This window comes from Sturnira hondurensis, unplaced genomic scaffold, assembly GCF_014824575.4.
Source record: "Sturnira hondurensis isolate 20B ecotype Veracruz unplaced genomic scaffold, ASM1482457v3 Scaffold0001074, whole genome shotgun sequence".
Classification (NCBI taxonomy): Eukaryota; Metazoa; Chordata; class Mammalia; order Chiroptera; family Phyllostomidae; genus Sturnira; species Sturnira hondurensis.
Genome location: NW_028073705.1, coordinates 2025705 through 2097793, shown reverse-complemented (window position 1 = coordinate 2097793; position 72089 = coordinate 2025705). Strand labels below are relative to the sequence as shown.

The 72089-nt window shown below is 40.0% G+C and overlaps 1 protein-coding gene across 1 annotated transcript; it reads left to right on the top strand.

The window, feature by feature from the left end:
• Positions 1-19361: 19361 nt before the first annotated feature.
• TNFSF11 (TNF superfamily member 11) lies at positions 19362-59540 on the top strand. The gene is made up of 5 exons (XM_037060680.1): positions 19362-19724; positions 26335-26502; positions 50829-50874; positions 50955-51053; positions 58176-59540. The coding sequence occupies exons 1-5, from the start codon at positions 19494-19496 to the stop codon at positions 58592-58594; spliced, it is 963 nt and encodes a 320-aa protein (XP_036916575.1). The 5' UTR covers positions 19362-19493; the 3' UTR covers positions 58595-59540.
• Positions 59541-72089: the final 12549 nt, after the last annotated feature.

Genomic DNA, 72089 nt, shown 5'->3' with positions numbered 1-72089 from the left:
AAAGCCCATGCAGCGGTAGTCATCTACTCTGTGGCTCAGACCTATGGAGGGGAGGCCCAGGGAAACAGGCTGTGTCTCACTGGGAAGAGGCTCTGCATGACATGGGTTCCCCAGGTCCCATGAGAGAGACCTTCCTGAGCACAACTGTGGGGCAACCACTGTGGTCCCAGGACCAACTACTCTCTCACACATCATCAGCCAAACACTTTGCAGATTAAACTGATAGGTCTGGAGTGAAGGGGATAGGCGATGAGGAAAAGAAACGCTTGCAAGTTCTTTCCTAAATATCTTTGTCCCTGGCCCAGACTGTGGTAAAATAGAGCAGGGACCAGCTGGCCAGCCTTGTTTGTTTAAGCTGTTGACTAATCTCTGAGTTCATGTGCTAAGCTGGTTCATGAAGTTCTTGAACTTTTATTATCCTTGGACTTTTGGCACAGTGAAAATGAAATAAGAAACTGGCACTATCTTTAAAAGAAGCCTGTAGGATTGAGTGAATTGAATTGAATCGAGTGACTTTGAATTAAGAGATTCAAGGAATTCAAGGAAATTTGTATAATATTGTTGATAGCTTCTCTGTGCCAGGCACTATGCCTGCCAGGCTCTGGGATCAGAGTGAAAGTAAATTTTCTTCTCAGCTCTGTAAGATCTCTACTTGCTTGGGCTATCTTTAGAGTCATTGAATGATACTGACCCTCAGTTTCTGTGAAACAATATTTTAAGTTCAAAATGCTAATAAGCAGATATAAATCAGAGATAAAAAGGTGAATATAATCTGCACTCTCTGAGAAGGTAGCCACTAGCTTTAGTGACTGGTGAGAAGCTGAGGAAATTCAGTTCTATTGTACTAGCCCCGTAGCTATGCAAGCCTAATGGCTGTCATAATGGACAGCATAAATACAGAACATTTTCATCATGGCAGAAAGTTTTATTGGACAGAGCAAATGTAGTCAATAAACACATATGGGTTCATGAGGGATATTTTTATCTCAAAACATTTTGTAAACTGCAGCCTAAAATACCTGGAAGGGCCAGTTAAGATTGCTAATTTATAACTCAGGACTGAAAACAACCTTAAAGATTACCTAGATTAACTACCCATTTGATGATTACTCCACTCCACAACATCCCCACCAAGCCTCATTCTACATTGGGCTTGAGACATTTGCCTTTCAAGACAGTGGATTTTATTGGTGAGTTCACCTTAGTCCAAAATGGTTGGCTCTTAGAAATGCTAATTTTTATTTGAAAATATTCAGGAATTCCATATTATTACAAATGTCTTTATAGATGACTCACACAATTTCCATTACAATTGTGTATAGAAAGTAAATGTCAAATGCAAATGCAAATGCCAAAAATAAGATGAGGTTACACAGTTGTCTGCCCACTTGTTCTGTGGTATGCTAATGTAACAATAAAAAATAAGTCTGAACATGTTAACATAACCAAATGGATGACATTTCTAATAGTTTCTAATGACATTTCTCATTAATTTTTTTTCTGAAAAATATCTTACCATTGAAAACTGAGAATTTTCCACATAAAAAATTAAGTTTACCTTTTATCACACCCACATCTTAAGAATGATGATTAATTATGATAGAAATATTTCTATAGAATTTTTCTGCTTGAGTAAGCAAGGACATACTGATGTAGTCCAGTGTTTTCTCAGGTCTTGTCTTTGTCAGCTCTCAGGTGCTGGGCTGGGCCAGTGCACCACCAGGGCACACTAGCTGTGACCCTGCAGCTGCCCTACTGCATCTTCCTTACTCGTGTCCTAGTTCTTCTGACTCCTCCACTGCCCTCACTGATCATGCTTAACTGCAGTTGGCTATTGCTTACTACAGAAGAGATTTCATTGCTTTAATTTTTTATCTCTTTTCATGCACACTGAATTTATGTTTAAAGATGAGAACCTGAAATGACTATTCTTCTAAGATTCCTAATTATTTCCACTAAATAAATGAACAGACTTTGGGACAACTTTTTTTCTCAGTGCCCTTCTTTGTACTTTCATGCTGAGTGATGTTGACAGAAATCTAACTGGCCAATAAGTGATGCTGTGGGTTAGGCAGAGTAATAACAATGATGCCAACAGGAATGATAAGAGAAGTAATATGTGTATATTAAATGCTATTCTAAAGATTTTGGGTATGTTGAGTCATACTGTATTCACCATAGCCTCATAGGTTAAGTATTGTTTTCTTTATTCTAAAATGAGTTAGCTAAGGCATAAAAACATAGGCCACCCAATCTGTAAGTGGAAGAAGCTTGATTTAATCACAGGACACACGGCCTCAGAGTCTCTGTTTTCAGCCATTTTGTTTCAGGATAGATTTCTAAAGTTTTCACTCTGAAATGGAACAGAGGTATATGCATGTTAAACAATCACTTATCTCTTTTTGTAAAAGACTTTATTTTTAGAGAGAAGAGAATGGAGGGGAAAGAGAGGGAGAGAAACACTGATGTGAGAAATGTTGATCAGTTGTCTCTCCTATGCACCACAAATCTGCAGGGACCAAATCTGCAGCCCAGGCTTGTTCCTCTGCTAGGAGTTGAACTGGCAACTTTTTGCTTCATGAGGTGACACTCAACCAACTGAGCCACCGATCAAGGCAATGATCACTTATTTCTCTCCTTTATTTTGCATGGGGACTTTGGTAAAATCCCATGTACTATTTTATGAGAGGCAGTGTAGTGTGATAGAATATAAGATCTGTAGTAAAAACTGATATGACATTTGCGCAGGCATTCGATACATATTAGTTTGAACAAAGTCCCATTTGAGTATTTTCAGAAATAGATTAAAAACTTAAATGTAAGACTAAAAACCATAAAACTCCTAAGAGAAGATAGTAAACTCAGAAAAACTATTATCAAGAACAATGTCAGAGAGTTTACTAGGAGTTTTATGGTTTCTAGTCTTACATTCAAATACTTAATTCATGTTGAGTTTATTCTTGTTTCAGGTGTGAGAAGGTAGTCTCATTTTTTGGCACATATCTGTCTGGATTCCCCAATAGCACTTATGGAATGAACTGTCTCTATCCCATTGTATGTTCTTACCTCCTTTGTCAAAGATTAATTGACCATAAAGGTGTGGGTTTATACCTGGCCTCTCTATTCTGTTCATGGATTGATATGTCTGTTTTTATGTAGGTACTACGTTGTTTTGCCTTGTAGTATAGTTTGATACCAAGTAGCATGATACCTCCAATTTTGTTTTTTTATTTTCTCAAGATTATTGTGGCTATTTGGGGACTTTTGTAGCTCCATAGAAATTTTAAAATTATTTGTTCTAGATCTGTCAAAATGCCATTTTGATAGGGATTGCATTTTAATCATGTTAACTTCTAATAATAGAGCTAAAATATTTAATTTCTGAAGAAAAAAGAAGAATACTCAAGAAATGAATTGAATTGTGGAGTAGCAGGCACTTCTAATTCAACATGTCAAAGATACAACTCATTGTTCTTTGCACCAATTTTCTTACACCTGATTTTTCTCTTGATGATCTTAAGACAGTCATCTGTCTAGAAACCTGAGTCATCCTTGACAATTCTATCTTTCACATTTCTGTCAGTGTTTCCCTTTCCTTTTAAATATCTCTGTGATCAGGTACTACTTCTCCATTTTGACCCTATATGCCTTAACTCAAGAATCCATCCTTTCAGTTTGGACAATTGTAGCTACCAACTAACTGACCTTCCTATTTCCACCTTCTTTTTCTTACATGTCACCTTCCTCAATTAAGTCAAAATAAACTAAAAAAGTCAACTGGTGTGCCGTTCCTTTACTTAAATGTTGTCAATGGATACCTGGTGGTCAAGATAAGATCCAACTCTCTCAAAAGTTTAAAAGACTCTCCAAGACCTGGCCTGAACCTACCTTATCAGTTCAGTTGCCCTACAGTCAATGTGGTCTCTTCCCCAAATGTGCAGCACTCTTTCTTTGTTTTGTTGATTCCACAGATCCTTATACATCTCTGAAGACCCAGGCTCATTAGTACTTTTGTGAAAAACCTCTTTGACTGACCCTCAACCATCCCATAGAGTTATCTGAACTTTCTTCAATTACTTGTAGCATTTTCTTCAGACTTTCAAGACAGCTCTTAGAGAACCATATTTTGAGTTGGCTTAAACATCTCTCTTACTACTAAATTATGGGGGTAGGAAACATTAGGAACTTTTTCAGGCTATTAAAATTCTCATTAAGTGACCAAATGAATGAGACTCAATGTCTTTAGCTGAGGGTTTCAATGCAATTTCATAGAAAGAAAAAAATTTATAAAATCAGTGATCAAATAGTCATGGAATATTTTGTTTAAACTGCCTAGTAAGAGGACATCAGGGATGAGATACTTTTTATATCAATAAATTTAGATTATAAAATATTTGTTCACTTTTTATTACAAGGACACTGGGTGTATATATATATAATTTGTTTATAGCAAAGACAGCTGATAATAGATTATTATATATGTGTATACTATATATATATATGTTCAAATAATGCAATAAAAAGAAGGAAGATCAAAGACTTTTAAAAATGAGTAAACAATCCTGGCTGGTGTGGCTCAGTGGATTGAGCACCAGCTTGTGAACCAAAAAGTCACCAGTGTGATTCCTGGTCAGGGCACATACTTTGGTTGCCAGCCAGGTCCCTGGTTGGGGGGTTGTGAGAGGCAACCAGTCAATGTATCTCTCACACATTGATGTTTCTCTCCCTTTCTTCCCTCTCTCTAAAAATAAATAGCTAAAATCTTAAAAAATGAGTAAACATATAGAGGTAGTTAGATAAATAGATTAAACAATGCAAGTAAAATGACATTTGAAATAGAAAGTTTAAGTGTGATTTTGATTTGCAATGACTTTATTCTCTCCAGCATCACAAACCTTCTATGTTCTTTGTCAGTATTCATGGTGCCACTACCCATTTAGTCAACGAAGTCAGAAGTTCTAAGGGGTAACGACAGAACAGGTTGCTAAAGAATGTGGGGCTGGGCACAGTGGGATCCCCAACAGTGGTGTCCCAGTAGCCAGTGCTTAGTACTCTAGGCCTTATTCCTTTCTCTGTGCCATGGAACTTTCTTCCTTGCATGTGATTCCCAGACCTTCTTTTGACTATTTTCCATACCTAGTGGAATTAGGATGCCCTGATTAGGTAGACCCTCTCCAAGAGATGCCACCATCCAATAGACAGTGGTTCTCAAAAAGAGGTCCTCACACCCAGGGCTCTCTGAGATCAGTTCATGGATCCTCACGATTGAAGTTATCTATATAGTAATACTAAGTCCATAATTTGCCTTTTTTTTACTGTGTAGACATTTGCACTAATGGGTAAGATGTTGGAGCCATAGCACAGCTGGTGCCAAATCAAACACAATTGATGTGAATTGTGTTGGTGGTCACTGTATTCTTCACTGCTACACACATCATGGTTAAAAAAAGCCAATTTTACTTAAGCTTATCTTTGATGAAGCAGTAAAAATTATTTTATTAAATCTTAACACTGGAATATGCATTGTTAGATATTACGTGGAGCTCTTCTGCTGTATAACTAAGTATAATTGTCATGAGGAAAGCACTTATGTGATTGCATGAGGTGCAAGATGAACAAGTGCCAGATAGACTCCGCTTTTCAGATTTGGATATTTGGCAGATGTTGTCTGGAAAATGAACAAAGTGAGCCTGTTGATTCAAGGAAAACAACCAGTAGCATTTACTGCTGACAATATAATTCAAGCTTTCAAGGAAACAAATTTTTTTTCAAAATTCCTATCTGACACTAAATTTAGCTTCCCAACACTAAGGACTTTCCCGATAAAATCAGTGGTGATATTAATGAATGCAGATTTTCATACTTTATAATAAAAACTGTCAACGTATGGAAGATCTGTGGAACTCAGTGAACAGATATTTTCTAAATGACCAATGTTTGGTGCAAAATTATCTCTGGGTAAGAGAGCCACTCAAAGAAGAAGATAGACAAGTGGATATTATTGTAACAGAGGAGGAAAACTCCACTGATGGTTTTAGATTTCACAGTGCAACTAATGGTTAAGAAATGACTACTTGTTGTGTTTGGGTGTAATAGAAAAGGAGCACTCCACAATTATCTGGAAAGGCAAAAACTAAAGTATTCCTCCCTTCTCTAACCATATATTTGTGTGAGACTTCGTAAAACTCAAGAAAAAAACTGTATCACATCAGAGTGCATACAGAGCACAGAGGAGAATACAATTGTCTTCTATTAAAGAAATTTACAAAAATAAACAATGCAACTTCTTTCACTAATATTTTTATTTTTATAGTTATTTTTCATAAAGTATGCTCATGTTACCTCAAGAGAGTAAAAAAACTTCTAATATGGTAGGTATTTGATAGATATAACCCACATTTAAAAAGCTTTTTGGTGTCTTTGATTTTTAAGAGTGTATAAACTTCCTGAGACTAAAAAGTTTGAGAACTGCTACTATGTAGATAATTATATAAAACCTGAAAATCACTCAAGTTCAAGTTTTCTTAAATTTTACAAGCTTTTTATTAAAATTCTAAAATATTAGCACTAGAAATAAATATTATTATTATTCCATATTGTCCTAAATTTGAAGTATGCTTTCCTAGTTTAATTAGACTATTGAGGTCCCATTTATTTATTCTTTCCTTTATGTCCCCTGCTCTAGGGGGCATATTGGTGAAAATATTGTTGTGTGGAATATTTGAGATTTTCCTGCCTATGTTCTCCTCTAGGACTATCACCAGTTGTATTTACGACTTTTATCCATCTTGTTTATTTTGGTGTATGGTATAAGTTTTTGGTCGAGTTTCATTTTTTTTTTGCATGTAGCTGTCCAGATCTCCCAACACCATTTTTTGAAGAGACTATTTTTACTCCATTTTATGCTTAGGCCCCCTTTGTTGAATATTAATTGATCATATAGGGGGAGGGAGATAACGAGGGAAAGGGTCATCAAGGAACATGTATAAAAGACCCATGGACAAAGCCAAAGGGGGTAAGATTGAGGGTAGGAGTTAAGGGTGGGTGGGCTGGGGGAAAGTGGTGGTGGGAAAATGGAGACAACTGTATGTGAACAACAATAAAAAATTGATAAAAAATAAACAATTGCCAGCTGGAAAAATAGATTATTAATATATTTCAAAAGTGATATTATTGGGGGTACTTTCCTCTCTAACACTTAGCTTTCTGCTCAGCTCAGCCCTTTATTATTGGAATGCCAGATACATTTGTATATTCTTTTACTTGTTCATTTATTTTAAAAACACTCATTAAGCACTGTGTTAGGCAGTAGTACAAAGATAATGACTCCCCTCAGGGAGCTTACAGTCCAGTAGGTGAGACAGAGAAGTAAATTAAAGGTTGGAAAAAGCAGTTTCACAGCTATGATCAACACATGGACATAGTGTAGTAAGGAATCACAGAGCCCAACCTAGGTAGTGTAAAGACTAGGGGTCTTACCTGAGTGAAGGTAAGCTGGTAATTAGGTGAAAGAGTCACAGAAGGGTCATCCTGGTAGAAGAGGCTGGATGGCCAAAGGTACAGAGGTAAAAAATGGGAGGGTGCAAGTAGTTTTGTGTTGCTGGGGCATAAAGTGTGAGAGTGGAGGGGAAAAATAAAGCAACAAAGGAAGTAGAAATCAGAAAACTCTATAAGCCATGCTAAGGAGGTTGAGAGTAAGCTGATGGACTAGTGGTGTTTAAAGAGGCTCCATGAAGCCCTAGCAAGTACTTAAAACTGCAGGTCTGTGGAAATGCTTTGTGGGGCCAAGCACGATGCTTAGAATTGATTTGAACGCATTTCTCCAATTTGCCACATTCTTCAACATTCTTCATGGTCTTGTCTCTTGTCTCTCCTCTTCCTGTCCTTTATTCCCCAAATGTCCCCTAGTTATTGACTATTTTACTGACACTTAGGCCATCTGTGTTGTACTGTCCACTTGTGCCTTACAGGTGTCTCTCATATAGTTTTTACCAAATCTTGTTGCTTAACCGCACCCCCAACCCCCCAAAGATAAATAATTTCGGAAAACAGTGAATGCCAAATCTCTTTTTAGTAGGTTTACAATACCTATTTGTACATTAATGCCACTGATAAGATCTGCGTTAAACGTAAAACAACTAATGTTGCTTAACAGTATTTTCCATGCTGATCTGACCATTGGATCACCCCTTTTATTAAGTAAATGTCAACTAACATCTGGAACAGCCATTTTCACAGTGTGTCTGGGGATGCCTGAGTCTCTGAAATCTTCACAGTGGTTCTGTGAAGTCAAAGCATTTCATAATACTGAGGAATCGCTTCCCTTTTTCATTCTCATTCTTTCAAGAGTTTACAGTGGGGTGCTACAGAGGCTGTGTGATATGCAATATTACAACAGATTAAATACAGAGGTAGATATGAGAATTGATTAAGCCAGATATTAAAGAGATTTTCAAAAATATAAAAGTGTTCTTTTCTCTCTACTTTAAAAGTATTTTTTTAAAAAAACTGTACTATGTTAACATGCCAATAGGTTAAAAATCCCTTAGCTTAGATTTCTAATAGGCCAAATATTTACAGATACAACTCACATAAACAGAAATTCTTTGGGGTCCCCATTAACTTTTAAGACCATAAAGGAGCCCTGATGCCAGAGTTTGGACATTGCTGACTTAGCAGAATTACTAGTGATGGACAGCTCTTGAGTTTGCCTGTCCACCAGCATAGCATCAACTCCTTGTTTTTTTGATACTTGCACTCTAATTTTCCTTTGGGAATTATTTCTTCCTTCCTGTCAACCCATGAGGTTCAGATAGGGGTAATTCAGTCCTGAGGCTCATGGGAAAGGCAGTTTTGGACTAAGGTCTGTACTAGCCATGCCTGAATCTAGACCTAACCCTACATTTTCAGATATATGAGCTACTACATTGTTACTTGTATCCAAAGGAATCCCATCTTAACGTACCAGCATGCCAGAAAATTCAGGTTGAGAAGTATTAATCCAGTTAGGTGTTGCTCGTAGCTGAGCAGTGATATAAACTTGAATCTTCAATTGTGTCCTTGGTCTTGGTATCTCTTAATACATATTAATTCAGTAGGGCCTTGACTTAACTGTTTTGATTTTGCTCACAACTTAACTGATTAATTGATATAAAGATAAAAATATTAATGCACTCATATACAAGTCCAACAGGGAAGATATAGTAAGCAAATAATTACAATAACACAACCATCCTCTGTTTAAGGTAGTCCCCTGTTCACTTCATCTTCGGTAGCTGTACTTAGGGAATAGTTTTAATCATTATCTTTGCTCAAGAAACCAGCCTTCTCTGACCAAATAGGTTAGATCACATTATTATCAAGATTTTTTCATTGTTCTTGCACTCCGCCTTCTAAACAGTTATCATGGTTTTAGTAATAATTTGTTAGGTGATTTGTTCATCATGCTTTTGTCCCCTCCCCCACTAGAGTGTAAACCTCATGTTCTATTTTGATTGCCACTCTGTTTCTAGAGTCCAGCTTAGCGCTTGGTTTATTGCAGATGGGCAACCCACTATATGAATGTATCTGCAGAGTGAATGAATGAATGCATACACGTCATAATAGGAGAAGTTAAGAGTGCTACAAAAGCATAAAACAAAGGGTGCCAACCTAAGCTTGGGGAACAGAGGACTTCTGGAGAAGGGACATTTGAGCTGGGAGAAAGGACAGTTAGGAGATTCACCCAGGCATGGGGAGATGGGAAGAAGTACACTACAGCTGGCGGTAGTATTTGCAGCTGATGTACAAAAAGAGTCTTGAGTCAGATTAGGAAGGTCCATTTAAGTTTTTTATCTCAAGAGTTTAGACTTTACACTTAGAGGTCATTGAAAGATTGAAAACAGGGAAATGATAGATCTATTTCTTTAAAAAGGAAACTCTAATCTGTGTGCACAAATGGGTTAAGGGGCAAACAAGACTGGAGGTACAGGGGCCAGATGGGGGACAAGATCAGGTGAGGAGCAGTGCAGCTCCAACCAGGCAGGGGCAGAGGATCTGTGGGCCCTTTCAATCATTCTTATTCAACATGTATCTACTGTGCACCTACTGTGTACCAGGCAACAGTCTAGGAAATAGTCATAGAGTGGTGAGTAGCACAAATAAAGTTCTTGAAAATATGGGGTTTACATATCAATTTGTGACTAGAATGTTGACAAATGAGTATGAGAGTAAACAGGCAGAAAGGTTTATTACCTTTGAAGGAGCAACAAATAGACTGAAAGTGGAGTTTCCAATCTAGCCTGTGGGTACCCGAATGCAATGGGACGGCATCTTTTGGGTAATAGAGGAAAAATCACTGCTGAGCAGTGGGAGTGTCACATGAAGAAGTCTGTAGAAATGTAATCTGGGGTCCCATACATGAAGCTGCTGGCTAAACCATACTCGCACATGATTCGGGCATCTGAGGAAATGTCTTGCAATCCGAGTATCAAGAGGTCAAGGAATAAAACCATCACAAAACATTGGGACAAGGTACCAGGGGTTGCAGTAAAGTTGTGGGTTAGTTGTTACAACAAAATCTTTGATTCTTATAAAGGTTTAGAAAAATGTTTCCCAAAAGAAGGACAAGAAGAGGAGAAAAAAATCCCTGCTTACCAAAATGAACAGAGTAGAAAGACACCTGGGATTTCAAGGAATAGAATTATTTCTATATTAAGAATTTGAATATAAATGTTCAAATCACTTTTGAGTTTGAACAAGTCATTTATTTTGTATGGTGTTCTTTTATTCACCCCGGCTGCTCTTTCTCCACCTGTGCTGAGTTCAAAGCTCTCAGTCTTGAGGTCAGCAGCTTCAATAACTTAGAGATGTGCCGTTGTGATCTTGCTTATAGAAGTGCCCATTAGAGAACTATGCAGAAAGAGGACACACCATTAAAAAGCATTAATGAAAATTGGAGACATCCTAAGTTTTTACAGATGTTTAAACTGGCCAGAAACTCCCTTACTTCCTGGTGTATGAGAATTTGTGAGCTTTGTTCATATTTTCATGTTCTCACCAAGGGGCACAATTCTGAATAGAGTCTTTTAAAAAGACCTGGAAAGTTTTCTTCAGCAATAAAACTAAATTTTAACTGCACCACCAGCTTTGAGTAACATCCCTCTTTCCTGACTGACAGATGAGCCCTTGGGGCTGCCCACAGGGGACATAGCCCTCTCTTACCTTGAGGGCTCTGAGGGAAAGTAACTACCAAGCAGCAGAGGTGGCATGTGGCGAACTCTGAAAGAATGTAATATATGATTCTACATATTGATACGAAACTAACGGGTCCTACTCCTCTCTCTGTACCTTTTTAAAAAATGAAGTCAGAGTTGGTGCCTATAGGCTCTCTGCTGCCACATTCAAACCCTGCATTGCTCAAAACCGCCTTGAGGAGACTGGTTAAGATGATGACAGAGTAGCACGGAGGGAACCCAGCTCCTGTGCATCTGGTAGAAAATCCGGGCGGATCTACCGAAGAACAGCATAATCAACCAACAGTTCCCCAACATTTGTGAAAATAAGAGACCACAGAGTGTGACAGAGGAACCAGACACCTGCAGGTTGGCAAGGACTCCAGAAGGGGAGTGAGGACAAAATCGGCCGTGAGCCCGCAGCCTCCTAGGCGCAGCCTGCAGCCCAAGGTGGGGCGACCTCCAGCGGAGCCTGAGTATGGTCCAGAAGCAGCGGCCAATCTGGGAACCATCAGTGGGAAACAGAAGCCCCTACTGAATCCAGGGCTGGGGCACCTGTGGTGGAGGGAACTCCAGAGGCCCGGCACACGGCCGGCCAGCAACAGACTCTGGCAACAGACTCTGTGGGAGAGAACAGACTCCCCCCCAGTCCCCGTCTAGGCAGGCAGGTTAATTCGGGGCAGAGACCTGTGGGCTTAAGTTAACGTAAAGGGTGGCAATTGCAGTCTCTGTGTTCACCAGCCCGCCAGCCCACCAGCCCGCCAGCCCACCAGCCCAGGGGATTTAAGAAGGACACTGTTGTTGCTGGTCTTTTGGGATTGGGCTGGGCTGACAGGCAGGCTTTGTGGAGAAGTCTCTATTGGAAAGTGAACTGAGGGGCTCTGCGATGGCAGCTTGCTTCACCCAGCAGCCATCCAGGGGAGGGGTGGGAACACCTGGGTCCCGCCACGGAACTGAGAAGGATGGTGCCGGTACCGTGGGACACAGGCAGCCTCCCATGGGTGGGCGAGCCCAAGCCCAATCGGCAGCCTGCTCGAGAGCGCCTGCATACCTGCCCTCAGAGATGCTGCAACCAGAAAAACCGGTTTGGACAGTTTGAAACCAACAAAGGAAGGGTGCTTTTTTTTTCCTTCTTCAGTGTGTGTGTGTGTGTGTGTGTGTGTGTGTGTGTGTTTCCCTTCCCCCCCTTTCTTTTTCTCTCTCTCAACTTCTTTTGTAAGTAATCTTATATCTTGCAAACTGTATTGTTGCTCTATTTTTCAATACTCTGTCCTTCATTTCTTTTTCTTTTTGTCTGGTTTTAGTCCTTCTGTTCTTCCCAAATTTTCCGCTTATTCCCCTTTTCTCCTGACTTTTGTGTGTGTGTGTGTGTGTGTGTGTATGTGTGTGTGTGTTGCTTAGTTTTCTTTTAGGTGTATTATTATTTTTTGCATTATTCTTACTCCTTTTTTATTTTAAGAATATCTTTGTATCCCTCCTCTTTCTGTACAGGTTTCTTAGTCCCGGCTGGGTATACTGTACTACCTGACAGGTTCCCACTGTTCTTTCCTCCACAGTGTATTGCTAATTTTCTATACTTCACTTGCTTTCCTTTGCTATACTACCCAAGCTCTATAACCCCCATTTAGACAGATCACATAGAATCTATCATGTGAGTGTTGCTCTAATATTATTGTAAATAAGAGCTGTTCTATACAACAGTAAGACTTCATAACACATCTCTCGGACCTTAGACCACCTTACAGGTGCCTGAATTTGATTACTCTATTTACTCACATGCTACACCTAGTTACTAACCTGTACTCTCACCTTACCTCAAATCTGACCACCCGCAACCACACTGCTTTCTAGATACAACTCACAAGCCCCCCTTCTCAACAAGACACTTAACTTATGTCCACCCTTTCCTAAAAGTGCCAAGCTGGGTTGAAGAGCATGGTTAACTCTATACATAACCTAAAGGTTGTCTATTTCTTCTCTGCCGACTGTGTCTGTAAATAACATAAAATAATCTTCTGTTATCATAAACCACTTTGTCTCCCCCTCCAACTGATCACACATGCACAATAAAGAAAGGAGTAGGTGCAAGGGGAGAACACCAAGATACCTGCAGGAGACTGCACCACTGACTTTCACAGGTATCCTACCACAGAAGTTCACACCATAAACCCAGGGAACCAGAACACATCAATTTAAGAAGTGGAGGACAACAAGAAGAGTATCACAAACAATGGGAAGACAAAGTAACAATCCCCAAATGAAAGAAAAGGAGGAAGCCTCAGAAAGAATGTTAGATGAAATAGAGGCAAGTCAACTATCAGATGTGGAATTCAAAGCACTGGTTATCAGGAAATTCAAAGAGCTTACAACGAGCTACCAGAAACTACAGGGGAGCTACAATGAACTCTCTGCAAACTACACCAACATGAAAAAGGAAATAGAAACCATCAGTAAAGGCCAAGAGGAAATGAAGAATACAATTTCTGAACTGAAGAACACAGTAGAAGGTATGAAGAATAGAATCGATATGGTGGAAGATCGCATAAGTGAGATTGAAGACAGGATAGAAAGAATCTCCCAGACGGACCAAGTAATGGAAAAGAGAATCAGAAAAAATGAGGAGAATTTAAGAGAAATGCAAGACAACATGAAATGTAATAATATCCGAATAATAGGAACACCAGAAGGAGAGGAAGAGGAACAAGGGATAGAAAACCTACTTGAAAGAGGAATAATGGAAAATTTTCCTAAGTTGAGAAGAGAGAAAGTCACACGGATCCAGGAATCGCAGAGAGTCCCAATCAGGTGGAACCCAAAGAGGCCTACTGCAAGACACATCATCATTAAAATGGCAAACCTCCAAGACAAAGAGAGAATCCTAAAGGCAGCAAGGGAGAAAAAGGAAGTAACATACAAGGGGGTCCCAATAAGGCTGGCTACTGACTTCTCAATGGAAACATGCCAAGCAAGAAGAGAATGGCAAGAAATATTCCAAGTAATGAGAAATAGAGGCCTACAACCAAGACTACTGTACCCAGCAAGGCTCTCAATCAAGATAGAAGACCAAATAAAAAGCTTCCAAGACAAAAGAAGTCTACAAGAATACGTTTTCACCAAACCAGCTCTACAAGAATTACTAAAAGGACTGCTTTAAGGAAAGGAAGGAATAGAGAGAGACAGAGAGGAACACAGGTACATAAATGGCAATGAATAAGTACCTTTCAATAATAACTTTAAAAGTAAGTGGATTAAATGCATCAATTAAAAGACATAGAATAGCTGAATGGATAAGAAAGCATGACCCACACATATGCTGCCTACAGGAAACCCAGCTCAGGACAGAAGACCTTCACAGAATAAAAGTGAAAGGCTGGAAACAAATTTTCCAAGCAAATGGACAAGAAAATAAAGCAGGGGTAGCAATCCTCATATCAGACAAAATAGACTTCAAAAAAAGGGCCATAAAGAGAGACCCAGAAGGTCACTTCATAATACTCAAGGGAAGAATCCACCAAGAAGACATTAACATCGTAAATATATATGCACCCAACATAGGAGCACCCAAATATATGAAGAAAATTCTGGAGGACCTCAAGAAAGAAATTGACCGCAACACAATTATAGTAGGGGGTTTTAACACCCCACTGTCAAAAATGGACAGATCTTCCAAACAAAATATCAACAAAGATATTGCAGCATTAAAGGACACTCTAGATGAAATGGACCTAATTGATATATATATAGAGAGAGCCCTTCATCCTAAAGAAGCTAAATATACATTCTTTTCAAATGCACATGGAACATTTTCCAAAATAGATCACATGATAGGGCACAAAATGTGACTCAACAAATTTAGGAAAAGAGAAATCATACAAAGTATTTTCTCTGATCACAAGGGATTGAAATCAGAAACTAACCCCACAGGGAAAAACCCAAAACACCCAAAATCATGGAGACTGAATGGTATGCTATTAAAGAACAAATGGGTCAAGATAGAACTCAGGGAAGAAATCAAAAAGTTTCTGGAAACAAACAAAAATGAACTCACAACAATCCAAAACTTATGGGACACCGTGAAGGCAGTCCTGAGAGGGAAGTTCATAGCAATACAGGCTTACCTAAAGAAAATGGAAACATTTCAAACAAACAACCTAACCTGATGCCTCCAAGAACTCGAGGAACAACAACAAAGACAGCCCAGAGCAAGTAGAAGGAAGGAAATAACCAAGATCAGAGCATAATTAAACGACATAGAGACTAAAAGCACAATTCTAAGGATCAATGAATCTAGGAGTTGGTTTTTTGAAAAGATAAACAACATAGATAAACCTTTAAGTAGGCTCATCAAGAAAAAAAGAGAGAGGACCCAAATAAACACAATCAGATATGAAAGAGGACAGATTACAACTGATACCACAGAAATAGAAAGGATTGTAAGGAATTACTATGCAGAGCTGTATGCCAAGACATTTGAAAATGTAGATGAAATGGACAAATTTCTAGAAAAATATAATCTTCCAAAACTCAATGAAAAAGAAGCAGAAAACCTGAACAGACCAATAACAGCAGATGAAATTGAAGAAGTAATCAAAAAACTCCCATCACACAAAAGCCCTGGACCAGATGGTTTCACAGGAGAATTCTACAAAGCTTTTAAGGAAGAACTAACCCCGATTCTTCACAGACTATTTCAAAAAATCCAAAAGGAAGGAAAACTCCCCAACTCTTTTTATGAAGCCAGCATCATCCTAATTCCAAAACCAGATAGAGACACAACAAAGAAAGAAAACTTTAGGCCAATATCGCTGATGAACATAGACGCTAAAATCCTCAATAAAATATTGGCCAATCGCATCCAACAATACATCAAAAAGATCATACACCATAACCAAGTGGGATTCATCCCAGGGATGCAAGGATGGTTCAATATTCATAAATCAGTAAATGTAATACATCACATAAACAAAAGCAAAGACAAAAACCACATGATCATATCAATAGATGCAGAAAAACCTTTTGATAAGGTACAACACCCATTTATGATAAAGGTACTCAGAAAAATGGGAATAGAGGGAGCATTCCTCAATATAATAAAGGCCGCATATGAAAGACCTACAGCCAACATCATACTCAATGAACAAAAACTAAGAGCTTTTCCACTAAGACCAGGAACAAGACAAGGTTGTGCACTTTCACCACTTCTATTCAATATAGTATTGGAAGTTTTAGCCTCAGAGATCAGGCAAGAAAAGGAAATAAAAGGCATTCAAATCAGAAAGGAGGAAACAAAACTGTCATTGTTTGCAGATGACATGATAGTGTACATGGAAAATCCTATAGACTCTACCAAAAAACTGCTTGAACTAATAAATGAATTAGGGAAAACAGTGGGATACAAAGTCAATATCCAGAAATCAAAGACATTTTTGTATACCAACAATGAATCAGCAGAAGCAGAAATCAAGACAAAAATCCCATTTGATATAGCAAAAACAAAAATAAAATATCTGGGAATAAACCTAACCAAGGAGGTAAAAGACCTGTATGCAGAAAACTACACAACACTGAAGACAGAAATCAAGGAAGACACAAACAAATGGAAACATATACCGTGTTCATGGATTGGAAGAATTAACATCATCAAAATGTCCATACTACTAAAAGCAATTTATGGATTCAATGCAATACCTATTAAAGTACCAATGGCATATTTCAGAGATATAGAACAAATACCTCAAAAATTTATTTGGTATCATAAACGACCCCGAATAGCAGCTGCAATATTGAGAAAGAAGAACAAAGTAGGAGGGATCACAATACCTGATATCAAACTGTATTACAAGGCCACTGTAATCAAAACTGCCTGGTACTGGCATAAAAACAGGCACATAGACCAATGGAATAGAACAGAGAGTGCAGAAATAAACCCAACTCTCTCTAGTCAATTAATATTCGACAAAGGGGGCAATAACATAAAATGGAGTAAAGATAGCCTCTTCAACAAATGGTGTTGGGAGAACTGGACAGCTACATGCAAAAAGATGAAACTTGAGCACCAACTTACACCATACACCAAAATAAATTCAAGGTGGATAAAAAACTTAAATATAAGCCATGAAACCATTAAAGCCCTAGAGGAGAACATTGGCAGGAAAATCTCAGATATTCCACGCAGCAATATTTTTACTGATACGTCCCCTAGAACAAGGGACATAAAGGAAAGAATAAACAAATGGCATCTCATCAAAATTAAAAGCTTCTGCATGGCCAAGGAAAACAGTATCAAGATAAAAAGAGAAGCAACACTTTGGGAAAACATATTTGCCAATGACTCCTCAGACAAAGATTTAATCTTCAAAATATACAAAGAACTCACTCGACTCCACTCAAAGAAGACAAGCAACCCAATTAAAAAATGGGCAAAGGACTTGAACAGTCACTTCGCCAAGGAGGCCATACAGAGGATCCGGAGACACATGAAAAGATGCTCAATATCACTAGCTATCAGAGAGATGCAAATTAAAACCACAATGAGCCCTGGCTGGCGTAGCTCAGTGGATTGAGCGCGGGCTTGCGAACCACACGATCGCGGTTCCATTCCCAGTCAGGGCACATGCCTGGGTTGCGGGCCCATGCCCAGGGCACATGCCAGTTCCCGGCGGGCGACACACCAGAGGCAACCATACATTGATGTTTCTCTCTCTCTCTCTCCTTCCTTTCCCCTCTAAAGATAAATAAATAAATTCTAGAAAAAAAATTAAAAAAACCCCACAATGAGATACCACTTAACACCAGTCAGAAGGGCTACCATAAACAAAGAAACAAACAACAAGTGTTGCAGAGGTTGTGGGGAAAAGGGGACCCTAGTTCACTGTTGGTGGGATTGCAGACTGGTACAACCACTATGGAAAACAGTATGGAATTTTCTAAGGAAACTAAAAATGGATGTACCTTTTGACCCAGCAATTCCACTATTAGGAGTATATCCTAAGAACCCTGAAACACCAATCCAAAAGAACCTATGCACCCCTATGTTCATAGCAGCACAATTTATGATAGCCAAGAGTTGGAAGCAACCTAGATGCCCATTGGTAAATGACTGGATCAAAAAACTATGGTACATTTACACAGTGGAATTCTATGCTGCAGAAAGGAAGAAGGAACATCTTGGATGTTCCTTTGCAACATCATGGATGGAACTGGAAAGCATTATGCTGAGCGAAATAAGCCAGGCGGTGAAAGACAAATACCATGTGATATCACCTTTAACCAAAATCTAAACAACAAAACAAAGAAGCAAGCAAAATGTAACCAAAGACACTGAAATACAGAACGTGCTGACAGGGTCCAGAGGGGAGAGGGGAGAGAATCACAGGGGAAAAGGGTAAGGACTCATATGAACAAGTATAAAGGACACATGGACAATAACTAAGGTGGGGGGCGCAGATGGGAGGGAGGTGGGAAGCACTGGGGGTGGGGCAGGGCTGGGAATACAAGAAAGAAAACTGTACTTGAACAAGAGTTAAATAAAAAAAATTTAAAAAAAACCCGCCTTGAGGGTGCAGAAATGGGGATTTTAAAAGGCGGTTTCTGGTTTTCTAAGTACCAAAATACTAATTAAGAACCTATATTTGGAACCATGATAGAAACTGCCTTCTCAGGATACCTGAGGATGGTGGTCTTTTCTGAAAATTTTCCCCCAGGGGTGAGAGGAAGAAGCGGGAGAGAGAGATGTGAAGGGCTCTTGGGGTCACCAAGTCCAACTTTCTAAATCCTATATGGGAGACCGAAGTTCAGAAACGCAAATTGCGGGAGGAATGTCTGATGTCACCTTTATCTTTAACCAAGACAAGCATCTGCGTATCTCCTGGCCCATCTCTCGGACTTGCAAAAAGGCACCTGAGGATGGACAAGTTTTGGCTGTAACCGCGGGAACGACCCACAGCCTCCTCTTCTGAGGGCCCAATGGGGAGGAGACCTTCCAGAGAAGAAAGTTCGAAAGGAGGGCGAAAGGAAAAAGTGAAGCCAGAGGTGGGAGTGGAAGACGCAGCCTCGCCCTGGGCTGATTGGCTCTCGAGGCCAGCCCTCTCCAAGCGGTTTATAAGAGTTGGGGCTGCGGGGCGCTCTGCCCACTCGCCTGATCGCTCAGGAGCTGCGCCTGGCTCTGAGCGCCCCACGTCGAGGCCCGCCTGGCCCAGCGCGGGGCGCCTTTCGAGTCGTCAGCTCTGCAGCGGAAGAAGCGAGAAGGCGGTGAGCGCCGGAGAGAGAGGGCACCACGCCATGCGCCGCGCCAGCCGAGACTACAGCAAGTACCTGCGTGGCTCGGAGGAAATGGGCAGCGGCGGCTCTGGCTCCCCTCACGAGGGTCCCCTGCACAACCCGCCACCTCCCGTCCCGCCAGCGCCGCAGCATCCCACAGCCTCCTCCCGCTTCATGTTCGTGGCCCTCTTGGGGTTGGGGCTGGGCCAGGTGGTCTGCAGCGTTGCCCTGTTCCTCTACTTCCGAGCGCAGGTGAGTGCTGGACTCCCCAGAAACGCGCGGGTCGGGCGCTCCCACCTTCTTTCTTTCTCCAGTGCTGGTGGGAAACCGAGTCTAGCCCCCGGCTCGGCTTTCCAGATCTTGCATATTCAGGAGAGAAAAGTGATTCTAAAGAGGGAGCATCCTCTTGGGGACAGCCTGGTGCGGGACGGACATGCCGGCTGTGGGTCTCAGCGCATGGAGGTTGGACTCTCCTTGGCGTCGTGCGTTTGAATTTCCCCCGGCGAGACAGCATTGGCCACTCACTTCTTCTGGAGATTGCATACTTCTCCCCCATCCATTTCTCACTGGGAACTAAGAACTAACACGTCCACTTAGGAAAATAAGTGAGCAGCTTCACGTAACCATAGAGCCTTTCTTTCCCTTCCAGCCCACGAGAGGGTTTGGGTGCCCGGGGCTGGCTGCGTTGTAGGTATGCTCCAGGCCGCAGTACTAGTCCTGCCAGCAGCTGCTGGCGCCCGGGTGGTGATGCCCAAGTCACTGGGAGGGCAGAATGGTAGCGCGACCAGAAAAGCCTGGTCTTGGACCACGGCTCCGCTTTCGCGGGGTAAAATAAGAGGGAAGGACTCTCATGCCTTCCCACTAAGGTGCGCAGAGGAAGGAAGCAAAGTGTATGTAACGGTGAAGTTCTCTCCGCTGACACAGCCTCCATACAATCTATCAAATAACCACCCTTTTACAAGACGAGGAAGGCAGCTTGGGAACTGCAGAGAGATAGAAAGGAAGGGGTAAATTTGTAATATTATGCTTTCTGGTGGTTTACGCTCTTGTGTTTTCTTGGAAATTGCAGGGCAGTTGGTTGGATTCATTCAAATATTCTTGTCTGGTGTAGTGAACTCTTTTCTCAGAGGAAGTGGAGGGCTGACTGTGCATTTTTTTTTTTTATGGGGAAAGAGAGTCGGGTTTGGACTTCACTGGTTTTCAGATTCAAAGGTGATTACTAAACCCAACTAGATGCATCAGAACATGGTATTGCTTAGGTTGTAAGGTTTTTTGGCATGTGCCAGTGTCTTGAACTGCATCACTTGGTATCATAGGCTTTTTGTTATGTTTTCATTTTCCACTAGTTTGTGATTTGTAGACCTAGTTTCATTATCTACTTAAAACAGGGTAGAAATAATATGAGCAATATTTTAGAAAATTTGTATTTGTATAGTAATGAAATAATCTATTGAGAATTTTTTTTTCTAAAAAAACTTTGAGTGGTTTACTTGCAACAAATCCGTGTGAAAGTGATGAAATGTTTTTCTCCCATCGGAGCACATGGCCATAGAGGGTGAGCGGCTTACCCATTTCCCAGCATGCACTTTCCTACCCATTTCAAGCTTGTGTATTAAGTGCCTGCACTGCACATGGCACTACTAAGTGCTATGGAATATAGCACTTATCTAAGAGTTAAGAATCATTTATTCAGTATACAATCTAAACTGACTATGTGCATGGTGTGGTGCCAGCTAATGGAAAAGCCTACAACATAACACTTAAAATTCTTAGTCAAACAGGACAGCAGCATTCAGAAGAGGGCCAGAAGATGAACTAGTTTGCTACCTGTTATCTTTCCTAACACCTTTGGTATAGGACATCTTCATATAGTAATAGTGAAGTGAGTGTCCAGCATTGAAAGAGCAGTAGGGAATAGATGAGTTCTAGGGACCAGGAGCAGCTTGCAGGGGCAGGAGCCATGGGAATCGATGTGGCCACATAGGAAAGAGTGAGCTGCTGGGTCCTTGTTACAGCTGCTCAGCTTCTTGGTAGAAATTCTCAATGTTAATGGTCTGGTGGGATGAGGGGTGTGGCCTTCTGATGATCATCTGTCGTAACTTCCCAGTCTCCATGTCACACAGATAGCAGTGAGAGTCCCACATCCCAGAGCAGACATGCTAGCAGCCTCGCTGGAAGATTTTTATTTAGAGAATATAATGTCATGATACTTCTGGGGACAATTTTCCTAAATGACATGAAGATTGGGTTTTTCTAAGACATGCAAAATACAGGGTCTAGCACGAATAATGCCACTTTTATTACAAAATCATGAGCATGTAATTCTGTAACAGAACACTATCACACTCAAGCATACTGTATGACATTTCAGGTGAGATATTCGAATTAAAACTAAATTTTTACACCCATATTATTACCCTGCCAACCACACTCAGGCAGGCCGTACTTCTGCTGGACCCTGTCTATTCACCATTGTTCTGAATCCAGTTTTGTGCTGCACTTGTAAAAGGCCATCTCCTTCAGCAAAGAAGTAATATCAGGAGCGGTGTGTTCATAAGAATACACCACTAGATCTGGTTGCATTTTTTTAAAAATGATATCTAAGTTTGATACCTGAGGCCTAATGATTTAGGGATACATTTTGAAGTAGTCATCAATGAAATGCTCTAAAGTCTGGATTTTGTTTACGAATAATGGTGGAGAGGATGAGGCAAGGGAAGTGGTTATTAGAGATGAAACAAGGTTGGTCATGCCTAGGCAACTGTTGAAGCTCATGATGTGTATGTGGGAGTTCACGGCTACATTTTACCCCAGTTTTATATGTGTTGAGGCCTTCTTTCAAAGCTCTAGTTAAGATAATAAATTCAATTTGACCTGTCACTGATTTAACATTTTAACTTTCTTCCACTCTATTGGATTAGAACTTGCTACCAAATAAGAGATAGTTTTTTGACTTGCACTGAAGTTGTGGCTCAACTATTGTACTTGGGGTTTCTGAATACATTTGAATTAGAGTGAAATGATTAGTATCAGGTTACATTGCAGTTTACTAGAAAAAGGGGCCAGTTTTATTGTTTTCGTTTAAAGTGATAGAGGGGAAGCCATACAAATCTTTAACAAAAAAAAGTTTAATTTAGTTTTAAATGCATTTAGAAGAATGCACAGAATAGTATAAGATTTAGTGACTCCAGTTTTTTTCTTCTCAATTTATGTTTGAATAGTTAAAAAGGAATCAGCCTTCTTAATGTTTGCAGATCGTGGTGCTTAGATTAAGAAAAAAGGGTACTAGATCCAGTGTAGATTGGCTTTTCCCCCACCAACCTTGCCAAAGAGAAAATATCATGTGGCTTGTGCTATATACTTACCACATAGTATTCATACTTTGGTTTGCAAAAACTTTTTTTCAGGAAGTTGCTTGTGAAATGTATGTGCACTTTTAAAACATCCCTACAACCATATTCAAAGTTTAGAGATAAGCTTTTCAGAAAACTCAATCTTTGTTGCTCTTTCAACTCCTTCCCCTAAACCCACAGTGTGTACACTGACTCTGGCTGTTTGCTGCCCAAACAGGAGAGCAGTCACTGCTACAAATCTGATGCAGAGGTGGGCAGGCTGCCTGTGTGTAAAACAGATAAGGAAGTAGCATGAATGTCAAGCATCCTGCCTCATTTAACCCTACAAATGATTAAATTTCAGGAAAGTTTTGTTTTGTTTTCCATTCTTTTTTTCTCTTGGAAACAACTGAGTTATTTCACACGAACTACATCATTTGATAAATGCATTAACAACATCCATTTTAAATCAGATAGCAAAGATTTATTTAATCTTTTCAGACATTTCTAAGTACAATGGATTCATTTGTAACTAAGCTTATGGTGATTTTTTATTAATTTTTTGTTTCTCTGTTGAGTATAAGTTCTGTGAGGGAAGGATGGTCTGTTTTGTTCACTACCTAATTTGCAGCATTTAGCCCAGTAGCTGGCTTGTTTAATTTACTGAAAAAACTTTTCAAATGCTTTGCAACACTAGAAAGATATCCATTGCTAATTTGTACCACGTGAATTATTTAATTAGTGAGTAAAATAGACTACAAGGTATCATTTTTTCGTTACACATAGATTCTCTGTCCAGACTCCTTTGTTAGGAGATAGGTTGTGGGGTAGGAGATACATTCTGAAACAGTAATTCTCAACTGCACATTTTTTTAAATGAAAAAAATTTATTGTTGTTCAAGTGCAGTTGTCTTCATTTCCCCCCCACCATTCCCCACACTCCCCCCCGCCCCCGCTTTACCCACCCTCACCTCCCATCCTCAATCTTACCCGCTTTGGACTTTGCCCATGTGTCGTTTATACATGTTCCTTGATGACCTTTCCTTTTTTCCTGTTATACCCTTCGCCTCCCCTCTGGTTACTGTCAGTTTCTTCTTTATTTCAATGTCTCTGGTTATATTTTGCTTGCTTGTTTGTTTTGTTGATTAGGTTCCACTTATAGGTGAGATCGTATGGTATTTCTCTTTTATCAGCTGGTTTATTTCACGTAGCATAATGCTATCCAGTTCCATCCATGCCATCCCAAAGGGCAGGAGCTCCATCTTTCTTTCTGCATTCTACTATTCCATTGTGCAAATGTACCATAGTTTTTTGATACACTCATCTACTGATGGGCACTTAGCCTGTTCCCAGCACTTGCCTATTATAAATTGTGCTGCTATGAACACTGAGGTGCATAGGTTCTTTTGAATTTGTGATTCAGGATTCTTAGGGTATAATCCCAGTGGTGGACTGGCCAGGTCAAAAGGCATCAACTGCACATTTGAAACACCTGTAGAGGGGTTCGGTTCACTCCTTCCCTTAGGGATGTTGATTAAATTAGAGGGAAGATTCTGGGAATGGTCTTTTTTTCCCTTGAGAGAGAGAACAAAATCTTTGCATTATAGTTCTTTGCATCAAATCATTAACCATTATTAAGTTCTGCATATTTTGGTACTAATTGGTGTTACTTGTTAAAACATTTAAAAATTGGTGTCCAAGGAAATTTAAAGTCACCTTAATAACAGAAATCTATATTTATGTATTGACATTTTAAAGCATTACTTGTAAACTTTAATGTGCATCAGAATCACCTGGGATCTAGCAAGAATGCAGATTTCCAGGCAGTGAGTGGGTGTGGGGAGCTATGATTCTGTGTTAATTCCTAACAAGCTCCCCCTGGGCCACTAGTGCTGCAGGTGTTTGGGCTGCACTTTCAGTAGTGGGAGTACGTGGGACTGCTGTTTCTGTTAGAATGATGCTTAGCTTGTTGGCAGGACTTGAGCTGAACCCACTTTAGGGTCCCCAGGCATTTCCCCATTGACACCATATTGTTCCTTAGCTCAGTGTTTTTCTGGTGGTGAGCTACCAAGGCCCTTGCATGAATCTTCTTTCCTGAGGTCTCAACTCAATGACCTTTCATATCAGTTGCCCAGGCTTCTCTGCTTTTGTGGGAAACACTTCCATAAGTGAGTTTTTTTTAAAAGCATGTGACCAAAAGCTTTTCTTATATAAAAACTCAAATATTCTGATTCACAATAATTTTTAAACAAAATATAAAAGTAAATATAGATTGCAGATACTTTTGCTTTATGAGTGTTATCTTTCCCATGATTATATATAATCCTTATATTTTGCAAGACTGGAATAATAAAATTTATATTAGTGGATGCACATTTGTTGAAAAGCTATCATTCCATCTTGAGAATTTCAGATACAGATAAGATACTTTCCAGTTTATATCCAATAGCTCTTTAATAAATTTGAACATCTTTCTGATTACTTTTAAAAAAGATAATTAAACCTGAGAGTAGAGACTTGGTATTATTGGCTGAGCTTTAGTTACTGTAAACTTATATATAATTTTTCCTTTTTGTTTTTGTCTAGTCTGTAACTACTAATAAGTAAATGTACATGAAGTACCTTAAATTTTTAAGATAAAAGGACAACAGATTAAAGTATTATAATTAAATAATTAATAGCTAGTTATCTCTTCCTTTACTTGGCAGTTGAAGCCACTACAGAGCCCTGGAAGGAGTAGGCAGAGGATTTTAAGAAACGAGTGGTGCTAAACGAGTGGTTCAATCAGATGGCCAGCTAGCAACCCGATGGGGATATTTTGGGTGGCACAATACCTCACATTACATGAATTTTAAGGTCCCCTCAGTGCATATTCATATAGTTTGCTGGACCCCATGCAGCCCTTCTCATCTCAAGTGACACCATCTCACTTACACATATGCCCAGGTGCTCCCGACAGCTGTGTCTCTCCGGGCTGAGAAACACTGAAAAGAGGTTCAGTAAAAAGGCAAATTATCTCTGGCTTCAGATTTTCTTTGGGATTAGGAAATGGATTTCTGTTACCCTGTTTGGCTGATTAAAATACACATTATTTTAGGAAAGCGGTCAGACAAACATGGTGGCCAAATAGGATGTTAATTTAACTTGATTTATATAGGCTTCGTGCTTGGAATATCTGAGTGGGCTTCAGAATCCCATCCAGCATGCTGCATACGATTTAAAGACAAAAACTTTCTCTAGCTGCACTGGCTAAATGTGATTTCCTTGATGCGCCACCCCCTATGAGGACTTCTACCTTGTCAGACGATTTGGACAATTTCACCATGAATCCATGTGTATGCTTGTGTTGAGGACCTAAAAATAAATTAGAAGTCAGTGTTTTTACCATTTGGAGGGTCATTGTATTAATTATTAATTGTTGGGAACATAAAGACTCTTGCAATATATATATATTTCTTAAGGCACATTTTATTAAATAGAAGAAAGATTAATGTTAAACCATCTAATGTCCTTACATTTTTGTTTCTCAGATGGACCCTAATAGAATATCAGAAGATGACACTCACTGCATTAATAGAATTTTAAAACTCCATGAAAACGCAGATTTGCAAGATACAAGTCTGGAGAGTCCGGACTCAAGATTAATACCTGATTCGTGTAAGAGAATTAAACAGGCCTTTCAAGCAGCTGTGGGAAAGGTGAGTCCACGTTGAGGTTATAAGTCGAGGGCCCTCATTGATTCCATTAATAATGAAATTAAAATAGTCTAACTGCTGTTGATTTTGTTCTTTTTTATTATAAGCATTCATAAAAGAGCTAAAGAGACTTAATGGATTAGCAGAATTATTTCGAAGTGTTGGTTGAATGTGGCTACCAGAGACATTCATATTTATGGAAATATTCTTTTCTTTTTCCTCTCCTTCCTGTTCCTCTTCTCCCCTCCTCCTCCTTCTCCCCCTCCACTTCCTCCTCCTCCTTCTTCATTCTTCTTGAGTTGGTGGGTCAGCTTGCTAGTTTGAATTCCCTGCCATAGAACCATTTCCTCACTTCAAAGCACTCTGATAGCTATTTCCTTTATAGTTGGTTTTGCCATGGTAGGATCTCCTGTTTACATCTGTTGATCCAGGGTTCTGTTGAGAATAATTGTAACTGGTCCATTGTTGTCATTTATGGTGAGGAGGTAAGCAAACAGAACAGGACATGATGTGATGGGTGAGATAGTCTGTGTCCACTTTTTCATTTTCCAGGAGAGCTGGGTGAGAAGAGAGGAAATGGGGACAGAGAAGACCAGTGACTTCTGTTATGCTGACAGCTCTAATTGAGAAAGACTGTAATAACTGCATGTTTTACTCTTCTGGATAAGGTCACTTGAGGATCCATCAGCCTTGGAATTATTTCATTTACTTTCCCTGGGTAAAGCCCAGGGCATCCAGTGCCTGTGCATTGGCATGGATTCTTACATCCACGCTTATATCCCAGCCTCTAGTTTGCAACTCCCTGGCCATCTCTGATCATCTTACAGTAAATACAAGAGTTCTCCAATTCCTTAAATCTAAATTAAATTTGAATTGAGTTTATTTTTTAAATCAACAGGTAGTAATAGTATTTTTTAAAAGAGGATTCAAGTTAAAGGCAGGGAGATGAAGCTATTTGTATAACCCTCAAAGTTGAGATAGCACCAGTTTTCAACTGACTTTATCATTTCAAGCATCGCAAAGAACAAAATGTTGACTAAGAAATTAAACACAATTGTCATAGATACTAGTTGCACCTTAATCTTTTAGATTACATTTAAAATGTTTAAAAAAGTGCATCATGGAGTCAAAGTGCAGATAGCTCTTGTATCTATAGCAACCTATTGCTTGTAAGTGTTAAATTTTCCTTATAATTAATGCATAGGTGCTTAGCTTTATGTAGTAGATGCATATTTGAAAATGCATGTTTAAACTCAATCTTGTTTTTTTACATTATAATTTTTGAGGTATAGCGATAGCAATTCTGCTAGTCTATTCATTTTTGTTTTGTTTTATGCTTCATTTTCATTGGTCTTCTTTTCATTCTATTTCCCCAATATTTAGTAATCTCTCTGCAAGCAATTATTTATGTGTATTAGAATTAATCTATTATTTCAAAACTGAACCCCTAATTAAGGTAATTCTGGTTAGGCAAATGATTATTTCCTAGTTTTCTGTTAAGTTTGACCAAGGATGTATATTCTTACAATGAGGGGAAACTTTTAATTCCACTGGCTTGGTCTTAAAAACTGTCTTTTTTGTTTCTTCTGAAAAAATAAATATGCAGGTCAGTCCAGGTGATTTTGAAAATAAATAATGTTAAGAAGAATAGATACCATTGGCATTTATTTGAGAATGTAAGAATGGTTCATCTTAACAGGTAACAGGAGAAAACATTATCATGTCATAAATACCAAGAAGTGACTGACAAAATTTTTCTTTTATTTCTGATGTTTAAAATGCTTTAAGAAATAAGACTAGCTGGATTCTTAATGTTATCTGTAATTGCTCAAACTGAAAGTTGCCATATGGTGAAAAATAGAAGCATTTTTCTTAAAGTCAGGAACACAGCAAAGCTGCCCAGTATCCCTATGTTATTACCACTCAGCGTGTACTAGCTAGTGTAGGTACGCAAAAGAATGTAATATGAAAATATATATGTGGAGAAGGTAGAATTTGTATGTCATGTGATTTGTATGTCATGGGAGAATCAAAAGGAACTGAAAGGCTACATGCAAAATAAAATGGTTTATAAAAGTTAATATTCACTGGCTCCTCTCATCTCAAACAATAATGAGAAAACATAAATGACAGTAAATTCATAACTTTAAAATATTTCCTAAAATAAACTTAAAAAGGAAGGTACAAAGCTTTCCTATAAAACAAGGAAACTTTAGAGTAGCTTTTTAAATTGGATTGGAGAATGTCAAGAAGTAACTATGCAAAATCAAAATCCATGAAAGACGACAGCAACCTTAGACGAGAGCTTGTGCGTGTTGTCACTCAACAGAATATGGAGTGATTTTAAATAAGTGGGCATAGTTTGAATTACTCAAAAATGGTCCTGGAACTATTTATTTATAATTTTCAATAAACTTATAATGTACTTAATAAATTTAATACTTACTAGAGAGCAATAACCTTATTGCATGTTTCATGGGAAAACAAATCCTAGGTGGAGGGAGTGCTCAGTGGCAAACGCTGCTCCCTGGCAGTCGTGTAATGCCTTCTGTGGCTTCAGTGAACTTTTCTGCCTTTGCCTGCCCCATCAGAACGTACCTGTTCAGTGACCCATTCCCTTTGAGCTTTGTAAGTGACTTCCAGGGTAGTAGATAAACCAGTTTTTACTTAAAGATGTTGATGAGCAACAGTGGCAGAATTTTTACTATTTTAGGAGTCTTTTGGAGACATGGTGCCTCATTCCAAATGAGTAACATTAATTATAAGAGATTCAGTACCTGGCAAGCTGGGAGAAAGGTTTGTGGGCAGACAAGAATAGTGTGGACTGCCTTTATTAAAGGCACACAGTCTTCATTATACTAATAAGACGGTATGACTCACAAAATGCATAGAACTTTATTAGTTTCACATTTGTTTTGGTAGTAATATAGGAATTTACATATTAACCACAGGTAATCCTTTTTAAAGAATGACTATCATGACACATCAGTATGTGTTTGGAGGTAGATTTCTTGCTCCAGACGAGAGGATCTTTAGGAAGGAGATGAGTACTGTTCATACCTCACCATTAGAATCAACCAGTGTTTGTTAAGTGCACATACTGTGCTAGGCACTTTGCCATCAGTGCCTAAGTATAAATCCTGTGCCTAAGGATTTACACTTCTCTTACCCTTGCCAAATGATCTTCCAGTTGTGTTATCCTCTGATAAGGATTATTAGTTAATGTGACATTCTACACATCTTGCCAAAAATAATCAGATTTCTTATTTCTTTTGCCAATGCTAAAAATAGGATGGTTGTATCAGGCATTTATAAGTAGGTTTATGTCTTAGTTTTAGTTCTAATATAGATATTGAGTGAACCCATGAAACAAAATTACATGTGTGGCTGCAATCATTATTGAGAGATCAACCCATCTAGTGGTAACAAATGCTAGACATAAGCACAATATCACATTGTATGTGTGCAAAAGTGGTGTTTACCCAGCCTGTCTTTGGCCAGACAAGTAATGCTGTTTTTTCCCCCTCGTTTTGTTTGTGGCTGGGTTTTCTTGGCTTTTTCCCCCTGTAGCACAGAACTCCAAAGCCTCTTAGTGATCCAGCCCTACCAACCACAATTTTCAAAGTCTATCATAACAGTCTATGGCAATAAAGAAAACACTAGTGCAAATATGGGGTCCGATTTATGAAGCAATTCTTCTTTCCAGCCTTGGCAGCCTCTGTGGCTTCTGCCAGCCCAGGAGCAGAGTGGTAGCTCAGGCCTGAGCATGGGCCTGCCCCGCATGGGCAGGGTGGGCACCTGGCTTTCAGGCCTCCTGGCTGGTTTCAGTGGAAAGCCATCTGTTTGGGCACTAACGGTACATTCTGAGAACTTGGGACTCTGACTCTCTTTGGTTAGAGTATGCCAGATTATTGATTTCACATTGGATACTCATTTGTGAAGAACTTAAAACTTACTTTCAAACATACTTGAAAGAACAATATGAAGAGAGAGATCAATACACTACTTACACAGGCCCTTTGTTCTTCAAAGTGAGATGTTCAGTGCATTCAAGATGATCCCCTAGGACATGGGAAGGAAACATGGGGATTTACCTGTATGTGTATTTTTTAGTATTAGCTTTAATTTTTGTAAATTTTATAATTTTTTAAAAAATATTTTATTTATTTCTTTTAGAGAGGGAAGGGGAGTGACAAAGAAAGGGAGACAAACATTAATGTGTGGTTGCCTCTTGCATGCCCCCTACTGGGGACCTGGCCTGCAACCCAGCCATGTGCCCTCACCGGGAATCAAACTGGCGACCCTTTGGTTCACAGGTTGGCACTCAATCCACTGAGCCACACCACCCTGAGCTAGTATTAGCTTTTTTTAGAAGCTATGTTTTTGCAACTATTTTATAATATACCTAATATATAGGGGTGGGCGAAAGTAGGTTTACAGTTGTTCCTATGAAAAAAATAATTAATAAGTAAATAATAAAACAGAAGAACTATATATGTACTTTTGCCCACACCAGTACAGGCTTTTTAAAAAATCGTATTTAAATAAATAAACATGTAAGTTCAAGAATATTAATTTTTTTATCCTGAAAGAGCTGCACAAACAAAAATATTTAGCAATCATGAAATGAAGCCACATGCTCCCTCAGGAAGTGAGCTGCAGCCATTTCGCTCCTGCTTCTCCCATTGCACCTAGTTTAGTTTGAAGAATGAAGGGAAGGAGCAAATAGGTGTTGATGACTTACTGAATTCTGTGAACTAATATTTTGAAATAAAAACAGACATTAGTAGACAACTCATAAAGCCATTCAGATATCATAAACCTGGTTCTCATTTATCTGATGTCCTTCTAATGTTACAGCTGATAATTATTCATATTATAACTTGAGGCAATAATGAAAGTTAATGTTTTTGCAAATTATCTTCATCCTGATTTCACTTTTAGTCTCATTTTTCTTGGGTCTCTTCATCTCCTCATAGCTTGTAAACTATACAGAAGCAGGCCTATCAATGTGAACTAAAAACATAGCTCTGTCTCCTTCTAGGAGTACAATTTTACAAAATTCTCCAAATGCACTCCAGTATATGAAAACCAATGATGATAACAACAACTGCTAAGTTTTCTTGTTGGCATATGCTTCATTAACTACGGTAATGAAGTTACTGGTTTGAATGACACAGGTTTGAACTGCACAGATCCATATGTATATGAATGTTTTTCAAATAAACACTGTAAGTATATCTTCTCTTCCTTAATGTTTTCTTTTTTAAAGTATATCTTATTAATTATGCCATTACATTTGTCCCATTTTTTTCTCCCCTTTCTCCCTGTCCTCCTACCAGCATTGTCTCCCCCTTAGTTCACATCTATGAGTTGTACGTATAAGCTCTTTGGTGTCTCCATTTCCCATACTATTCTTAACCTCCCCCTGTTTATTTTGTATCTACCATTTATGCTTCTTATTCCCTGTACCTTTCCACCTATTCTTCCTCCTCTTCCTCCCTGCTGTTAACCCTCCATATGATCTCCATTTCTGTGATTCTGTTCCTGTTCTGGTTGTTTGCTTAGTTTGTTTTTGCTTTTAGGCTCAATTGTTGATAGTTGTGAGTTTATTGTCATTTTACTGTTCACAGTTTTTGTCATCTTATGTTTCTTAGATATGTCCCTTTAAAATTTCATATAATAAGGGGTTGGTGGCGATGAACTCCTTTAACTTGACCTTATCTGGGAAGCATTTTATCTGCCCTTCCATTCTAAATGATAGTTTTGCTAAAATGAGTAATCTTGGATGTAGGTACTTGCATTTCATGACCTGGAATACTTCTTTCCAGCCCCTTCTTACCTGCAATATTTCTTTTGAGAAATCAGCTGATAGCCTTATGGGAACTCCTTTTCGGGTAACTGTCTCCTTTTCTCTGGCTGCTTTTAAGATTCTCTCCTTACCTTTAATCTTGTGTAATGTAATTATGATGTGTGTTGGTGTGTGTCTCTCTGGGTCCAATTTCTTTGGGATTCTTTGAGCTTCCTGGACTTTTCAGAAGTCTATTTCCTTTGCCAGCTCGGGGAAGTTCTCTATTATGTTTTCAGTTTGTTGCTCTTTCTTTTCTCCTTCTGGCACCCCTATGATTTAGATGTTGGAGTGTCTAAAGTTGCCCCAGAGGTTCCCTAAGCCTCTCCTCATTTTTTTTGAATTCTTGTTTCTTCACTCTGTTCTGTTCGAATGTTTATTTCTTCCTTCTCCTCTAAATCATTGATTTGAATCCTGGTTTCCTCTCCTTCACTGTTGGTTCCCTGTGCATTTTTCTTTATTTCACTTTGTATATCCTTTATTTTTCTCTCTATTTTGTGACTATACTCAACCATTTTTGTGAGCATTCTGATTACCAGTGTGTTGAACTGTGCATCTGACAGGCTGGCTATCTCTTTGTCACTTAGTTGTTTTTCTGGAGTTTTGATCTGTTCTTTCATCTGGGCCATATTACTTTGTCCTGGCCTACCTATTACGTTGTAAGGGGCAGAACCTTAGGTATTTGCCTGGGCGGGGTAACCCACGTCACTGTGTTGTGGCATAGTATGTGGGGGAGAGGTCTGAGAGGGAACAATGCCACTTGCTTAGCTCTTGGTCAGCTTTCAGTTGCTGTCTTTGCTACCCACAAGCAAATTGGACTCTTCTGGTGCTGATTCCAGGGTGGGTGGGTTTGTGTGCATTCCAGAACCCTGTGGGTCTCTCCAACAAACTTTCCTGTGAGGCTTGGAGGTTCTCCTGCTGCCTCACCCCCCACAGGTTTTTATAGCTAGAGGTTTCCAGGCTTTATTTCCCTGTGTTGGAATTCTTGGCTGCATGGTGTGTCTCACTCCCCATTTGTTCCTCCCAGTTTATCCACATGCACATATGAGACTCCCTGCCACCACCTTGCCACCTCCTCTCTGCCCGGCTGCCTGTCTCTGCCTCTCTTACCAGTCTGGATGAATGTTTCTTCTTTATCTCCCTGGTTATTGGACTTCCATTCAGTTCAATTTTCTGGCAGTACTGGTTTTTGTTTTTTTTGTTCTTATTAATTTGTTGTTGTTTTCTTTTGGTATGCAAGTAGGTAAAGTGTATCTACCTACACCTCTAACTTGGCTGCTGATTTCTTCAATACTGTTTTCTTTTCTGTAGCTTACTTTGTTGTAAGAATATAATACAACTTGCAAAATATGTTATCAACTGTTTTTGTTATTAGTAAGGCTTCATTAACCTACATTAACAGTAGGCTATTAGTAAAGTTTTGGGGGCTGATTCCCCAAACCCCCTATTTTTAAGGGTCACCTGTATTTCTTGGAGTCAGGAAGCTTCTGACCCTCCAAATACTGGAAAATGAGGAATAAGAGCAGAGAGTTCTCATTTTTGAACAATTAAATCTTACTTGAATTTTTTATTTCCTTGAGATCAGTACATACTTAACCTTGTCTCCTACAGAATTCAAAATGTGAGTGCAAAGTAAGAACTTCATCCTCAAAGATTCACGTGCTTTGATCCTCAATGAAATACTCACTATTATTGATGCATATTACACTGCTATAACGAAGAGACCCATCATTCAGTAAACTCAATAAGAGAAAAGTGTTTTCTCTTGCATGCAATAATCCAGAGGGGAGCAGTTTAGGGCTAATGGGGAGGCTTTTTCATCCTCAACAGTTCCCTTCCATCTCTGGGCCAAGCTCTTTCTTTATTTGTTGCCATTTACAGACGAGGAAAGGGAGGGAGGAAGAAAACCTGAGGGCAGTACCTGGGAATTGACACATCCTCACCTCTAGTAGTCTCTTATTGGTGGAACTTATGCAGAAGACCACACCTTGGTGCCAGGGAGCCTGCACAATGTTGTCTCTAGCTGAGTGCAATTTCCCCAAAAAGCTTGAGGAAGGGGATTTCCTAAAGCTAATTGGAAAAAATAAAGAGAGTGGATTTTAGAGGACAATGGGAAGTTTCTAGCATTCACTAAACCCTACTTGGGCAGGAAAATGAGGTCACTATGTGAGCAAGAGTTAATTAATATACAAATGTCTGAAACATTTGAATGGTCAAGATTTTCTCTTCTGAAGTTTAAAATACTTTAGAAATATTTAAATTACAGGAAATAGTAATTTAAAAGTAAATTTAATACCATGCAGCTTTTTGAGGAACGTTCAGAAGTCTGTTTGGCATATGCTTCTCTGACCCTTGAATAAAACTTGATCACCATCTGCAGTTTTTAGTAGGTTTTGTGGATTCAAGAACATTAATTTAAAACCAGAAATTTCATCAAAGTGTTTATTTTTTCTATATGTAAAGCTGATCCCTTTAGAATCCCTATTTCATTTATTACAAGAAGCCTATTTCCATGTTTAAAACTAAAGTACATGGGGAATTAAATAGAATTTGAGTAGATTTTTGCTGCTTATGAAATCATAATCATTAGAGTTGTTACATACACATTATTTCTTATTTGCTTCCTAGTAAATGCATGCACACACTGCTCAAAAACAAGGCAAAAAAACTTAAACTCCATTAATCATCTCTTTGCCTTTGTGTATAAGAGTATGTGTCTCAAGAAAGTTTCTTGTAAACCCACAAGGAAACTTCGGGTTGGGGCACTGATGTTCCCAAATCAAGATGTTAGTCATGCAGTGGTTTTCCAATGGGATTTCATCTCTGTTTGCCATAACAGTTTTGGGAACTGCAATCCAATCAACCCCAGTCATATCTAGCATTTATAAAAGCTGTCTTTCTGGGAAAGCTGAGGTAAGACCCACAGAATTTTCCTGTAACTTCAAGGGCATGTACTGCCTTTGCCCACCCATGGGTTATTGACTGTAATGTGCTCAACTCAGGGGTGACCTGGGACAAAATGTAGGGTAGTTTGCAAGAGGGGAGTAACCAGTGAGTGGTGTCATCAAAGGTGGTCTATCTTCATGCTAGAAGTACTTCAGGATGGAAGGAAAGACATTCTGGATTGACATTTTTAAAGAAACAGAGAAGAGAAAGGCCATGCCAGAAAGAGGAGCATCTAATTATATGTCTTGGGGTCTTGGGCTCAGATTTCAGAAGTGGACAAAACTGAGGGTCTTGGGTTGCAGAGGGGGTGGTGAAACACAGACTGGACACTGCACTGGGAGTAGCTCATTCTAAGAGAAGTATAGCTCGTGGAGTTGGAAAGAAGGGTGCCCAAGGCAGTGTTTCCCATATCTGCTGATCCTAATCACCTGGAGTCCTTGTATAAATGAAATAAATAAGTAAACAAACAAACAAACAAACAAGGCACTCCCATATCTGTCACAAATACTCTGATTTGGTAGTTCAGGGCTAGGCTCTGCCATTTTGGAAATTCTCTCCCAGTAGGGCTGGTCTGTGTTACAGGAGGGCTTCGTAGAACGCCCGCACTGAGAAGGTGTGTAAGCATCCTGACGAGAGGTGAGAGCCGCTGGGGGACAGGGAAACCACTAGTGAATGAAGTGACTGTGTTTCAGAAGTAGGATCAAGCCCGTGCGGTGTAAAAAGACGGGTGTGAGACACGGCAGAGAGCAGTCTGTATCTGAGATGAGCAGACGGTTCAGGGTCTGGAAGAGTTTCACTCCCACATAGTCTCCTCATCGCTAGGGTGCTACCCTGGTCCTCAGTCTTTGTCCTTCAAGACAACAGGTGGAGGGGCTGATGGCAGGTGTAGGAGTCGTAGCAGTGGCAGCAACAGTAGTAAAAATAATGATGTTGTCATTATTATTTTTGTTTAGACTGTAAGGCTCATATTCATCAGAAAGTTTGGTGAGCTCTGAATCTCTCCTCCCCAGTGCTTCTCATCTGACCTGCCCTTCCACGACAGGGATGACCCCGTCATGCCCGAAACCCTAAACCGGAAGCCAGAAGACAGTGTTACACGCTCACTCACTAACTCTTCATCCCAGCCCCATCCTGTGAATTCTACCTTCTCACAAAAACCTTTAACCCCTTCTCTCTATTCTGTGTTACAACTGCTGTCTCCTTAATGTAGATGTCACCATCATTTCCTGCCTGGGTCAGTGCAGTGACCCAGAGGGTTTCACTGCACATGAAACACTGTCCATGGTTTCACAGCCTCTAGTTCACTTCTAAAATGCAAATCTGAACATGTTTCCTTTGTTGCTTATAAATTTTTTTTGGTGAACCCTGGAGTCATCAGGCTAAGGTCTGAGCTGCTGAACATGGACCACAAAGTCCTGTGTGTTCCATGTTCCAGCCCGAGTCTCCAGACTCACTGCCTGTGCCCCCTCTCATCACTTTCCTCTGCTTGTGCTCAGTGGCCGCACCAGCGTGAAGGGCTGGCCCCTCCTGAACATGGCTGTGCCAGCCCCCTCTGCTTCCCTGCTGTGATCCTGGAAACACAGCATCCTGAGTACCTCACAGGACTCCTGGCCCCTGGCAGCCATCACTAGACTCTATGTAACAGAATGAAAGAGTGAATGCATTATGTGTCTTTGTATGTGGTCCTTTTTATGCCATTCCAGGTCATTCTTTATCATTAGTTTTCTAATTGTCTTTAAAAATTCAGTTCAGGCATTCCTTCCATATCTGGAAGGAAGCCCATGCTGATGCCTGGCTGCCCACCTTTAATTAGGAACCCCCCCTCCCCGTGCATGCCAGGGCTTCTTGTTTTCACCCCTTCGGTGAATTAGTTGTATGAGTCTGACATTGCTGGGGCTCACTCAGATGTGAGCTTTGCAAGAACATGAACTGTGTGATACGTAGTTTCTGTCCCCAGTGGCAGGCATACAATAAGTGCTCAAGAAAAGTTTAAGAACAAGTTTAGTGAATAAGTGAGTGATCTCTGCCCATCCCTGCTTTTGTTGTCATGAACCAGGTGGCTGGTTGTTTATATTGCTGGAAGCTAGCCGAGAAAGATTTGCAAAGGGCTAGAGGTTATTCCCAAACATGCTGTTTTTCCTGCTCCTTCGAGAGGGATGCTTCTTGCCTCTTTGGAGAATCCATACATTAGGAACCTTGAAGCGGGAGGCCCCTCACTGACCACTCTGCCCCTTTCCTTCTGGGCCTCATTTGTCCGCAGTGGCTGGCCTGATACCTCTGTTTCTCTTTGAGTCTCATCCTAGTACTGGAAACACTTCTGGGAGGATGTGTGAGAATGAGCCTTCTTCAGAGGAGATGATGCTTTGTGAGTGTCCACAGCTGCCCTGGTGTCAGGGGCCATGGCTATGTTTCAAGTGGTAGAAGAAGGCAAAGACACAGCACACAGCAGGCCCACTGGACGCCACACTGCAACCACTCTGCCAAGCCCTGACACCACACTTTTTAGACAAGTACCATAGCATAAGACATTTTAAAATTGGGCTGTTTATGGACACCAGTAGTGCTGTCTTAGGCTGCTTTATGAAAATCCAAGGGACCTTTAACTGTAGAAGAAGCTTCGTCATTTAAACCGTGAAGGTCAAGCAATAAAAACTAATGTTCTCTTCCCAGCAAAGCCACCACACCGCCAGGAAAGCATCCTTCTGATTTAGGGAACAAAAGCACTCTCTCTTTCAGCCCCTCAGTGGGGAGAGCACGTTATCTGCTTGCAAAGATGCATCTTTTCCAATCAGCCAGCTTCTTCTGAGAGAAATGAGCCCCTGGGGACTGAGCTTAAGGTGGTAGGAGGAGGCCAGTCCACACTGACTTCACTGTGGTGAAGTTCTTCCCTGAGAATTTCAGGGCTGCCGAGGGATGGTGCCAAGTGATTCAGGCAGGAAGCAAGGAGCTTAGGAGGCTAAGAGGGGGTACTCAGATGTGAGGGAGATAAGTATGCTGATTAAGAAGGCTTTATCTTCAGGAGAATTTTTCAGATGAGTAATTTATATTAAGAAATAAATTATTTAGGGATCAAAATGTAAGTTACCAATTTAAGTTCTAGATGGCCCTTACCTTCAGGATTTGCGGAGCCTGTGCTCTGTCTACCCTCTCCCTTCCGGCTTCCTGCTGGCATACTCTCCACCTGCCAATGCCCCTCTCCCTGCAGTGGGGATGGTGAGGACCCTGCCCTGGACCCCAGTGCTCCTGTCCTCTCTCGTCCTGGAAACCCATAGGGCTCTGCTCCTGGGGGCCTGGGCTGAGACACAGGCTTCACTACACCGCTCATAATATATACATAAGTGACAGATCACATTCTGATCTGTGTTTGCTTTGAGGTAGTTTTGAACAGTCACCATTGACTCTTCATATGGAACTGGGGGGTCTCCAGCTTCATCCAGGCGCATATGAAAAGTCTCTCCATGGTCTGTGCATTTGAAGGTCAGTGTGAGCTTTAGAAGAGGAGGCAGACAAGAGGCTAAGACATTGATTCTAATCCTGTCTCTGCACAACACCTGGTGGGTATTCTTTCTGTGCCCTGTAAACAAGACTAGCATGGGAGTGAAATCTTTATCGCAAACATGAACCATCTGAGGGAGCAGCTGTACACAAGTCTCTGCGAACCAGAGGGCAGGATGCTTTGGGGGAAACTGTCTGTGAGTAGTTCCACAAGGCTGGCACCTCTGGCACATGGGGGCATGCCTAGGGGGTGGGGTTTGGGGGCCCAGGGCAGGGGTAACAGGAAAATCTGGAAAAGTAACCAGCCTAGTTGTGCAAGGCCTGTTAAACAAAACAAAACAAAGTCAACTTTCTTCTTAAAAGAAGGTAGCCATTGCTAGCAAAAAAAGGTGGGGGGAGGGGGAGGTTGGTACATAGAGTCTAAACCACTAGCAGTGTGACTAGGTAGGAAAGACAACATGTCGGACTTCCGGCCAAGATAAAGGCACAGGTAGACACACTGCGCCTCCTCGCACAACCAAAATAAGGACAACACAAATTTAGAAACAAAATAACAACCAGAACTGACAGAAAATTGAACTGTATGGAAGTCATACAGCCAAGGACCTGAAACAGACACATTCATCTAGACCGGTAGGAGAGGCGGAGTCAGGCAACAGAGCAGAGAGGGGTCAGGGCACAAGAAGCAGTGACATCGGGCCTGCAAGGCACCCTGGGTGCACAGGAAGGCAGCAGTTGGAAGACCCAGGGCACGAGGTGGCAACTGGCAGACCCAGCGAGGGGGTGAGTGTGACTCGAGGCACTGCACGCACGGTGGCTGGCTGACCGGTTGGTCCCACATTTGCTCGCAGATAACTGGGGAGCGAGACAGACTGGGCAACCCAGAGGCCCAGCACAGGAAAATAAGGCCTCAAAACACCAATTGAAAACACCTGTGGGGGTTGAGGCACAGAGAAAGACTCCCAGCCTCACAGGAGAGTTTGTTGGAGAGACCCACAGGGTCCTAGAATGCACACAAGCCCACCCACACAAGAATCAGCACCAGAAGGGCCCAGTGTGCTTGGGGAAAGTGGTGGAAGGGACTGAGGTTCAACAGAGAGTGGAACAAGTGCCATTGTTCCCTCTCAGACCCTGCCCCGACATACAGCGTCACAACCCACAGACTGGGTTGCCCCATCCTGGTGAACACCTAAGGCTCCCCACTTCAGTACAAACAGGTGTGACAAGACAAAAAAAGGGGTGAAACAGAAGAACAGATCAAAGCTCCAGAAATAATACAACTAAGCAACCAAGAGGTAGCCAACCTATTAGATGCATAGTTCAAAGCACTGGTGATCAGGATGCTCACAGAATTGGTTGAAATTGGTTGCAAATTAGATGAAAAAATGAAGGCTATACTAAGTGAAATGAAGGAAAATGCACAGGGAACTAATAGTGATGGGAAGAAAACTGAGACTCATATCAATGGAGTGAACCACAAAGAAGAAAGAAACAACCAAACAAAACAATGAAGAAACAAGAATTCAACAAAATGAGGAGAGGCTTAGGAATGTCCAGGACATCTTTAAATGTTCCAACATCCGAATCATAGGGGTACCAAAAGGGGAAGAGGAAGAGCAACAAGTGGAAAAGTTATTTGAACAAATAATAAAGGAAAACTTCCCCATTCTGGCAAAGGAAATAGACTTCCAGGAAGTCCAGGAAGCTCAGAGAGTTTCAAAGAAGTTGGACCCAAGGAAGCACACACCAAGGCCCATCATAATTACATTAGCCAAGATTAAAATGAAGGAGAGGATCCTAGAAGCAGTAAGAGATAAGGAGACAGTTACCTACAAAGGACTTCCCATCAGACTGTCAGCTGATTTCTCAAAAGAGACCTTACAGGCAAGAAGGGGCCTGAAAGGAGTATTCCAAGTCATGAAATCCAAAGACCTACATCCAAGATTGCTCTATCCAGCAAAGCTTTCATTTAGAATGGAAGGGCAGATAAAGTGCTTATCAGATAAGGTCAAGTTAAACCAGTTCATCATCACCAAGCCCTTACTATATGAAATGTTAAAGGGACTTATCTAAGAAAAAGAAGATAAAATACACGCATAGTAAAAATAATAGCAAACTCACAATTATTAACAACCACACCTAAAACAAAAACAAACTAAGCACACAACTAGAACAGGAACAGAACCACAGAAATGGAGATCACATGGAGGGTTAGAAACAGGGGAGTGGGAGGAGGAGAGAGGAGGAAAAGGTACAGGAGAAAAGGGGGGAAAAGAATAAATAGCATAGATGGTAGGTAGAAAATGGGGGGGCAAGAATAGTATGGGAAATGTAGAAGCTAAAGAACTTATGACACATGGACATGAACTAAAGGGAGGGAATGTGGGTGGGAGAGGGTGTGCAGAGTGGAGGGGAATGAAGGGGGAAATGGGACAATTGTAATAGCACAATCAATCAAATATATTTAGAAAAAGACAACATGTCCATCCTCTCAGAGTTTGCAAAGATTTCTATACATCAAGTAGCGGGAGAGGGGAGACCAACGTGAGTCCTCTGGAAGAATTTACATTAGCTACAAGCAAAGCAGGGAGAAAGTGAAAGGGGTCAGCTCTGGGATACGTAGAGTCTACAACAAGAAGTGTCTACTCCGGTGTACCGGTTGTGGGCTGCACCTGCGAAGTCCACAGGAAACAAGAAGTGGAGCCTCCTGGAGTTGGACAGTGCCCAGCTCAGAAATCCGTGGAAATAGCCACCTGGAAATTAATCCTAAATTCCGACAGACTGGAATGTAAGCAGTCTTTTGTCTAAGCTGGTCCACAGTTATTAACATGGGTAACTGTTTGGTCTCTTTTACTCTCTGGCCACTGCAATTTTAATTTAGAACACCTCAGAATTGTCTCCTTGTTGGGCCTTACAAACCCTGTCAGGAATGTAAACTTGTTCCTGAAGTGTGTAGGCAGCCCCTGCAGGATTTTCAGAAGAGAAGGGACTTGCTCCCATGTGTACTCTTGGTCTGAAGAGAGAAGGAGACTGGGAAAGGAGGTAGAAGGCTGTTACTTTAATCCTAATGAGATATGTGAAGCTTGAAGGAAAAAAGTGGTCCTCTGGCTGGAGAAGAGGGAATGGATTTCTCAGCTATATACCAGGTGGAAGTCTGCAGGACTTCTCTGCAGGAATAGAAAACTGACTATTCATTTTCAGAAACAACTCGTGTGTGTGTGTGGCATTCATGTGCTAACGCAGCTGATGAATGCAATGTTCTTGTAACTGGGTTGGAGAAGAATTAGTTGAAGGGTATCATTAAGATGTTAAAATAAATGCATTACATATGTTAACAAGTGTATGACCCTGTATTATATCTGGCAAACGGGGTGTTAAATCCTTGTTCAACCAGCCAGATGTCCCTGCAGCTGCTGCTGGAATTATGGAGGGAGGCAGCCACCTGAGACCCTGGCTAGGAGCTGGTGCCAATGGTTTTCAAAGCATCTGGCTGTACAAATTGCTTCTTCTATGCTCAGATTGATGGGTACCACACAGATCACACAGTTCACATCACAATGCACAGGTGGGATTTTTGGTCTGATAAATCCAGGCTGCATCAATTTGACCTTTTCATGGAATCTTTATGACTGGGGATGCCATCAGTGAGAGCTTAAATCTGTTTATTTTTTTAAGACAAAGAAGGAAAAAAACCCACTGCAGTCAAACAAACTTAAGACCCACTTAATAACATCACTCTTGAATTGAAATGTTATCAAAATCTTTTTTGGGGCAGTTATCCAGCTGAGTCTGCAGAGGCAGGCTTGGTTGCTACTTGCTGTAAATGTTGGAATTACCCAGAGTAAAATTCCCATAACTGCTCAAAGGATTTAAAAGTACTCATAGTCGCCCTGGCTGGTGTAGCTTGGTGGATTGAGCGCGGACCTTCGAACCAGAGGATCTCGGTTTGATTCCCAGTCAGGGCACATGCCTGGGTTGCAGGCCGGATCCTTGCAGGCCAACTACCAGCAGGGGACGCATGAAAGGCAGCCATACATTGATGTTTCTCTCCCTCTCTCCTTACCCTCTAAAGATAAATAAATAAATAAAATCTTAAAAAAAATAAAAGTACTCATAGGTATTTTTATTCTTATATATAATAACCTCTCCTAAGTGGCCCAGACTTATCAAGACTGAGCAAATTCTGGGGTCTCTCCACTTTTTATGTTTGGCCAAAGATCCTAAAACATGTAGAAAAATGAGCATCAGCCTGGAGGGTCCCAACAGACTGAAGACATGGTCTGTTCTCTTTATGTTTTCCCTATCACGCCACTGGGAATTATACCTCTGATGTTGAGTTCAGGAGAAGTTGAAGAAAAGCAATGTTAGGGACCACAGTTACACAATCACATTGGTCTTCTGTGTACTTTCTTTCCTAGAAGATAAATTGTGAAATTCCAACGTTTTTCGGAGTGAATTAAAAGAGATTTTAAAAAATCATTATCATTTGTTTTCTGTCTGTTCAAATGTACTATTGACAGCAAAGATGAAAAGTTAATGCAGTATAGATATAAAAATACCACAATGAGACAATTTTTTAAAAAAATGTTGTGAAATTTCCTCATCTCTATTGTTTTCAAGACTGGAGTGGGAGCAGAAGGCAGTTCCAAATCTATCTACAAAGCCTAGCTGTGGCACCTGAGGCTTCTCAATGTTGGACAGCGTCCACTAGGTGGCAGTATGTTAGAAGCTTTCTTTTACTATTGAATTGGAAGCGATTTGGCTGCCTGCCAGTGGTTCCGTTTTCCTTTTTGTCCCATTTTGAAGGGTGAAATGAAGCTATCCTAATTTAGGCGAAAATTATGTTTATCTAAAAATGCATAAATTGTCTGAAAAGCCTATTTGTTACAGTGTGACCATGAGTAAGTTCATTCATTCATGCGAATTTTCTTAGTAACTTATAGGTAATGATCTTAAGTTGTCCTGGGTAGTTGATAGAACCCAGAGGCAATTATTTCTGTCCCTTGCATGTGACAGATGCTAAAATGTTGTATTCTGAGAAGACAGATTTCTGCTCTTCCCGGGGAACAGGACGCTGGGTTCTTCTTAGTGGCTCTTAGCCAAGAGAAGATTGCAGGGAGGGCTTTCTGCCCCCCTTCCTCACCCTGGAGACTGTTTCTAGCTTCTGCTGGAAGCTGTTTGCTGGGAATCTGTGAAAGCTATCTACACTTCTGTGCAAAACTTTGGCATTCGGTGGTGTAGATAACATATAATTGCATTGGATGTTTATCCAGAGAGTTATCTGATTAGTTTTTAAAAATTAATGTACAACTGGATTTAAAATAAAACACCTTTTAAAAAGATCTTTTCATCTGAATAATTTGTTCAAAGGAGAGGAATCCAGATATTCTCTATAGTATTTCCCCAAATTAGATAATCAGAATATTCTGAATTTAAAGTAACCAGAAACTATCTGAATGATATGATTGGGGAATAAAGAAGTCTGAACATTTTAAAACACTTAAATTAATGCAACAGAACTATAGAACTAATGTGGAAAAAATAAATGTTAATTCAAAGCTTAAAAAATAGGTGGAATTTTCAGTTGGAGTGAATTTTGATATTCCTCCAGAAGGGTTTCCTACAATCTTGAAAATGAAAATATTAATTAGGAGGGAATTCAAGAAAGATCTGTGCTTAGATGTACATAGCAAAGTGTCTGATTTTGAGAAGAATGACAAAACAGAGTGGCATTTCTCTGTGGAGTGAACTTGGAGATGTGATACCCCTTCCTCATGCTCAGGATCTGCACAGCTTGTTTTGGGGACTTCACCAGCCAAGCCCTGAGCATGGCTCAGCCAGGGCTGAGCTCATTGTTTTCAGGAGCCCCTGGAGGTCTGAGACCATGTTCCCTGATGTGGAGGCCCTTTTTTCATGGGATCCCCACTCAAACTGTGCCTCCTTTCTGAGCTATTACTTCGGGGAGGGAACCATGGTCTTCAAAGGGGTAGGGAAGGAAAAAAAAGATATTTTTCCCCTCTGCCTTCCTAGGTTCTCCTAGGTTCTTCCTAGGTGCTCCTAGGTTCTGGAGCCCTGCAAATTAGGCTGACAAAAGACAGATGAACAAGAGAAAAGCATGCAAATGTATGTTTTATGACATGGGAACTTTCCTAAAAAAATGAAGACCTGAAGAAACAGTTAACTTGAATGCTTCGACTAGGTTTGATGAGGAGCAGAAGGGTGTGGGCGATGGGACAGGACAGAGGGGCATGAGCTGAGGACAGGGAACCGGGCAAACTTGGCAAAGCCTGTTCATTCTGATTTGTCTTCTGAGCATCCTTTGGTCTTAGAGACAGGGCTGTTATGTTCCTCCAGGTTTGGAGAGCATGTCTCTTACATGAAGGTCTTATGACCTGCTTCAGGGGAGAAGGAGGCGGTCAGGTAGTCCTCTCTTCACCTGCTCTTTCTTAAATTTGTTCAGCTTTGAAGTATTTAATATGCCAATGTGCCATTTTGGGGAGTAGCATGTGCTGAACCATGTCACTGGCCGCTGACACTTTTCTCTCAGCTTCAGGGGTATATTTGATGACTGTGTCTTAAAAAGGGTTATGGGATTTTAGCTCTAGAAGAAGAGCCGAGTGGCACAGGGTCAGTTCCCAGCCGTATAAAGTGGTTCTTACTGCCTCCATTTCCCAGTCCGAAAAATCAGGGTATTAATATTACCTAGCCTCTGATACTAATAAATATAAAATATGACCATAGAAGAGAAAATCCTTTGTTGGCTATGAATGTAAGAGATTATTTAATTTTTAATATGTGGAATAGATACAAAATATGAGGGTACAATGCATTTATGGCTAAATAGAGATGTCACCAAACAACTGTCCATGGGAACACGCAGTAGTAATGATGTTTCTCAGTACCTGCTACATATTAGAATCACCTAAGAAAGCTTCTTTTAAAAACTACCAAGTCAACATCTAGTTGAGTTAGACTGGCTGGGTTTGGAGCCAGGGTGCCCCAAAATTATAGTCTTAGAAGAAAGTTGTTTGTGGTTATTACCTATGCAGATTAATGATATCAATCTTAGAGTGCAAAAAAATTTACGGGTGGGGTGGGAATACATGAACAGATATTGAGAATTGACTTTTTTGTAACCTAATCCCCCTTTTCTCATAGAAACTTCTCTGTATTGTTTCTGAGAGGAATTGCCATCCGTGGGTGCATAGCAACAGATGTGACATGAAGCAGCAGTACCTCATGAGTCTCTAGCTAGAGTTTTAACTCGTCCTTGGTTATGCCACAGGTCTTTTTTTTTTAAGCACACATTGAAAGTGCTTCTGAATGGTGCTGGTTATTGGATTTTCCTGTAACAGAAAGGTTCTGTGACAGTTCTGACCTAAGAACTGCTGATTTAGTGGGCAAGAGACTTCCACTTCTGGGAGGGAGGGGAAGAACTTTCCCTGCCCTCGCTCCATCAGTGACTTGAGCCTGTGCTTCATTGGCCTAGGTCTCATGTTTCAAGAAAGTCTCAGAGTTGCCCATCTCTGATGTCTTCTGGGGTGTGAGAGGGATTGCTGCTCTCACACCCCAGATTGGGGCCCCAGGTCTGCAGCACCAGCTCACCTATTAGAAATGCAAATTCTCAGGCTTCACCTCAGACCTACTGGATCAGAAACTGTTTCAACATGCCCTCTGAGAGACTGTGAAGAATGCTGAAATCTGAAAACCACTGAGCTAGCACAAAGCTTCTTTCTTTGTTTTTCTCAATAATAAGTATGTTTTTCTCAGTATCAAAGCATGAAGCAGGAATTTGTAGGCACACGCCATACTTGACTTTGCTCCCTTTTCCTCTCCTCCTTCCCTCTGATGATATGGCAGAGCCAAGCTGGAGGGAAAAGGAGCGGCTGGAAATCTCTGAATTACTCTCTCATGAATGTTCCTATTCCAACTTTTTAAGAGATAATAATCAGGTAAACATATATTGCACATATAAATACATAAAGATATATTATATTATAAATATATTAATAAATATACTATATATATCCCTTATAAATGTATGAGGAAATGTATGTGTGCATGTATATATATGTTTATATTTTACATAAATACATAAAATTTATAGAGCTACATTGAGCATATATAAAATCTCTGTTGTAAATGCAGGAGAGACCAAACCAGGAAATTCCAGAATTTGGATACCATTGGAAATCCAAAGTTTATGAGCGAGACTTAGGAGATAGGAGGTCAGCAGGAAAAGACAGAAAGATAGTGGGCTGGTGTGGGGAGAAGAACAATGCCTGGTAAGGGCCAGTGCCTTACACAACTCAAAGGGGGCGGCATTTGCCTAGACTTTCCTGTAAATGGTGCTCAAGAGTGGTGCAGTGCAGTGCCATGGGTCAAAGCAAGGGCAGGAGGTGGGCCTGGATGAGCCTGTAAGGTTTCTTGGTAAAAGTCAGTCAGATTGTCATTTCCTTAGGACTTGGAATAGGTAAATAAAGACAGCTGTGCTGTCTCCTCCAAGGGTCTTTACAAATGCCATAGATTCTCATTTATCGTGGGGCTCCTAGAGGTAGAGCAAAGAGTCAGTGCTGTCTCATTTCTAGAACCCTCCTAATTGTTAACATTTGGAGTTGCGTCATTGCATCTCTGTCTGACTGTCTGTGTCTATCTATCTACCATCTTCTTCAAAGCAATTACTTCCAGACACTCAAAGAACTTAAACTATAGGGTCTATTTTTTTAAAACATCATGGAGGAGGGATGGTTAGTTAGCATGTGCGGTCATCCCAATGATAGAACTTAAGAGTCTCTCCAGAGCAAATCTAATGTTTAGAAATATGAATTAACAGACACTGCTAAGTGCCTACATGAATCTTCTCCTTGAATCTTCATAATCACCATATGATAGAGTTGCCATTAACATCCTCAACATAAATAGATGGCTGAGCAGGGATTTGAACCAAGGTCAAAGCCCAAAGTTTTGTTCACTCCACCTATTTAATGGTAGCTAAGATCTTTTTTTTAAGAAGGCAAAATATCTTTATTTTTATGGTATCCTTCTCTGGATTCAGTGGTAGGAAAATACAAGTGATAAAAGCTTGCCATTACTTCCAATTTACTTTATTCCTCATAGCCAATAAAAAAGGTTTCTTTCTTCTTTATTTTGCTATTTTTTTAAAAATAATTTTTATTGTACTTTTTTCCATTACTATTTAGTCCCCTTATACTTCCCTTTCCCCTAACAATCACCACACTGTTGTCCATGTCCATGAGTCCTTTTTCCTCTCTTGCTCCATCCCTCCACCTTCTAACCATCCCCATCCCCACTACTAGCTGTCATCTGCTCTCCATCTATGGGTCTGTCTTGGTTTTGCTTGTTAGTTCAGTTTGTTCATTAGATTTCACATATGAGTGAAATCATATAGTATTTGTCTTTCTCTGATTGGCTTATTTCACTTAGTATATGTTCTCCAGGTCCACCCATACTGTTGCAAAGGGTAAAATTTTCTTTTTTTGTATGGCCAAGTAGAATTCCATCCTATAAATGTCCCATGGTTCTTTTATCCAGTCATCTACTGATGGACACTTGGGCTGTTTCCACATCTTGGATATTGTAAATAATGCTGCATGAACATAGGGTGCTTATGTTCTTCCAAATGAATGTTTCAGGTCCTTCAGATATATTCCCAGAAGTGAGATCACTGGGTCAAAAGGCAGATCTAGTTTTAATTTTTTGAGGTATCACCACACAGCTTTCCACAGTGGCTGTACCAGTCTGCATTCCCAGCAATGGTGCAAAAGGGTTCCCTTTAATCCATATCCTTACCAGCACATGTTATTTGTTGATTTATTGATGACAGCAGTTCTGACAGGTGTGAGATGGTATTTCATTGTGGTCTTAATTTGCATTCCTCCTATGATTAGTGACATTGAACATCTTTTAATATGTCTATTGGCCATCTGTGTGTCCTCTTTGGAGAAGTGTCTATTCAGATCCTTTTCCCATTTTTTAACTGGGTTGTTTGTATTTTTGGTGTTGAGTTTTGTAAGTACTTTCTAAGTTTTGGATGCTAACCCCTTATCAGATGTATCAGTGAATGTGTTCTCCCATTCTCTGGGTTTATTTTGTTGATGTTTTCCTTTGCCATGCAAGAACTTTTGGTTTGATGTAGTCTCATTTGTTTATCTTTTATTTTGTTTCCCTTGACTGGGGAGATATGTCCAATAAAAAATTGCTATGAGCAATGGTGAAGATTTTACTGCCTAGGTTTTCTTCTAAGATTTTTATGGTTTCAGGTCTAATACTTAAGTCTTTGATCCTTTTTGAATTTATTTTTGCATGTGGTGTAAGAATGTGGTCTAGTTTCATTTTTCTACATGTATCTGCTCAATTTTCCCAGCACCATTTACTGAATAAACTGTCTTTAGCCCATTGTATGTGCTTGCTTCCTCTGTTGAATATTAATTGGCTATACAGCTGTGGGTTTGTTTCTGGGCTCTCTATTCTGTTCCATTGATCTATGTGTCTGTTTTTGTGCCACTACCAGGCTGTTTTGATTACTATGGCCTTATAGTATAGTTTGATATTAGGTAGTGTGATTCCTCCAACTTTGTTCATCTTTCTCAGGATTGCTGTTGCTATGCAGGACCTTATGTGGTTCTATTTACACTTTGAAATATTTGTTCTAGTTATGTGAAGTATGTCACTGGAATCTTGACAAGAATTGTGCTGAATTTATAGGTTTCTTTGGGTAGTATTGGCATTTCAGTGGTATTGATTGTTCCTAGCCATGCACAAAGCATGTGCTTCCCTTTATTTATGTCTTCTTCAATTTTTTTCTTCAGTGTCTTATAATTTTCCATGTACAGATCTTTTATATCCTTGGTTAGGTTTATTGCTAAGTATTTTATTCTTTTGGAAGGAATTGTGAATGGATTTATTTCTTAATTTTCCTTTCTGTTAGTTTGTTACTGGCATATAAAGTGCAGCTGATTCTGGACATTAATTTTGTATCCTGCTGCTTTGCTGAACTCATATATCAGTTCTAGTAGTTTCTTCATGGAATTGTTGGGGTTCTGTATGTACAGTACCATGTCATCTGCAAATAAAGACAGTTTTATTTCTTCTTTCTAATTTTTGATGCCTTTTGTTTCTTCTTGTCTGATTACTGTGGCTAGGACTTCCAGTAGCATGTTGAGTAAGAGAGGTGAAAGTGGATGTCCCTGACTTGTTCCTGATCTTAAGGGGAACGCTTGTAGTTCTTGCTCATTGAGTATAATGTTGGCAGTGGGTCTGTCATATATGGCCTTTGCTATGGTTAGGTTTGTTCCCTCTTTTTCCACATTGCTGAGAGTTTTGATCAGAAGTGGGTGCTGGATATGATTCACGTGAGCATACACTCACATCTTGGATCCTCCATTTGCAGGGTTCAATTAAGATACGCAAATGCCTACTCTCTTTACGTGCCTGTGCTCTTTCTTTTTCTGACTCATGCTTCTATACCCCTGTTTGCAGCAATAATTTAAGTTAATTATTGGTACTCTAAAAGCTCTTTGACTTCCATGTAGTACTTTAAACAAAGTATGGCTTTTTAAAATAAAAGCTAACCACTGGGAGCTAGGCACCTCTCTCTTTCCTGTAGTGTTATAACACACATTTACTAATTAAATATACATAAAAAGAGCCTCTGTAAAGATATAAGAGTGTCCTGTGTTCTGTGGTAATTGTCATTTTCCTAAATAACTTTATCTCTGTTTGTGTACCTGCTACACATTTTTAATTATGTTCAATTATTCTATGTTTCATAATTTACCTTGTCTTTTTCCCCTCTTATTGTCTGAAGTACTTTGATAGTATTTTGTTAGACAGTCTACTTTTTAAGCACATCAACATAATTGTTTGAGGTGAACTTCCAGATACCAAATAGCTATCTGGAATATCAACGACTTTTACTCCCTATGATTATGCTTCCAGCACATTTTAAAGGAAAGAGGATTATTTATGGTATGTCCAACAGTCTATTTTGTGTAAATAGATTTTTTTCTTTTTATTTTAGGAATTACAGCATATTGTTAGATCTCAACACATCCGAGCAGAAAAATGTAAGTATGGCTCTGTATGAATATTTGAAATCTCATAAGATCACTACTCTTGGGGCTAACATGGTTTCTCTCATATCCAGCTACAGTGGAAGGTTCATGGTTAGATCTGGCCAGGAGGAGCAAGCCTGATACCCAACCTTATGCTCATCTTACTATTAATGCCACTGACATCCCATTAGGTAAGTTGCATTTGTCTCCAGCTTAAAAAATATTTCAAGAGTCATTTATCAACTCCACTTGATTACTCAGAGCTATTATTAGTCTGTTACCAAATTTTTAAGAACACTTAACTTCTAGATCGGAAAAAAAGGTCATTTAATCTTCAGTGGGTGATCCACATTGTGGAAACAGTGATTCTCAATCATGCCAGAATGGACACCACCACTGTATCATTTTCAGATCATCAGAGTGTGTTTGTTTTAAATGATTTCCAATTGAGATTGTGTAGCTGGGAAGAACAATCCCTTGTTACACTCATCTATATTTACCCAAGCTGAAGGTGACACATCCCCACTGATGACCGGGGATGTGCATGAAGTCATCCAAGTAGTCATCATATACTCAACCGTCTCCTGCAGAGTTCCAGGTATGGGCTCGACAGAGTGATATTTAAGGGGCAGTATTTCTCTAGAAAATGAAACATACTCCTCTTTTAGTGAACAGAGATCTGATGATGTTTTGGAAATGAGGAAGCCCAGAGCTCTGTGCCATCATGTACCTGAATGTCGCAGCCATTTCCTCATGTAATCCTCACTGCTTACTTTTGGGATATTGGGGCATCAAAAAGATTATAAAGAACATTATGATAGAGTAACAATTGAACATTATTGCTATTATTATTATTATTATGCCATTTATTCAACATACACTATGTGTATCAGGCATTTTATTCTGCATTTATTATCACTACTCCTTGCTACAACCCTGCAAGGTATTTGATTATCATTCAGATTTTGCAGACAGGGAAACAGGTCCACATAGTTTACCTGCTCAAGGTCACAGTGGTAGCAGGATTAGAAGTTAAATTCCACTCTAGTTGATTCCCAAGTTTATGCTTTTCATGTTATAGGTTATTGTCTAAGTACTTTGTGGCCAATTGGATTTGTCAGAGGGAAATCAATTTCAAGCTCTTATGTTCCTCTTTTTTCTGTGAAAAGTGGATTGATGTAGTTTCATTAGGCAGGGAGTCTAAGTCTGACTGCCTGGTTTGTGGCCCCACTGTGCTATTTACTGGCTATGTGCCTTTGTGCAAATTATTGGAATCATTTGTACCTCAGTTTCTTCACTGGGATAATGATAGCATCTACCTCATGGTAGCTAGGAAGATTTAATGAGGTAATGCAGTAACATTCCTATGTGGAAGCTGACATTTAGTAAGTGCCCAGGGAGCACAATTTGTTATTATTATTTGAGTTTAATTAAATAATTATACATATTCTGTTTTGTTCTAAAATTATTTAAGGCAGATATTTCTTGGAGTTAAAAATCTAGGTTTTAGTAAACAATTTTGAAACCACTATCTATAACACAAGCTATGATGTGATTTTTTCTGACTGCAGACATAGAAAGTGAGAAACCAACTCTTTAGTTTTCAGAAGATTTTCCTAAACTATTCACTCTTGTTTCAGATACTTGCTTCATAAACAAATTTCCTCTGTGTGTGCCTGTATGTGCCTTATGGTGGAGCTGCACTAATTTTCTGAGTGTAGAACTATTTTGCATGTTAGCAAAAGCAATCAAATTTATACAGATGTGTCAGCTGTGTGTGTGATGAATGTATTCTGCATCTATCTCCTTAGTTCATTTTAAAGGGCACTTGATAAATATTGCATTAAACTGTGTGCCAAAGACTGTTTGGCAATAACAAGCATGTTTTACTTTCATAGCTCTCTCTCCAGGCACCTAGTATCAAATCATTGCCAAAAAACAAGACAAAATTTCTGGTTATTTTCCAATGATTACTGAGTTTGAGACTGAGTGAAATATGGCAGTGTATCTTCTCTTTAAGAAAGTAGAATTTGCTCTGGCTGAAGCAACAGCCCCTTGGGTCCAATTTATCTTTATCTCCCAGTTTTGGCCGGTACTAGATATTTCAGAGGAAGATGGCTTTAATTTTGCATGTTCACTTTGGGCCTCTGCTTAATACTTAATTACACATAAGAAAAATCAGAATCTTTCTTCTATTGACTGTTAGCTTGTGCATTGGCAAAGTTTTTTAAATAAAATGCATTGAAAAGTGTTTTGTGAGGTCAGAATATGTGGCTTTCCTTGGGGGGGGGGATCCTCAGGCTAAAAATTTGTAGATGCCTCTTCTCCAACCTAACAGCCATGACCATAGGACTGGGGAACTGGGATGAGAGGTCATCAGCATGCCTCATTAATGATGGAAACCCAAATTTGCTGAGAGGCCCTTCAGCATGACTGCAGCATCATCTTCCAGTTTGTCTCCCACTGTTGTCTGTTCAGGAGTCATCGTTTCACCTCTGTGCACTGTGTGTATTCCATCCTTCACTAGAACAGTTTGCCTCACTGACAATACTGTCTCTTTTCTCAGCCCACCTAAGTTTGATCCAAGTCCTCCGTGTCCTCTGGTTCCTTTGTTTCTTCCCTGGGCTGACCTTTCCTGATTGCCATTAATTTCTGGAGCTTTCACTGAACTTGCTTCAACTGAACTTCACCATGGGCTATGTGACATGCAGAAACCAAAATGTTATATTTTTCATTGTATATGCCCAGTTTTAGTTTTCTCTGCTACTGGTGGTTAGTGCCTTGAGGGTATACTGCTTGATAGAATTCTCAATTATGGGCAAAGGGAATGCACATAGAAAGCACAACATTATTTATTAAATGGCTGATCAACTAAATTGATCAGTGAATGGATAAGTGAGTGGATAAAAACAGAGATGTGTTTCATAGGAAATGACACTCCTTCCACCTGACTTTAGCTAACAGTAGGGGTGGTGTGTAGTCAAGGGTCTCTTCTTCTTTCCTCTCCAGTTCATGTTCCTTTCTTCCTTTCCCAGGCCATATCTCTGAGCCCTTGGTTTAACATTAGGGGACTTATCCCACTGAGAGGGTAGACTTCACCTTTGCCATTATGCTGCTCTCTAACAGCTATCATAGGAGATAAACTATAAGGCAAATAATTGATTGTATAAGAATTAAATTCAGGAGAAGGGTGAGAAGGAAGGAAACATGATAATTTGAGGTGGAAAACATCTTTAATCTTGTTAGCTTTGCCAAGGGATTGTCTAGTTATTTATCAGTCTGGCAAAATTACTTTACTGGTATTTATGAGGATGTGATGAATAGTTTTGTAGTCTCACCTTGACTCACTTGGGACTATGGGATGGCATTTACATTTGGGATGTTTGAATCTGGGATGACCTGAGGTAGGACCTCCAGTAAAAAAGGACACATATTGTTGTGGTTCCTGGAGGCAGCAGAGCCTGTAAAGTCTTCTCAGGCTCATTCTGGCACCCTTCCATAAATGAGATGTGGATTTTAGTAAATCTATTGTCTTGCAGGCCTTCACTTCACAGGATTAAACATGGGTTGCCCCACTGTAGCTTGGCCTCTGTGCATTTTTTTTTCATTTACCCAACCACCTGGTTGGTTCTTGGAACAGCCTGGTTTTGAGGTCTCCAGACCATATTCCAGGCTGCCTAGTGGTCCTCCAGAAACAGTGGAGCATTCTCCTTTTTGTGGCTCTCTAGAGAAAGCTGCAGGTGTTCAAGGCTCTCCGGGATTTGGACTAGTCTGGGAAGATAGCCAGTATGGGTCATTGATTCTGCAAGGATCTCCCCAAATCCCACTGTAACCAGAGGGTTGCCAGCTCTGATGAATCTGTGGAATCTACTTTAAGCCCAAGACCCATCATGGGCTTATTTGTTTCTTTGTGGGTGGCAGGCAGCAATGAACTTCTCTTTAGCTGCCTTGGCTTGAGGGTCTATCCCAACCCCAGTCTTAGACTGCTCAGCTCTGTTTTGCCTTGTGAAATCTTAACAGATGCCAACCTTAGTTTAGCATATGTATTTATAAGATCTTTTGGAAGATAAATGTGTTTTTGGACTTTCCACAGCATAACAACTTTCACTCCACTAGTTGATACCTTGCTGAATAATATGTGTCCCCATAAACACAAATGATTGATTAATTGGGTATAGAGGTATTGACAGCTTTTTCAAAAATATATTTTATTGATTATGCCATTACACTTGTCCCATTCCCCCACTTCATTCCCCTTCACCCTTCACCCCACACACCTCCTTCCCCCACATTCCCCCTCCTTAGTTCATGTCCATGTGTCATAAGTTCTTTAGCTTCTACATTTCCCACACTACTCTTGCCCTCCCCCTATTTTTCTTCCAACCATCTATGCTACTTATTCTCTGTACCTTCTCCACCCTGCTCTTCCTCCCACTCTCCTGTTACTAGCCTTCCATGTGATCTTCATTTCTGTGGTTCTGTTCCTGTTCTAGTTGTTTCCTTAGTTTGTTTTTATTTTAGGTGTGGTTGTTAGTAATTGTGAGTTTGCTGTCCTTTTACTATTTATATTTTTTATCTTCTTTTTCTTAGATAAGTCCCTTTAACATTTCATATAATAAGGGCTTGGTGATGATGAACTCCTTTAACTTGACCTTATCTGTGAAACACTGTATCTGCTCTTCCATTCTAAATGAAAGCTTTGCTGGATAGAGCAATCTTGGATGTAGGTCCTTGTCTTTCATGACTTGGAATACTTCTTTCCAGCTCCTTCTTGCCTGTAGGTCTCTTTTGAGAAATCAGCTGACAGTCTGATGGGAACTCCTTTGTAGGTTACTATCTCTTTTTCTCTTGCTGCTTCTAGGACTCTCTCCTTCATTTTAATCTTGGCTAGTGTAATTATGATGTGCCTTGGTGAATTCCTCTTTGGGTCCACCTTCTTTGGGACTGTCTGAGCTTCCTGGACTTCCTGGAAGTCTATTTCCTTTGCCACATTGGGGAAGTTCTCCTTTATTATTTGTTCAAATAAGTTTTCCACTTGTTGCTCTTCCTCTTCCCCTTCTGGTACCCTATAATTCAGATGTTGGAACGTTTAAAGATGTCCTGGAGTTTCCTAAGCCTCTCCTCATTTTTTTTTTGAATTTTTGTTTTTTCATTCTTTTCTGTTTGGTTGTTTCTTTCTTCCTTCTGGTCTACTCCATTGATTTGAGACCCAGTTTCCTTTCCATCACTATTGGTTCCCTGTGCATTTTCCTTCATTTCACTTAGTTTAGCCTTCATTTGTTCTTCTGATTTTGTGACTAAAATCAACCATTTCTGTGAGCATCCTGATCACCAGTGTTTTGAACTGTGCATCTGCTGGGTTGGCTATCTCTTCGTTACTTAAAAGTATTGGCTCTGGGGCTTTGATTTGTTCTTCTGATTGAGCCATTTTTAGTCTGGTTGCACCTGTTACATAGGAGGGGTGGAGCCTTAGTTGTTCACCAGGGTGGGGCAACCCAGTCTGTGGGTTGTGATGCTGTATGTGGGGGTAGGGTCAGAGAGGGAGCAATGGCATTTGTTCCATGGTCTGTCAGATTTTGGTCCCCTCTGCCCCTTTCCCCAAGCAAATTGGGGACTTCTGTTGCTGGTTCCCTGGTGGGTAGGCTTGTGTATGTTCTAGGACCCTGTGAGTCTCTCCAGCAAACTCTCCTGTGAGGCTGGGAGTCTCTCCTGGCACCTCAGCCCCCACAAGTGTTTTCAATGGGTGCTTTTAGGCTTTATTTCGTGGTGTTGGGGACCTGGGTTGCACAGTTTGTCTCACTGCCTGTTTTTTGCCTTGTTTATCTGTGCACGAATATGTGTCCGTGGTCAGCCAACTGTCTTGCACACCTCACTGGGTTTGCTGGTTTCCTCCCTGCCCCCAGGGTGCCAACCCCTGCCTTTTCCTGTGGGGACCCCTTTCCACTGGCTGCGGACTCCACCCCTCTTACCAGTCTGGATGAATTGTTCGTTGCTGTTGGACTTCTGTACAGTTCAATTTTCTGTCTGTTCTGGTTGAGTTTTTGTTTCTAAATCTGTGTTTTCCTTAAAAGTGGTTGTGCGAGGATGTACAGTATTTCCACCTATGCCTTCATCTTGGCCAGAAGTCCGGTATTGACAACTTTTAAAAAAATTATTTATTTATTTATTTATTTATTTATTTATTTATTTATTTATCTTTAGAGGAGAAGGGAAGGAGAGAGGGAGAGAAATATCAATGCATGGTTGCCTCTAGTGTGTCCCCTGTAGGGAACTGGCCTACAGCCCAGGCATGTGCCCCGATTGGGAATTGAACCTCGATCCTTTGATTCGCAGGCCCGTGCTCAATCCACTGAGCTACACCAGCCAGGGTGGGTATTGACAACTTTTAACCTAACGCAATACACTAAAGACCTAAGTTGTTAAAAGCATTGGACACACTGCTGATTTAGAAGATTCTTTAGAAGAAACTTTCAGTGCTCCAGAACTGCAGCATGAGGATGGTTGTCTCCACACTTTAGGGTAGGAAGGGGCTAAAAAGGAATTGTGGTCCATCAGCAGGGTTCTGTGACACTTTGGATCCTGTAAAGTTGTGAAGCTGGGGAGTGCAATGGCAGGAATGTTTTCTCTTGAACTTTCCTGGGAGCATCTTTTCAGTCGAGTGAGCCTGGGAGGCATTTGGATTGTTGGAGGAAGGGAAAATCAGCAATGAGAATAGAGTTTTAGGAATTTGACCTTTTTGACCAAAGTTACTGTGACCTAGATTTTCACCTCCTTCTACATACTGTTTCCATGAATTGAAAGAGAAGGTGGAGTCTGTGAAGTATGAAAGTTCTCTACCTTTCCTTATTTTCTGCATCCTCTCAGATGCCTTTGGCTCGTTTTCTTTCTTCAGTCTTGAATGACTTTCTGCTTCTGTTGGCTGCGTTCTATTTCTCCTCGAGTTCTCAGGCTCAGTAGCAACTCAACAAAGATTGCTCTAGGGGACCACCTCTCCTTCCTTCAAATTCCCATAGCAATTAGCTGCACCTTTTTTATCAGGGTTCATGACTGAGTTCCTACCTGAACACATACCATATTTATCTCTGGTGTACCCTGTAGGCTCCTTGAAGGCAGAAAAAATGAGCGCCTGCCAGAGAGCACAAAGTACATGTTAATGTATTTCTCCCCTTTTAGAAAATAAATTGTGAAAAGTTATTCTCCTGTTGGAACAATGACAGTTATACTATGTTTCTTTTCCAACCTCATAGGATTGTGAGGATGTCCTTTGTCATTGAAGAGATGCATTTTAAGTGATGTGTCTTTCCCCTCCTCAGGTTCCCACAAAGTAAGGTTGTCCTGGTACCATGATCGAGGTTGGGCCAAGATCTCCAACATGACTTTCAGCAATGGAAAACTAATAGTCAACCAAGATGGCTTTTATTATCTGTATGCCAACATTTGCTTTCGACATCATGAAACTTCAGGAGACCTTGATACGGAGTATCTTCAGCTGATGGTATATGTCACTAAAACCAGCACCAAAATCCCAAGTTCTCATACCCTGATGAAAGGAGGAAGCACCAAATACTGGTCAGGGAATTCTGAATTCCATTTTTACTCTATAAATGTTGGAGGGTTTTTTAAGTTGCGGTCTGGTGAGGAAGTAAGCGTTGAGGTATCTAACCCTTCACTACTGGATCCAGATCAAGATGCAACGTACTTTGGGGCTTTTAAAGTACGAGATTTAGATTGACCATGATATTGTGGAGCATTAGCATGTATTTTTTAGGATGTATGGAAACTATTCTTTTAAACAACCCAAGAAAGATGTACATAGGTGTGTAAAACTACTAAGAGGTATGGCCCAGATGGTATAAGAGGACTATGTCTAAGCTTTTGATGCTGTAGAGAACACGTGTATTTACAGCCAAAGGAAGATGTTGGACTTAAGGTGTGTTACAGTCTGAAGGGCTTTCTTACACAGTGGTTTTTTAATTTTCTAATGAATTCCTAGAATTCAACCAGATTGAAGCAATTGTGGAAAACTGCATTTAGGTCATGAGAGGGGTTAATTCTCTGGATCTAGCCCTTATTTATGGCTACTGTGCAGCTGAAGTAGAGAGCGTGTTTGTTACCTAATTGCAAATGGTTGCCCATCTGAAGGGTTACGTTCTTTTGAATTTCATGCTGGAACCTGCAAATAAATACTTTTTTTCTAGTGAGGAGAGAGAATATATGTATTTTTATATAATATCTAAAGTTATATTTCAGATGTAATGATTTCTGTGCAAAGTATTGTAAATTATATTTGTGCTATAGTATTTGATTCAAGATATTTAAAAATGCCTTACTGTTGACATATTTAATGTTTTAAATGTACAGACATATTTATCTGGTGCACTTTGTAAATCCCCTAGGGGAAACTTGCAGCTAAGGGAAATAATACTGTTTGTTAATATCAACTGTATTATATTTCTCCATTCTTTTTAACTTAATAGATTTTTCAGACTTGTCAAATCTGTGCAAAAAAATTAAAATGGGTGTCTTGAATAATAAACTGGATGTTAGCCACCAGGTGCCTTTCAAATTTAGAAGTTAATTGACTTTAGAAAGCGGTCATTGCCAAAAAAGATACATAATGGGCGACTGGAATCTGTCCACAGTATTTATATAATTATTGAACAGGTGGTTTTTCTACAAGTGCTGAAAATTATAAATTTTGTTTTTATTTTAAATGGAAAAGTTATCAGTGACTTATCAGCAAAAGAATCCCATTTTTTAAAATTTAGTGGAAGTTATTTTATACTGTACAATAAAAACATTGCCTTTGAATGTTAAAACATTTTTTGGTACAAAAATAAATTTATAAGAAAATCTGTCTTGTGATTTTGTGCTTCTCTGTAATATCTCTCTTGCTCTGTGATCTTCTCCTCTCCAGTATGGTAATGTGGCTTCTATCTTTCCAAAGTTAACAGAGAAATTCAGATTTAATTAAAATTAGGAACAGATTCAATTAAATTAATGAACCTTGGAATTTGAAAAATTCCTCACAAATCCCTTTGTGAGGGATTTGAATGCAATAATGTAGCCAGATAGAAAATAGAGGCTTCTTTTACTCAAAAAAGAAAATTTTATGTAATACTTATAAGGAAAAAATTGTGTTTTGCACAAGTTCATAATGCCTTGCAGAACAACGGTTTGGTCTGGAGGAATCCTGGAACATTTAGTACTTTACCAGAATGAAGAAGGATTAACAGTAGACTGGTTGATCATTCACATGAAAATTTACATGGGTGAGCTGTCCAACCCGAGCTAGTTATCCACGACAGAGAGAGAGAGAGAGAGAGGAAAACTGGCTACTCGGGGAGGCACAGGAAGTCATAATTTAAGGCACTTGGTTATTTGTGGATAAATGTTTCTTGAAGGCTGTACTGGATGGAAGGAGAAAACAAATAGCAGATGTTACAAAGAACTTATAAGAGCAGAGCTTAGATAGAGAGACTTAATCATTAGCCAATTTTTATATACCTATTGTTATAAAACTAGTAAATCTAAGGTAGATTGGTACAAAACATGATTTCAGTATTATATAACCCAAGGGCTGAGCCCTGGGTTAAGGAAAATTAATTTTGATAAGCAATTGGAGAGTCTCTTTGCTCTCCTCTGACATGGTCTTGGATCGAGAACCTTATTAGCTGCCTGTGCTCCTATAATGTAATTCTGTCATTTTCAAAGGTGAAAGGCATTCATTTGTTCATTCCATGCTATTTGTTGAACAACTATGTGTGGGCACTGTAGCAGGCACTGGGGATACTATAGCACTCTTTCTGCCCTAAAGTAGTTTCTGTTCTGGTGTGGTAAGTGATACAGGCATGTGGAGCATGCTGTGGGAGCCACGGAGATTAGGGCTGAAACCAACCTAAGGGATCACAGAAGGTCCAGAAATGAAACCCAGCTGGATAGGAGGTGGGCTGAAAGTCTCCAAAAGTGAATTTAAATATCTATTACTATTTTAACTTATTGAAACTAACTCCCTCGAAGATGAGCTAAAACTCTAAGTCTAGGAATGGAAAGAACCTGGGATCTACTAAGACAATACATGGCGACGGCAGCCAGACTTGGGTACTGACATGGCAGGTGGTCTGCCACGCTAGGGGAAATCCTCTATAGAGCACCCTGACTGTCATGTGGACTTTTGTGTACACTAAAGGGATTTTTAGAGCTTTACTGGAATGAATATATGACAATGAAATGCTATATACACTGGCCTGTGTCTCAAAGGCGGCAACTGTATCAAATGGATGTGCTGGGAGGTGTGGAAAAGGCCTTCTCTCTTTCCTAATGATGCTCAAGGCTTTCCCGGATCAGAGTAGCAGGATCCAAACCCTACCTTTTCCCACTTATAAGGTACTTTTTAATCTTGCTTGTTCTTCTCACTCACCCCATTTTCTACTTCAACTCTTCTGCATGTATTTTGATCCTTTCCTTTTATTCTTTTTCTTTTCCCTCCTAATCCTTGGCTCTTTGCCTCAGAGGACAACTTAGTTCCTCTGGTGGTCCTTGGGGAATAAGGAGGCTGCTGCATCTGATTGAAATGCAACCATATCATGTCACCCTCAGGGACAGCTAACTAAATGTGTTGGGGAGTGAACAAGATCATATCAGGAAACCACATACTGGATGCTATGGCGAATTGGATTGTTTGCTCATTTTAACTATTTCATTTCAATGTTCTTCCTAACACATGCCAAATCTGAAGAAAGGAAAGCACGCAAATATAAACTCATCTGTCTTCTTGAATCAACTTACACAACTATACCAGAGTCAGGCACACTTGCGTCTTTCCCAGACAGCACATATTTGTCAGTTCTTGGTTAGTGAGGTTGCTTCCTCCACACTTGCCCCTTTTCTTTTGTGACATTCATCACCCTCAGGCCATCCTAGAATATCCAGGGGCCTTTCCTCAGCAACATATGTGGGAATCTAAGCACCTCAAGCCTCACCTTTTCTCTATGTTCAATTTCTGATTTGGTTTGAGACAGTGATTTTGGATTATACTTGTACATGTAGCAGACACAACTCTGATTCAACTTTCAGTCCCATGTTTAGCCTGTTGAGTCATTCTGGGTTAGCATTCATGTTTAGCACCAAGCATATCCTTGCCTCACTTTTGGCTTTGTTAGTTGATTCTTTAGCTGCCTGGCTATGAAATTAAAAAATGCTTACCAGTAGCTGCATTTATAAATACTAATTAGTTATTGATTCACATTATTATGATTTAGCCTTGTGTTGCATTTGCAATAAGAATTTTGTACACCTCAAATGTTAGATTTTAGCTATAAAACAGAAATCTATCGACTAATAACATTTTTAATGATACTTCTATTCTTGTAATTTAAGAGTTCTATTTTCCAATCATCTACCCTCATATTCCCTCTCCTTTGTTGACTGATTTTCTTTTAAGGAGCTTGTTTTATTGCATTTTGACCAGTACTCTAGTTATTTGGTTATGATTTCTTTGATTTTATCAGATGTAGGTTAGTTATAACACTGTTTATATTGCTACCAGCTTTCAACATCTATAGAGAAATCCTGTAGAAGAATTTTTCAAAAAAGTAAAGTACATTTAATATACAACATTGCATATCTTTCAGGTATTCCACATAGTTATCCAACATCTACATTCTGTATGAAGTGATAACAGGAAGTCGAATAACCATCTATCACCATACATAGACCTAGAGGTTGTTATGCTAAATGACATAAGTTAGACAGTGAAGGATAAAAACCATGTTATTTCACTTATACATGAAAACCAAACAAAGAAGACAAAATAGAAACTTTTGTTTTAAAAATTCAAAGAAGTGCCTCTTTCCATTGGTGAAGAAATAAGCCAGAAGTTACTCTATTAGCAGCACCCAGAGCTAACTGGGGATCAAGGCGGGTTTAGAGACAACAAGTTTCCTTAAAATTAATAAATATTTGAAGTTTATATATGAGGGTCCTAAAATCATGGATATCACTCTCTTGGGCAAAAACAATTTTCTCCCTTTTCCTATAGATTCTGCAGAAGCTTTATTTTCTCAAAAGCCTCATCTCAACAATCTCAAATTGTTGGAACAAAAGCTCTTCATAAGACATGAACATCTTTTGGAAGAATGATCATAGATTTGGGCATCAACCAGGTTTGGAATCTGGGCTCTTTCATGTGGTAACCTTGAGCAGGTGGCCATCATGTGGATTTCACTTCCTGCCTTGTGAAGCGGGAGTCACCCTCAATGTGTTGAAGAGTTGTGAGGATTCATTGGCACATGAGAGAGGCTCAGTAATGGTGGGAGGGGCCGCCATTAGTATCCTGTCTTCCCATTTGCTACAGTCTCAGTCCTAAGGCTCAAGCATACAGTCTGACCTTTTTTTCCTCTAACTGCTGTGCAGGGCCTGTAGTGAGCAAAACACTGTGCTCTGCCTTGTGGGAAACACCAGGATAGATATTGTATTAATTTCCCAGGGCTGCTGAGATAACAATGACCACAAACTGGGTGGCTTAAAACAAAAAAGTTCATTGTTCCCACAGTTCTGGAGGCTAGAAATCTGAAATCAAGGTGTCTGAAGGATTACACTTCCTTTGAAGGCTCCAGGGAGGAATCCTTCCTGCCTCTTCCAGGCTCTGGTGGCTCTTGGAAACCCTGGGTGTCCTTGGCTTATGGCTGCATCACATTAAGTTCTACTCCTGTCACCATGTGGCCATTTCCCCAGTGTCTCCACGTGGGCTTTCTTCCTTGTGTGACTGTGTGTCTCTATGTCTCCAAATCTTCCTCTCTTCAGTCATGGGGTTTAGGGTCTACCCTAATCCAGTATGACCTCATCTTATAATACTTTGATTATAGCTTTGGGGGCTAAATTAATTCAGGGGCCCATGATGTAAGGCCTGTGTGCTTCTGAGTTACAATACCCTAGAAGCTGGAGAAAGTGCATCAGCTGGAGGAGTGAGAAGCCTGCTTTTTTATTGTGGAAAGAAGTGACTTTGCCCCAGGTTGCTGCCTTCCACTGTTTACAATTTTTGACTCAGATTGTGTCCAAATTTAGGGGCTGAAAAACCCTGCAGGAACCAGGCTTCATGTCCAACATTCTGTCATTTCCTTCTAACACTACTTTTTCATCACTTGTCCAGGAGACGAGTTAAAGAAGGACAGTTTCAAAGGAGAATGTTTTCTTAAACACCTTAACTGAACCCAAGAAGCTCAGAGCTAATTTTTTAGAGATGAATGGACAAGTTGCTTGGCTTGTTTTCTGCCTTAACAAGAGAGTAAGCTTGATAGACAGAGACACGTTAATTGAAATATCCCTCTAGCATGCAAGCTGCTTGGATATATTAGTATCCTGTGGCATAGCTATTAAAGGAGGTGTGTGTGTGTGTGTGTGTGTGTGTGTGTGTACTGGATTGTTGAAAGGAACTCAAAGTCAGTTGAACATTTTTGCTTGTAATATAACAAGAATTGGTAATAAAGTCTTTCTTTTTTAATTTTAATTGTTGTTCAAGTACAGTTTTCTGCCCTTTACCCCCATCAGTGACCAGAAGTCCTCCTTTAAAAATTTTTTTTTTACTGTTGTTCAAGTACAGTTGTCTCCATTTTCTCCCCATCACTTCTCCCACCCCAGCCATTCCCATTTCCCACCCTTGATCCTAACCCTCTTTGGTTTTGTACATGTGTCCTTTGTACATTTTCCTGAAAACCCTTCCCCCTTTCCCCCCATTATCTCCTCCCACCTCCCCTCTGGTTACTGTCAGTTGGTTCTTAATTTAAGTGTCTCCAGTTATATTTTGCTTGCTTGCTTACTTTGTTGATTAGGTTTCCCTTATAGGTGAGATCATATGGTATTTGTCATTCACTGCCTGGCTTATTTCACTTAGCACGATGCTTTCCAGCTCCATCCATGCTACTGCAAAGGGTAGGAGCTCCTTCTTTCTTTCTGCAGCATAGAATTTCATTGTGTAAATGTACCATAGTTTTTTGATCCATTCATTTACTGATGGTCACTTAGGCTGTTTCCAGCACTTGTTTATTGTAAATTGTGCTGCTATGAACATTGGGGTGCGTAGGTTTTTTTAGATTGGTGCTTCAGGATTCTGATGGTACAATCCCAGCAATGGAATTGTTGGGTCAAAAGGCAGTTCCATTTTTAGTTTTCTAAGTAAATTCCATACTGCTTTCCATAGTGGTTGTGTCAGTCTGCACTCCCACCAACAGTGTACTATTCTCCACATCCTCTCCAACACTTGTTTGTTGATTTGCTTATGATGGCCATTTTAAAGTCTTTCTTTTAAAACAAAAATTTGGTGTTTAAAAACCTAAGAATTCTTATTTAAGTCTGAAATATTGGTCCATAGAAGTCTAACATTATGAATGCTGTAGAAACATCTACTGGCCTGAAAACAGGGTGAAGCTTCTGGCCGACCACCATTTTTGATCAGGAAAAGCTGGCAAAAGGGAGGAAAACAAGCAAACATTGTTAGAATGCCTTCCTTACCTATGCTTTATAGTAAAATCCCTTGGAATCTGTTGTGCATTGCTAATATTAATGTCCACAGACCACAACTTATTTTTATAGGGGGCTTAGAGAGATTCCTGTGGTCACTGGTGTCCCTGAAGGGTAAGAGTCATTCTTGCCCTGGGTTTACCAGAGTGCAGGTACTAAACTATAAGGAGTAGACCAATCTAGTCCACTATAAATAAATATTTGAAAGTACCTATTCGAGTTTTTTTTTTTTATTAGGAGAAAAGAAGAGGGCAGAGAAGAGGTTGCAGTGGCAACAGTAAGTTTCCTTTTATCTTTCCTGAACAGTTCAGATCTGGTCTTTTCTGACCAAAACTCTTATCCCACTAAAAAAAAAAGGACTCCTGAGTTCGTCAGAATCACCCTGCATAGTTCCTTCTGTTAGAATAACATGCTTAGGAGTCTGACCCCACAGGATGGTCCCAGGAGCCAAAAATTAGTTCCTTCCTTGTATACAGAGAAGTGAATATTCTCTTTATCTCTGTCTTACATTTCAAGTGCCCAAGGCACCAGCCCCTTTAGCCCAGCCAATTTAGCTGTGTAACACATACCACTGCAGTTACCAGTCCTTCCACAAAAAAGAAATTCCCTTCTCATCACTGAAAAGGCCTTATGGAAGGTATTACATCAAAATGTCAAAAATTAGCAATAAACAATTTTTTGCCTTTTGGAAAAAATTCATTGTGTTTTTTACATTATCATTTCATTCCCTCATACCCTCTCCCCCTGCAATCACCACACTATTGTCCATGTCCATGAGTCCTTTTTTCTTTCTGCTGTATCCCTCCACCCTTTCTCCCCTCCCCATAGCTACCATTCTGTTCTCCATCTATGAATCTGTCTTTGTTTTGCTGTTAGTTCAGTTTGTTCATTAGATTCCATAAAAATGGAAATCATACGGTATTTGTCTTTCTTTGACTGGCTTATTTCACTTAGCATAATATTCTCCAGGTCCATTCATGCTGTTGCAAAGGGTAAAATTTTCTTCTTTTTTATGGCTCAGAAAAATACCATCGTGTATATGTTCCATAGTTATTTTATCCACTCATGTACTGATGGACACTTGGGCTGCTTCTATAGCTTGAAGACTATAAATAACAGTGCAATGAACATACGGGTGCTTATGTTCTTTTGAATTAGTGTTTTGGGTTAATGTATTTCCATGTATTCTTGTTAGCCAAAATCAATGATTAAGAAATATCTGTATTTTTTCTTCTCTTTCAGGGGACACATGCCAGAATTTGTCCCCTGTTAGATGTTGTGGCTTAGGTAATAGCAAGACACACTTCTTTTAAGGTTTAGCTAGGAAAGTATTGAGAGCCTCCTTAGTATTGAATATTCTGCTAGGGCAGTTCTTCTCCATAATCTTGTTTAACCCTCACTACAGTTTGATGCAGTGACTGTCACTAACCCATTTTATAGACTCATAATTATCAAATAGACTCTGATGTGTGTGTGTGTGTGTGTGTGTGTGTGTGAGAGAGAGAGATTTGAATGTATGAATATCTGGCTTTTTTCTTCTGCACCTTTGCTGTTGCAGACAATGTGACTGAACTGGCCTCTGAGTTCTCACCATTCTTCAAATCCTGTGTAAGCCGTACAACCCCATGAATCCATCAGTCACCCTTTCCTTGTGAGCTCCTATTGTCCTTTGTGTTTTAACTATATAATGTAAGACTTGGTTATCTCTTGTCTTCTACCACCTTTTGGTTGTTTCTTAAGTCTCTGTCTTGCCTTCCAAGGCCAGAGAAGAACTCGATACAGACTCATTGAATGTATGATTGATGAATTCATTTGTGTCCTCTGTCAGTTGTGAACATCTGCAGTCCAACTTTTGCTCTGCGGCTTTCAGGGATTCATTGAATTTTCACCCCAATTTTTTGCCAGGACTACATAGAATGGGTAGGCCATGGAAGGGGGGATGAAACCAAGGAGACCATGTTAGTGTCTGGGCTCTTTCAGGTGTGCCTTTGCACAGAATCCCATGGCAAGAGGAGGAAAATGGGAAAACATGATGTTGAGAGGTCAGAGATCTGGTCTTGTCAATAATTGTTTTATTACTTTGGATGAGACATTTAACCTTTTGTAACTCTACTTTCTATTCATAAAATTGAAATAGTAATAGCCACATCACTTATCTTGTGTTATTGAGGGTTTAAGTAAAGCAGTAAATGTGCCAACATGTCACCAAGATGCTATATGCATTGAACAGTGTCATTATTCAAAGTCAGTGAGAGCAGTGACACAGTCGTACCTGCCTGACACCCAGTAGCCTTCCTGGAGCTGCTTTCCCACACCAGCTCATTCATACCTGCTTCAGTGGCATCTCCCAAATCAGCAATCACTTCTGGGGAAGATTTTAGGGGTCATTGGGCTCAATTGTGTCCTGGTGTCTATGTTGATCCAGTTATTCAAATTAATCCTACTTTGATTTGACATTTCAAGTAATTTTTCTCCTGTTGAATTCTGTTTTTACATTCTATAGGCTAAGTTTATCTCTTCAAACTTTTTCTTTTCTAAAACAGAAGAGTAATAGGAAAGAGGAAGGTGAGTACACTTCAATCATGGTAGCAGTGAATCTTTCCTGCAGGCAAAGTAAAAATGTGCTTTAAGTAGCAATGACTTAGAGTGTCAGAACCAAACTCATCTTCACTGAGCATGTGTATAATGTTCCTCTCTCAGCCTTGTGAAACAATCAGCTCGTGATGAGCCTTGTGGTGAAAAAGAGGGAAGTCCAAGAAGATGGTGGCCTACATGATTCCTTAAAGATCACCCTGTCTATTGGCCCTTTTCCCTAACCTAAAATCCTCACACTCTAGACTCTAGAGTATCTAGCACTTGGTAAGGATGCAAAAAAAAAATGAGTAAAATTTAAACCAATTTTCAGAAAAATGAGAAGACTTAAAGAGATATGCATATTCTAGTAGGAAGAAAATTCCCTAATTTAAAAAATGGCTCACAAAAGAGAAGATTTTCAGATAGCAAGGGTTGGTTAGAGAAGAGAAATTATTTGGGGGTGAGTGTGTGTGTGTGTGTGTGTACTGTGATCTCGTTTATTTGGGTGGTGTAGCTTCAGATGCTTTTATCTGTAATAGATAACTTTGACTCAAAGTTTCCTAATTTTTAATTGCATATTAAGAAATTGAGATATTGATCATGGACAGGTGTAATATGTCAGGGCTCTTGCCTTATTGTTCTCTTTGACCTCGTCTCCTTCATGTATTGGCTTCACCTGCTTGGTGTTAACCAAATAGTCACAGCAGTTCTGGGCTTCAAATCCAGGTGCAACAGTGTTCAGTGGAAGAAAGGGACTATTCCTTCATATTCCTTTCTAAGGAGCAGGGAAACCTTTCCCAGAGCATCCTAGGCAATAACTTCCCACTTCTAAGACTGCCCAGGAGTTTGGTTAAGGGCTCGTTCTGAAATCCTCTATAGTACTGGCTACCAAAGATATGAAGAATAGGACAAGTTGCTACATCTTAAATTCTCTATATCTAAAACAAAGTTTCAATGCTTTGGGACCTATCTGAATTTTGAAGGCAACATACTTCATGTTTGGATGTTCTCAAATTATTCTACTAAGTCACTTGAAATCCTGAGCACTTTGAGTGAGAGCTGATTTTTAAAAAGATCCCGAAATGACCCAGACTGCAGAAACACCTATTAACTGTTCATCAGAAGTGTATCTCTCCCCCTTCTGGGGTTGTTGCTGGGAAGAATCTGCCCAGCTAGTGACTATATTTCCTGATCCCCATGTCATGGAGCCACATGACATGTTCTCATTAATGAAAGGTGAGCAGATTGAAATGTCATTTCAATCCAAGGTAGTTAAGAAGCACTCCTTTCCCTCTATGCTGACAGAAAGCAAGAAGGCTATAAGGGTCAAAGGACTCACAGATGGAAGGAGTTTGGACCTTTAAGACTTTAAGTGAGGGAAATCCATTTGTCAGGCACACATGCTATGTGAGTAAGAAGTAAACTTTTATTGTGTTAATCCACTGATATTTTGGAGTTTACTTGTAGCTAGCAGCATTACTTTAACTAATACACCATATGCCAAGGCAAAAGGCAGGAGTTAAGCTCTTCTTAAAGTTTTTGCCAGGAAGAACCCAAATCCCAAAGTTATTTCTCTGCCCTGAACGTCTCAGTGTCAGTGCCCCCTTATTCTACTCTCTAGGTGTGAAATTCCTACCTATGGAAAGGCTGGAAACACCAGTCTTTCATCCCAGCATCATGCTCACAAGCAGTGCATTTGTACAACCTTGGTAAATGTCAGCAAGGCAGCCCTTAGTTGGTCTCTGGCCATTCAAGTCCTTCAGAATAGTTTGGAACCAAGTCCAATCTCCTTCAAGATCTTTTCACAGTGGGTGTGGCAACCCTCTTTAGTGACTACTTATTTAGTGAATAACTGCCAAGTAACACACACACACACTCACAAATTATTAGGCCTACATAGAATAAATCCATTATGGAGAAGATAAACATCACCAGCTATGTAGACAATTTGCAAGACTGCCTTTCTCACAATGAAGTGAGGAGGTACTAGTTCTCCTAACAGCTGCAATGCCTCCTTTTGCAAAGGAGCTGAGCGCTCAGGGGCTCAGTTCATTAGAGGCTTGATTCTGCTTTTGAAAGCTGTAGTATAAATTTGGTATTCAGTTATATTCAGTTCTCCTCTCCTTTCCATCATCTAAACAGATTACATAGGTTTATTTTCTTGTAACTAGTTCTAGACTATAGGTTGTAGGCTAAGTGGTGTGTGACATATCTTTGTTAGGAGCATTTAGTTTCCAGCGCAGAACCACCTGGAGGTCTCTTTGCTGTCAAAATCAGTAGCATTCCATATGGCATAGCTTCCAACATCTTGGGTCCTGGAGAGAATATGATGTGGAGCAGAGCCTCCCACAATGTACACATAGCATGAGCAAGATATCAACCCTTGTTTTTCAAATTGTTTTGGTGCAGCATAGCCAAGCTTATCCTGATAGAGACAGAAGGGCCCCCTCTTCCCTTGGACTTGATGAGTTGCCACCTTTTAAGGCTGCTTAACAATGATATGCACAGATTGTCTTCTTACCAGAAGTCAAATGAAAGCAGAGGGAGCTACATGCTTAGCTTTAGAAACATGGTATTGGTAAGAATTTTATACCACTTTTGTGTACAGAAGACAAGCTGGAAGATTTTTCTGTAGCAAACCTCCAATAAGCACTAATCCATTTGTAGTTGCAGGACCTTCACCTGAACCTTTCCTGCTGTTCTTACTTGGCTTACAAGTAGTGCTTTGGGGTTGGAATCCCAGCATGCACATGTTTTTCCTAAATCTGAAATCCTCCTTAAATCTTCTGCTTTGGCTAACATAGCAAAGATTATCAATAAAAACTTTCTGTTCTTTGAACATTAGTTATTTCTGGCGTGATGGAACCTATTCTAGGCATATTCTTCCAAATTTGTGTGGTGGCTCAAAACACAAGAGCAATAACCATTTTGTTTCTAGATGACTTAACAACTGCTTTGGATCATCTGTACAGTGGGGCCAATGATTATGGAAATTGGTCATTTAGATGATTGAGAAACATGTTCCTGACTGAAAAACACTGGATTTTGTGTCAGTAAGTTGATGTGGCCTAAGTTAAGTCAGTGCTTCCTATCCAACCCTCTGGCATTGCTCCCAATTCTTCTTCATAATGCTCTGCAGTATAATTTTCTAAAACATGGTTACAGCCATGCCACTCACTTGTCTTAAAGCCTTACATTACTTCTCAATGCCAACAGATTAAGTGCAAAACATCTACTGGCATCAACCTCTTTCTGCAAGCTTTTGTTCTGTCATTTCTGTCACCTGGGCTTTACACACTGCCCCAGTGGAAAAAACACCACCTTTTGCTTCACTGAAACACCACCTTTTGCTTCATTGACCACACACGCATTTTCACACCTTCGTGATTGCTCTACACAGCCTTTCCCCATTCTCTGTCTCGTATCTGTTTCTCATTCTTGAGAAGCTCAAACATCCTTCTGCATGGGGCTTTATTCTCATGGCTATTAGTCAGCCACTCCCTCCTCTAGGTCCTTGTGGCACTTGGTTTGGTGCTTAAAGTTATTTATTTATTTATTTATTTACTTACTTACTTATTTACTCTCTTTTTATTATTGTTAAAATACAGTTGTGTCCATTTTCCCCCCACAATTCCCCTTGAGCCCAGCCATCCCCACCTCCCATCCTTGATCATATGTCCTTTGGCTTTGTCCATGTGTCCTTTATACATATTACTTGATGATCCTTCCCCCTTTTCCCTCCATTATCCCCTCTCATCTCCCCTCTGGTTACTGTCAGTTTATTCTTTATTTTAGTGTCTCTGGTTATATTTTGCTGCTTGTTTGTTTTGTTGATTAGACTCCACTTATAGGTGAGATCATAAGGTATTTCTCTTTCACTGCTTGGCTTGTTTCACTTAGCATAATGTTCTGCAGCTCCATTCATGCAATTGCAAAGGGTAATTCTTTTTTTCCTGCTACATAGTATTCCATCGTGTAAATGTACCATAATTTTTTGATCCACTCAGTTACTGATGGGCACTTAAGTTGCTTCCAACACTTGGCTATTGTAAATTGTGCTGCTATGAACATTGAGGTGCATAGGTTTTTTGAATTGGTGTTTCAGGTTTCTTAGGATATAATCCCAGCAGTGGACT

Coding starts and splice junctions, on each gene's coding strand:
- TNFSF11 (XM_037060680.1), top strand. CDS start 19,494: ATGCGCCGCGCCAGCCGAGACTACAGCAAGTACCTGCGTGGCTCGGAG. Junction 19,725..26,334: donor TCCTCTACTTCCGAGCGCAG/GTGAGTGCTGGA, acceptor TTTGTTTCTCAG/ATGGACCCTAATAGAATATC. Junction 50,875..50,954: donor ACACATCCGAGCAGAAAAAT/GTAAGTATGGCT, acceptor TCTCATATCCAG/CTACAGTGGAAGGTTCATGG.